General features: G+C 47.8%; 3 protein-coding genes and 1 pseudogene across 3 annotated transcripts; all 4 read right to left on the reverse strand.

The window, feature by feature from the left end:
• Nucleotides 1-10,846: 10,846 nt before the first annotated feature.
• On the reverse strand, nucleotides 10,847-16,312 carry LOC141936524 (keratin, type II cytoskeletal 4-like). The gene is made up of 9 exons (XM_074853560.1): nucleotides 15,854-16,312; nucleotides 14,811-15,025; nucleotides 14,424-14,484; nucleotides 13,663-13,758; nucleotides 12,895-13,059; nucleotides 12,683-12,808; nucleotides 12,184-12,404; nucleotides 11,849-11,877; nucleotides 10,847-11,325 (listed from the first exon to the last, which is right to left on the reverse strand). The coding sequence occupies exons 1-9, from the start codon at nucleotides 16,310-16,312 to the stop codon at nucleotides 10,847-10,849; spliced, it is 1,851 nt and encodes a 616-aa protein (XP_074709661.1).
• A 5,741-nt stretch (nucleotides 16,313-22,053) lies between these two features.
• LOC141936547 (keratin, type II cytoskeletal cochleal-like) lies at nucleotides 22,054-28,975 on the reverse strand. The gene is given in 12 exon segments (XM_074853595.1): nucleotides 22,054-22,373; nucleotides 22,554-22,582; nucleotides 22,713-22,933; nucleotides 23,633-23,758; nucleotides 24,159-24,323; nucleotides 24,628-24,723; nucleotides 25,159-25,219; nucleotides 25,422-25,633; nucleotides 26,295-26,804; nucleotides 26,807-26,850; nucleotides 28,721-28,805; nucleotides 28,889-28,975. Coding segments are annotated over 12 exon segments (1,956 nt in total).
• An 11,995-nt stretch (nucleotides 28,976-40,970) lies between these two features.
• LOC141936527 (keratin, type II cytoskeletal 8-like) lies at nucleotides 40,971-46,392 on the reverse strand (annotated as a pseudogene).
• A 15,679-nt stretch (nucleotides 46,393-62,071) lies between these two features.
• LOC141936526 (keratin, type II cytoskeletal 6A-like) lies at nucleotides 62,072-65,826 on the reverse strand. Its single transcript, XM_074853561.1, has 9 exons — nucleotides 65,317-65,826; nucleotides 64,233-64,447; nucleotides 63,973-64,033; nucleotides 63,708-63,803; nucleotides 63,409-63,573; nucleotides 63,188-63,313; nucleotides 62,765-62,985; nucleotides 62,452-62,486; nucleotides 62,072-62,343 (listed from the first exon to the last, which is right to left on the reverse strand). The coding sequence occupies exons 1-9, from the start codon at nucleotides 65,824-65,826 to the stop codon at nucleotides 62,072-62,074; spliced, it is 1,701 nt and encodes a 566-aa protein (XP_074709662.1).
• Between the last annotated feature and the right edge of the window lie 4,761 nt (nucleotides 65,827-70,587).

The following is a 70,587-nucleotide window of genomic DNA, read 5'->3' on the forward strand; positions in this document are numbered from 1 at the left end:
TCGCCACTGGGCACCTTGCTTTCCTCCCAGTAACCTTGTTCCACAGTAACTGTTCACCCTTAGCCTGGCCTGTCCCTGGCCATTTGTGCTGCTTTGGGACAAAAAGATGGACAAGGTAATTCCTGAGGTTCCTTCCAGGCTGTTCCTGGAGCATTGGTGGTCACTGCCCATATGCACCATCTGCATCTGCACTGCTGCCAGATAAGACCTTGCCAAAACCTTTACCCTCCTTCTGCAGTCTTTCTGCTGGACAGCAATAAACTGTGGGTGACCAGTGTCAGTCTTGTCACCAGTATCGATGAGAAGGTGTTGGGGTATCATGGCAGTAAGCTAAGCAGAAGGGAGTATCGCTCCCCAAGGCGATGTCTCATACAAGGAACATGGAGAGCTACCTACTAGCCAGGGCTGGATGTCTGCCCTGCTTGTGTCCACTGTGACGCACTGGCCACACCTGGTGCCCAGCCAACAAATCCAGGTGCTTCATTCAGGGCAACTTTGTCATATTCTAGGCAGTTCTTTATTTGTGTGATGAAAAACCTAGGTGTCAGATGCGGAGCTGCATGCGCCTTTCGGACAGAGCTTCTGTGACTGCAGTCAGCAGGGTCCCAGCAGCAACACGAGGCAACCTGTTTGGATTTTTTTTTTTACCTCTCCATTTCCACGGTGTTACCAGGTGACCTAAGCCAAGAAACTCTCCTTCATAGTTCTTATTTACCATCTTATTTTGCAAGAGACAAATAGGTTTCGTACCAAACACCACGGGTGTCCACCCCCTTCCTTTGTAACGTTCCTCTTTTGCATAGGAATTTGTAAGGCCCTTTTGCATCATCTGACCAACTTGTGCTAACACTCGGGGCCTGATGGACTATTAGAGGGCTCTGAGTAATGGGGTGGAATTGGTATGGCAGTGTCATGATGAAAGCACAACAGCCAGGACTAAGCATTGGGAATTGCAGTTGCAGAGGGAGAGCAACCGCTTGCCAAGGGCACGAGGTTCACACTGAACGTGTTTTTCTGGGGAAAGGTGAGTGATCCTTGTAAAACGCAGCCATGAGAACCACATCAGATTTTGAGGCTGGAAATCCTGCTGTGCTGTTTCACGGGACAGTTGTCTCTTCTCTTCTATGATACAGACTTTTTTAAAGCAGAAAGCGTGTTCCTTCATGCACTAAGGCAACCAGGGACTCCAGAGATGCCCTCCAGCAGCTGAGTGAAAGGGGAGAGTGTGGGAGGAGGGAAATTCAGCCACTGAATTTCAACTAGTTCCCATCGATAGGTCTGTAAATCTGTGTGTGTGCACATGAGTACATATAATAACGACCACAGAAAGCAGCTGTTCAGTGTGTGTGGTTAATGTAATAGAGTTAATTTTGCAAACTTATAAACAGGTTTCTTAAAAAGAAAAAGTGAAGTAGAGACAATGCACAAACATTGCGTGCAGTTTATTGGCAGCAGAGCAGAGAACACAGAGCTTTTATCAGCAATGCAATCTCTGTGTGCCATGCTGAATTAAAAAGCATCACTCTGCAGAGAGGGACAAAGAGAGATGTTCAGTAGAGAGCAAACCCTATTACTGGCCTTGTAAAAACGACTTGGCAAGTGGAATAACATAAAAGAATAAAACCACTTCTAGCGTGGGAGTCCTCTTACCTGAATTCAGCTACCTAAAACTAGTCACCAAGTTGAAGCTAGAGGTCCATGAATAGTCAATGAGAGAGCTTGGTATCATCAAGCAAAAGATTGATTTCTAAAGTCTCCAGCACAGGAGAACCTGGAGACAAGCAGTTACACTTTGCAGGGCCATGGGGGCATGTTCCAAGAGCAGGGGTGGTATCTGTACGTGGCTACCAGCTTCAGCAGCATAAAAGGGCAAATACAAACCAGGAGAAATAACAATGCTGCGTTTATGAGCACCTATTCATTAAGCTTCCCAGGTGGACACCAGATTAAGGAGATTACAGAAGTTATAGTTTCTAGAGGACGTACCTATTATCTTAATTAATAGTTGGAGTCACTTTTGTGATTCATCTTGCCACCAACATGCAAAAAACTCGCCATGTGTCACTCCAGAGGTGGCAGCTTGGTGCATAAGCTCTGTATTATGGTTGTCTCCACTGGGTTAACTACAGATAAAGAGCAGTATTTGTCCTCGAGGTATTTGTAACAAACTTCTATTCATCACAGCCCTAATCCTCAGAAACACCTGCTCCAAAGTTACTTAAAGCCCCAGTGCAATCTGCCCTGGAGAGCTGCCAGCTGAAATATTGGGCACCACAGTCTTTATTTCCCCAGCTCAGTGAGCCTACAGGGTTGGAACCTCCATTTCCAGAGATTAACTCTCTGAATTGCTAGAAAACCACACATTCAGGGAGATAAACACAAGCAACGGTAATGATTACACCTCTGGACTGGTGATCCCTCCTCCCAAAGCTAAACGCTTCTCTGCCGCAGCTACGTCCTCCAGCGTGCACGATCACTATGCCTACAGAGATACAAAGTCCTACTTTGATTTCACTGTGTTGCTGAGCTGGATTCCTTCATTTTTTGACCTAAATCTCCTGGTTTAGGAAACTCTTTCTTCCATGGCACAGATGTGCTCATACTGAGTTTCAAATCCAACTGGGCCACTATCACCATCCATAGCACTGGACTTGGGAACCGGCGCTGCAAGAAACCCCAGCACTCAGTAACTGGAAAAGAAATCCAGAAACAGTACAGAGAAATGGAAGAGAGAAAATCTTCCTGTGAATTCTACATTTTTCATAGCTGTGACAACAGGACTCCCTGGCCATGCTCTGTTGGAGGATAAAAGGAAATATGTTATGAGGCAAATCTGCAACTTTCAGGAGAAGCTGCACTGAGTGGGATCATAGAAATTTATTATTTCGTTTAATAACTGCTCTTAACTCTGCACCCAGGTGATCCCAAGTGAATCAGGCACCCATCTTCCCCCTCTGTTCAGTGGGGATGCACACGCTGAGGAGATTCCTTTGGGGAACTCCGGTGTAATTTCTTGAAGCAACATCCACACATCGGTGTTTTGCCTTGTTATTCTCTTTGTTCTTGTTATTATGTGGTTGCTTTTTCTCCTTGAATATCCTATGGAGTAATCCACCTGCTGGGCGCTGCGTGTGATACCAGGGAGTGTTATGCACCTGCTGCTCTTGTTCTCCATCCAGAAGTGGCTTGCATGTGGAAATCTCCATGACCAAAAGCGAGCTTGGTGTTCAAGACATCCAATAATTGCACACCCGGCCTTCCAGCTCCTCCTTGGCTTAACGTAGAGAGCATTTCATGTTTTTTCTCCCAGGCATTTTTGTAAACGCCGTCACCATGCTGCTCAGCATCACAAATGTCTGTCTGCAGACAGGCTACCTGTCAAAGGGCAGACAGGTGGCTTTACTTTCCCTTTAATTACTGAGCATGACAACTGTGGCTTCATTGTCCTCATTTCAATTAAGGACTGACAAACGCCCAAGGCACACTGTCCCCAAAACGTCATACCCCCTTTGAGTGACTTCTTTCAAGTTACTCCAAGGGTATATGATAAAGAGAACCAGTTGTTTATGAGATTGCTACTGGGTTTGGTATAATTGCCTGTTGCTCTGATGAGGTTTAGCACCTCCTTCCCACCCAAACCCTTCATCACTGTCACAAGCAGAGCGCTGTGGACAAGCTCATGGTCTCATCTCCAAAGCCAGAGATCTCAGGTGCTGAGTGTTCAGACCCTGTTTCTCAGTTATACTGAATCGTCTTTCCTTGACCCCAGAACTGAAAGAGCACTTTAAAATGTAAAATATTTTTGTGCTTTTAAAAGATTCTACCTGCCCGCTTGCTTCACATCATAATATCGTTAATTTAATTTGTACAAAGTAGCCCATTTAAGAAAGCTGGCAGAGGTCCTGTTTAATACACTATCCTAGGTCAACATCTGGGCTCCTCCAGAGCTGCCAGTTGCTCTTGTGCAATGGTGTTCAGCAGCTGATGGGTCCTTCATTTGTGGTGCAAAGCCTTGATGTCTGCTCTGCTCTGAGCTCTGGTCAGTGCTGGGGTTTCTGATGGTGCCTATGTCCCATTGGTTGTCCATTTTTGCAGTGACAGAGGCGTTGCAAAGCTTGTGCCTGAAGGTTGCAAAAAGCTGCAGTCCAGAGTGATTCCCCCTCATTTGCATCACTTTTGGGGAAATGCAGAACTAATTGTATAATGTGAGTCTTCATCCTGCAGCTACAATCTGACCTGGAGTGATTCATCACTGAGGAATATACCAAGTCTCCTTTAATCCTGAAACGGATAAATCCACCTACTGAACTGGACCATGGCCAACGAGCATTGGGTATAGACAGAGGATTCCCCATGTAGGTAGCACCTGAACCCTGAAGAATATCAGTGGGATTTTTATTCCCATATGTAACTACCACATAAGCCTTATTAGTAAATACGTTGGATAAGTAGACGGTCCAGCTCCGAAACCCAACTCTGTCTACGCTAAACTGGGCTCCTGCTAAAGATGAGGGTGTTTCCAGGAAAAAAAACATAACCTGCATTTCCCTGCGGACAGAAAGGGAGGGATTGCTACCTCTTCAAACACACATCTCAGCAATTCCAGCTCCCGCCTCAACAAATCTGCCCTGCCCCGTGGCTCTGTCATGGCATGGCGTGCACCGTCCAGCTCCGCGGGAGCCAACGCAGGGCCAGCGCACGCAGACACCGAGCAGTTCACACTCAACTAGCCAGTTGGTTTGCATGGCTGGTTTGGGTTTGGGTTCCCTTCACTTCTTCTAAGCAGACTTGCGATCGTGTTGTCTGCGGTTAGAAGTTTCCTCAGGCAACCTCAATGACACAAGCCTAGAAAAAGTGGAGAAGGAAAGTTAAATCTGCTGGCCTGCGTTTTGAGAAGAGCAGACGTCCTGGAAAGGTTTCATTGCTGTAGAAGAGAAACCTTGAGCTCCCGAAAATGCTTAGGGACAGTCAGGTCAGAATTTATCCAGCTGTTTGGTTTGTCCACCAAACAGAGAGGTCCAACATTCACTTTGTTCTAGTGCAGCTGAATTGAAGCATCCAAAGAAAACTGGGGTTTCTATTAAAATCACCTTAAAAAGGAAAGAAGTTGTATTACGCAGAGGCGAGAAAGATCCAGCATAATCCTACACTGCTTGTACCCATGAGGTGGAGAATCCTCCACTCACATGCTGAGCCTGGACCACAAGCCCAGAATATCTTGCTCCTACCCTGATCCACCCCTTTTCAAGTGAGATCTCTGACTAAAACCTTCCCCCTCCCTCCCGTTAGTAATATTGACCACATCACAAGAAACTTGCTTTTGAATATATGATGTGGATTGTGGAGCCGTCTGGCTGCAAGGAATGAGTGTTCACAGGAGGAACTAATTACTGGCTAATTTCTTACCTGTATTTATCCACAACCTGCTTTGTGGCAGGCTCTTTGGGTATCGTTTGTTCCCACCTGCCATGCAAAGTGTCTATCCGCTTCCTCGGGCCGCAGATGCAGGGCTGAAAATACAGCCTCAGCTTTCCCGTCCGTGCAGCCACGAGAGACCCCACTTGGCTGCCTCCTCTGTGTGCTAGGAGTAATAATAATATAGAATTGTAGTGAATGGTGTGTTCATTAAAGAACAGAAAAAAACATATCAGGAGGAGAGCTGGAACATCTCATTTGGTCCAGGGGTCAGAATGGGGAGATAAAACTACTGTGCTTTCTGAGAGCTGGATACATAGCTTGAAAATTGGATGGCTGGATTAAAAAAAAAAAAAAAGCAAACGATCCCTAATAATGATTCCCTGAGTAATGGTAAAAAATACAATAAATCTACATCTGCTTCATCAGGCCACAGAAATGCAACTTCTGTCCTCCAGGAAATATTGAGCTATTTAAATGTTGGGGTTTTTTTTAACACCTAGAATAAAAAGCTGGAAGTATACAAGTTGATTTATTTTTTTTTTTTTACGTGGGATATTCCAAACCATATCTTTCTGATGTGGCTGGGGACTTCCCAGTTTGTCTCCGCAAGGAATTCACCGCAGAATAAAGTAAAATTCCTGCTCCTACCTTATCAGCAAAGCAGGCAGATTTGCTCCTGAGATTTCTTTATCTACGTATTTCATAGTCCCAGACGATTCAGCCCCAGAGCTGTACAATTGCTGGGAGCTTTCACCTCTCCTGATGCTTTGGCTGTTTTCACTGCTTGCAGAATGAGTGGGACCAGGATCACCTTCACCATGATTCATCCTGCAAGCTCCTGGGCTGCGATAAATTCCAAACCTTCTGCACTCACTGGGGTGTCTGTAATCTGAGATCCGTAAAGCCAAAACTATGGTACATACTTCCACGTCTTGTGCCACCCTTACTGCATCCTGCGTGTGGTCCACCACCGAGGTCTCCATAGACTTGCACAGGGACCAAAGAGGGTTCTTGTTCCAGCAAAACTCTTCAAATTTCGTGCTGTTGCTACTGATTCAAAGACTGGATGAGTTTGCTTTTGCCTTTTCTGCTGCTTCTAAGCTAAAAAGTCTTCAAAGACCCATCCTCCAATGCTAGACCACAGAGGTCTGGCATCCTTAGCTCATTCCAGGTAGGGGGAGAAGAAAGGGGCTGAGCAGGAAGGGAAAGAGCCCGTCTAGTGGAAGACTTTGAAAATATCCCTCCTGTCAGGTATGGCTGGATGAGATGAATGTCTTTTGAGGCTGTGTCATTTTGTTTGGCTAGTGGTAACTGGTATCTGCTTTTGGCATGAAAAAACGTTATTGTAACTATCGCACACACAATAATGAACAAGCGAAAAAGCTTAAATTACAATCTTGGCTCGGAGAACATTTCCTTGTTTAATTTATTCCACTCGGGTTAATTACCAGTTCAAATATTTACTGTGAAGTGTGTTCTTTCAGTTGATTGCCACCATTCTGCTGTCTCTTCTGCCCTGTACTGCAGGGAAAGGCTGCAGAAATTACTTTCTTGGAGATGACTTTCTCTCTGTTCCTGTAAGAGCCCCACCTCTTCCTCCTCTTCCCGCGTTCTTGTCTTGGTGTATTTAGTGCAGAGAGATGCTTTAGGAGAAGGTGAGTCAGCCTTTCTGGTCTATAAATTAAGTTCAGGGTGAGTGGGTCAGTGTGACGAGGCTGTCATTTTTGAAGACGAATTTACGGCAGAAACATTCCACCCTGGACAGGTGGTTGAAATGGCAAATGCTGGTTATAAAAGGTGGTGACGTATTTGCAGGAGGTTGCCCAATGCAGGAGTAGAGTCACCCCTGTCTTCATACTCCTCTTTTTGCACACACCCAAGACATGCTTGGTTTTTGGAGGGGGCACCCTCCAAGTTGCCCATCTGTTCCCATGACTGATGGAGAAGACCTGGACCATGTACTTAGTCTAGATGGCTTTGCTTCTTCCCGCATTTTTCTTCATCTCCTTGACCGTGGTAGGCTTTGTCTTGGAGGGCTTGTATTGTTCAGCCAAAACATCAAAACCAAAACATTTCATAGAATAAAATTACAGGAATGGTATTTTTAAATTATTAATGTTTTTTACTAAAAGAACTGAATGGAAACATTTCTGTTATCAAAAGGGTTTCTCTGGTTATTTTTAACTAACAGAAAATCCAGTTCCCCAACTTAAAACAACTGTTTGTTTAAGATAATTGCTCTTAGAAAGAAGAGCAAACAAATAGTCAAAACAATCCTCGAGATTTTTTAAAAAAATGCGGGAAGGAAAAATAGCAATCGCTTACCAGGAAATGTTCCTGAGCTTGTAATACAAGCTTTAATGAATAGTTCAAAAACCATTTGAGATGCACCTTTTCCTTTTGCTACTGTGACATAATCTTAAGAGCTAGTCCACTGAGCTGTAACCATAGAGAAAAAATACACGCAGCCTTCATTTTCCTCTTTGGTTTGCTAAAATTATAGCTAAGAATATTTGGGTGTTGGCTCAAACATGAGGAGGAAAGGAGCTGTCCTTGTTTTGGAAGAGGTAGTATCATCTTCCTTTCTTCTCTCTATTATTTAGTCCACTAAAAGATAATTAGTCTCCCACTGAAATTAGGCGGTCGCCTACTGCTTCCTCGGTCAGGATAGGAGAAGTCACCCTTGGTAATGTTAAGAAGCTGTTTTAGACTCCTGTCTGCAGTTCACCCCTAAAGCAAGAGAATGAGGCACTGCGACCGACAGCCCAGGCTTGCGTCTTCTCTTATCTGGGGACACCTTGGTGTCCCGATTTTACTGGTCAGGAGTGGAAAGCTCTGGAAAACCTGGGGCTTGCTGGGCTTCCACCCCTTCGAGGCTGGGAATGTCATGCAAAGCCAGTTCCTGTTTCACCGGGCCATGGAGGGAGAGCAAGCAAGGGCAAGACCAACTGGTTGAGTCAACCAGCAGCAGCCTGTGAGGACTAACCCCAGGTCCCAAAGCTGTGGCTTTCTCCACCTCCTCTTTCTCAAGCAACCATCTTTTTCAGCAAGAGCAAAACCCAACAAAAAGTGGCCTCTGACACAAAGCCAAGCCGAGTCGTTCTGGCTGTGGATTACGAAGGGACTGCTGTACCTTCTCATAGCCACAAGGCAGACCCAGACTTGGAGCCACAGTGGTTCCTGGGAAGCCACCCCACGCATGCCGCTTGGCCGTGGCCCAGAGTGACAGCTTGAAACCGCACAGGGACTCGGTGACGTTCAGGCAATTAACCGGGGCTGCCCAGTGTCTCAGCAGGGACTCTAAGCATTCTTTCCAAATTACATCTGCAAGTGGTGAATGCAGTAAGCTCAGATGTAAAATTACCCACCTAGGTAGGCACCATCTCATCTAATTGTAGCCACATAGAAGTTATATAAACTGTTGAACGGGGTTTCCTCGTTTGAGAGAAGGGCTCAGGTGGAGGACTGTCCCCCTCACCTAACCAGAGTCTGACACACAGATGGTCAGAGTTAGATGAAACAGTTTCTACTCTTAGCATAGAAATAACATCTCATGCCCTTCCCCAAAGGTGCTTATCTTCTTCCTTGCATCAGTCTTTAATATTCACTTTTTTTAGGTTGCAATTAGAATTTTGCCCTGTGAGAGCGGGGAGATTAGTGGTGTCGTGTGACCTGTAATTCTTCATGTGCTGGAGACAGGAAGAAATTCACTGTGATAATAGCGTCTGCGAAGCCAGCGGATGACAGGCAGGGTGTATTCGTCTGAGTACATGCAGACGTCTTGCATGGTGATGTCTCCATTTGCACTAATACCCCTGCCCCGGGCTGCCTGCAGAGCCAGGAGAGGTCTAATTGGTGCAGTCGGTAGAGTCAAGAGCTTGATGCATTTCATGCTAAATTAGGCGCCTGTGTTTGGTCAGATGAATCACCTCATGGAAACGTGGGTTTCTTCCATGAAATGAGCCCCCAGCAACCAACTCACGCGTTGAGCTCTACGTGGGAGACTTCCAATCTGAGTCAAAGTCAATCCCACCCCGTTATGGCCCTCATAGCTTATCCCTTTTGCCTTTTAAGTCATATGGGGTAGATGTCACACTTTGTCAGCCCTAATGTCACTGAAGCAAAGGGGTTTATGTCTGGAATACGCGTGCACAGCCCTGCTCACAAACCCTGTGAGCCCAGAAGGTCGGTGTTGGCATCTACCTTCATTCAACTGCTGTGACATGGAAGGATCAAACAAAGATGTTGTTCTGAGGTTGCAGCAGTGAATGAAGCTACAGGCTAGCAAAGTTGTCACAGAGGACATCTGACAGTGCTCAGAATTATTTTGGAGGTTTCTGGCAATCTTTGACATCAGTTGTTACTTGGGCTATAAAATATCTTACAGGTGATGGATATAAGGAGGTAAATAAAACAGAATGAACACCATTGGACTCTCGTGGCATCTGAGTCCTACCATGCGCCAAACTGCCTAAAGAGAATCAGAAGATCTGTTTGGTCCTTTCTTCCCACCATAAACCGCTAAAGAGCACTTCTTCCCCCAATCTGTAATTTCTTTAAATTGAAAAATTCAGAGACCAACCGTGTACTTTCAATGCAGTTTATTGAAGGCACAGTGAAAAGCTGGGAAGTTTGAGCAGTCATTGAAAGAAGCTCTGTTCGTGTGAGTACAGATGTCAACTCGGAAGATTTACGCACCGATAACTTCCCTTGGCATTTCGGGGGTGGGGATGGCGGGGGGTGGGGGTGAGCTCTTCTAAAAATCAGCACGCTTTGAACTAGCCACCCCTAACATGCAGAAGCAAATGAAAGTACTACGTATTCATCTGTAAGCAAATTCCACAAAAGCCTATGGCTGCAGCGTAACTAGCAGGTGCTTTGAAAGTTGAAATTGCCTTGTTTAAAATTTAAGCTCAAATTGGCAGCTCAGGGTTTCTTCTTTGACCAAGGGAAAAAAGAAAAAAAGAAAAAAAAAAGGAGCGTGCTCTTTGCAGTGCCTCCTGGGAAAGTTAAATCATCACTCTCTTTTCTGAAATGCTTTGGGAGGAGCTGGAAGAAAAAGAGGTGTCTTGTAAGGAAGAAGATTGTTAATGAATTTGCTCATTATGGGAAAAGCCAGAGACAGAAGGCAGCGCAACAGGCGAACCCTTAAAGCTGTGATAATCTAGACAGTATAAACTCGGAGAAATAATACTGTGTTGAGCACCTGCTGGAGAAGCTTGCTAGATGTGTCTTTAGGCTGGGGACTCTGAAAACACAACCTGGTGGGGTATATATCTGATGCTAATAAATGTGGGAATGGGCTTGGTGACGAATGTTGCTACTAGTGGGCAGAGAAACTATCCTGCATCATCTCAGTGGTAGGAACCGCGCGTCTACGCGTTGCTCTCCGACGTTGCTGGCTGTGCCACCTCCCCACCTGAAGGCCCTACGGAACCACGCACGGGTCTCTGACAACCCCGAAGTTCCCCACCACGCCGTTGTTGCACCCCACAACTTCGGGGCTGTTTGCAACGACGACGGGAGAGCCCCCCAGCTGCCTGATGACGCAGCCTTGGTTTCCAAAGCTGACCACCCCACCAGCTTGGCAAGCCCCCATTCTAGCATTCAAGCCCCCATTTCCCGTGCTGATGACGGTGCGAGCTGGGTACCCCCCGCTCCGGGAGCTGAATCCTCCATTTTTGCAGTTGACCACTCCGGCTTGGCAATACACCTCTGGGACACACTGCTTGGCCACCGAGCTAATGACTCTCTTGGGGTGGATCCCAGCGCTTCGGGAGCTGAATCCTCCATTCTGGGAGCTCTGTCTTCCGGACCGTCTCCCCAGGGAGCCGTAGGCACACGCAGCCCCGTTTGCAGCCAGCATCCCGCACTCGTCAGGGATATTGTAGCCACTGCTGACCACAGCTGCAAGACAGCCCACGGGATTAATTATTTAGAGAGGAAAACTGGAAGACTCTCACAAGGCAAGTTGTCTCATGAGTGACAGAACCGACCAAACCTGATTTCATCTAGATTTGTCCAACGTATCTTAGCCCCTGCTCCTTCCAACTCCTCCCCCATGTCCCAACACATCCCCTCGCAGATCCTCCCAGTTCCCACGTTGCTCATCTGGCTGGTGCCATACTCTTTCCCAGGTTCAGTGTGCCTTGGTGCATTGCCTGGCAGGTTTGCCAGGACTGCTCGCTGCTGCTTTCAAGAGTAAAAAAGGGTCATGAATTTTATCTTCCCCCCTCTATCCGAAAGCTGATTATTTTGAAATTCAGAGGTATTTGAGATTTCTGGGCCTGAACCTTCAACAGCGGCCTGGGCTGAAATGGAAAAGGGACACGAAGGTAGAGGGAGCTGGGGCAGACAGATAACGCTACTCCATAAACTTCCTTTCCAAAAATGAAAAACCCTCATGGCTGAAAATCTTCAGGTTACTTACACACGCTCACCGGGTTCCCCACACATATCCTGTTAGGGGAGAGAAGAGAAATGCACGTTATCCTATTAACCAGTTGCATGCACATTTAGAAACCCGGCGTTACTCATAACTTCCAGCCATACATCCAGCCCACTTAATCCCTTGTTGTAACATGTCTGACTATCCCTAGGACAGGAACTGTTTGTGCTGGCACAAGGGTGGCCTGTATGGCCTCCAGCCATCTCTCCAGCCCCAGTTTCTGTGAGCCTGGGAGGATCCTAGAGCTGCAGATTTCACTGGGGAACTGGAATCGTTCTGGCCTCTGATACACAGGAGAAAAGGGCTCAGTCACCCACCTGCTCTCTTCACCCTCCAGTAGAGTCTTATATGTTGCAATCTCAATATCCAGGGCCAGTTTGACATTCAGCAGCTCCTGGTAATCCCGCAGCATGCAAGCCAGCTCATCCTTGGCCTTCTGGAGGGCATTCTGCAGCTCAATGTGCTTCTCCCGGGCATCTTTGAGGGCACAATCCCCACGCTGCTCAACATCACAAATGGAGGTTTGCAGGCAGGACACCTGTCAGAGGGGAGGACAACAGCACAGGTGTCTTCAAGGTTTCGTTTCATAATTCCTGGACATTCTGGGTTTGGATTAATCCACTCCTCCAATTGCAAACAGAGAAAAAAACCACCAGCATCCCTTCTCTCTATGCACTTTTTAACTATACATTTTCCAACAACAGCCCAGAGCAGGTCTTAATTCTACTAAAGGCCGATGCGTCATCTTTCCCCATATCTGAGCTGTCCTGTAAGACATTGCCCTTTCTGGAAACATCACCTGTGGGCCTCTCCTACCTGCTTCTTCACGTTCTCCAGTTCACACTGCAGCTTCTGTATCATCCGGGTTAGCTCTGAAATCTCACACTTGTTGCTTTGCAGATCATCACAATACTTGCCTCTCTTATCCTGAAGCTCCTGAAACTGGAACCAAGAAACAAGACAATCATCGGGTTTGACCCACAGCCTGTTAAGTAGCCAGGCAGACACCCAGGTGGCTTCTTACTCACCCTGGTTTGGTAGAAAGCATCAACTTCTTCTTTGCTCTTCTGAGCTATTTCTTGGTACCAGCACTCAACGTTCTTGATGATGCTTTCCATGTCCAGGTCTCGGTTGTTGTCCATTTTCACGATGACCGAAGTGTCACATAGCTGGCGATCCACCTGAGCTCGTTCCTGCAGGTTGGGGAATGGCTTAGTCAGCTGTTAGCAATTCTCAGACTTTGTAGTGAAGGAAGGGCTGGGACAAAGAGCCACACTGCTCAGCTGATGGATATAACAAGTCAAGAAATGTCCCTCAAGTTGGCTCAGCAGAAAATCCTCCCTGCTGGATGAGTTGCCACATGCCAGCTGCTGACCTACATGCTGACCTGCAGCAATTCTGTCCACATCAAGGGCAAGGAATTTGAGTGACTTAACCCTTGGTATCCTGTCATCTTCAGCTGCTTTACTGATGTTAATGACAGGATTAAGCTGGGAGTTTCTTTAGCTCTAATCAGACAACTGCAATCCGGAGTAACTAGACAGACGCATCTCTTTTCTCAGGGGTAGAGTTAGGACACAGCCAATTCATACCTGGAGCTGCATTAAGAAACGGGGAAACACCCTATTTCCAGCACAATCATGTTAATATTATATCAACCTTGTACTTCTATGCTTTCAAGTATTCAGGGCTTGGGATGAGACATGTTCAAGAGGGGTTTTAAACTGTAGAAATCTGGAGCACCTGAAGGATGAGACAGCACCACCAAACTCCTGGGACAGACCAGAGAAACTCACCTCCTCAAACACACATTTCAACAATTCCAACTGCCTTCTTAACAGATCCACCTTCACCTCCAGCTCTTCCTTGTTCAAAAAGATACAGTCTGCATCCTGCAAGAGAGGAGACACGTTCCAGCCCAATCTCACTGAAAACATTGGAGAAACACACAGAAGACAGAGGCAGCGCCAATAAAACAGCAACATGTTTCAACAAGATTTCAAGAGTAAAAAGGTGTGAGAGAGAGTGAGTCAAGATGCCCTGGTGTCTCCTAAAGGAAAACAAAACCATTCCAACGTGACTTACAGGGGTTAGTTTATTTATTACTTAGGACCTAGCTACAAACTCAGAATTGACTAATGAGTATTTAAACATAATTTTTTAATATTGTTCAAATGATTTCTGCTTTTCTGATGTCCAAGTATAAAGGATGTGAAGAGACGGTCAGAAAATAACCAGTGTCTTAGACACCGGGTATTCCAGTGTGACCTCTCCCACTCTGTCCCCCTTCCACCCTCCCATTACGCTTCAAGAATGTGCTTAGGGTAACAAAACCATTGCTGTAGTGCTGATGACGTAAGCTTTGAGGATACATTATTTTTGCTTTCTACTTGCATTTGCCTCATTTTCTGACCCAGTGCCTCTTTACAGGCCTCCCTCCTTCTGCTCATTCTAACAGTTTTGTTGGGCATTTGCTAATAATGCACTATTTCAGCCAAGCTTTACACCAAATAAACCTATTAGAGGTATAATGACTCATGTCGTTCGAGCTTCTCACCTTTTTGAGTGCCACAAACTCATTCTCCACGGTTGTACGCCTGTTGATTTCCTCTTCGTATCTGTTGGAAAAGAAGAAGAGGGCTGAGGCAAGCAATACTATCAGACACACAGACGTTAACCACCAGGTATAAATAACAACCTTCGCTTGCTCAGAGACCGCCATCAGGCACTGTAAGATCAGTGTCTGGAGACCAAACATTAGACCATCCCAAGATCAGAAGCTTCTTCATGAACAACAACATTAACAATGCAAAGAGTTTGCAAGTGAGACAGAAGAATGTGACATCCCCAAAGGGGATGTGCCACATGTCTGGGAGATGTTTCCTGAAATGAACCAGAGGAGAAGTGAGATGCCAACAGTTGGAGGAGACCTGAAGGCCCTTACTTGCACTTGAACTCCTCCACCAGCTGGCTCGTGGCACATTCTTCGCTGCCCAGTTTTTGCTTTTCACATAGCAAGCAGTCCAGGCGCTTCCGCAGGTCGCAGATGTAATTCTCAAAGTACAGTTCAAGGTTTTTCCCTTTCTTTGGTAGGACGTATTGCTGCAGGAGGCCCCACTTGGTCTCCAGCACTTTGTTCTGCTGCTCCAGGAATCGAACCTGCAGGCCAAAAAGTAGCAATTCTTCAAATAAAGAGATGAATGCGGTAACTTGACACCTGGTTTAACTGTCTCCTCTCACTGTGGAATTGCAGGTGTAAGAATAGGATTTTGGGGAAGTGAGAGGTGATATGCCATGATTATCATACAACTATCTGCCCTTATTTAGAAATGTAAAATTCACATGTCTAAATTATTTACAAATCTAAAAGTCACACGTCTAAAACTGCCTTTCTCGCCAATGAATAGAAATAAAGCTCCTCTGCACGGTATCTCTGATGTATTTCAGGATGAGACTGAGTCCCCAGAGGGTGGAACCTGCTTGTCTCTGTTTTTTCTACAAAGTTGACAGCTCAGACTTAGATATCTCACGTTTAGGTGCCTGAACGAAGATTAATCTCCTTTGCCTCAGAAATGGTTCTGGAACAGTCACTATATTTAAAGACAAAGGGGGGAAGAGGGTCTAGTACAGGACAGACAGATGAGCCCATCGGGGCTGTAACTTCTAGCTGAGGTAGAAGAAGGCTGCAGTGAGAAATCCAGCCTTGAACTGAGGCCGTCCAGAGAGGAGACACCTGCAAGAAAGTCCAGTGCCACCATGGCCACGATACAAACACCAGCAAATACTAGAACCGGTATGTGGCTGAAATGAGCCCTTCCCCAATACTGAAGATCTCACTCTGAACCACCCTGGCTCTGTGGGAATCTGGACCCTTGCATGGACCCAGCTCAGTGACTCATGGCACGAGCTGGACTGGAGTTTTGGATAAGGTTGGTCGTGTTTTATTTTTCTCAAAGAAGTGCAAGCATGAAGCAGGTTTACACTCACCTTGTCGATGAAGCAGGCGAACTGGGTGTTGAGAGTCTTGATCTGTTCCTTCTCCTGGCAGCGTATTTCATGTTCCAGTGGGTCGACCCCAACACAGAGGGGCTTCAGAAGCCGTTCATCAATGCAGATACCTTGGATGCCATCAGCCTTGCGATCAGGGTAACCTCTCACAATACTATATCCCCTGGGGCCGCAAAGGCCAACCCTTCCTCCAACACTACCGTAGCCTACACCTCCAAAGCCGAACTCTCCAAAACATCCAGTACCACAGCCCCCGTTCACGTAGGAAATTCTCCTGTTTCCACCCAGGTTGCAGACACTCCTGCTGCTATAGGCAGCAGCTCCGCATCGGACAGGTTGGCAGGCGGAGGCGGCGTAGCTTCGACCACAAATCTCTGAAGCTGAACTGAAGCCTCTTCGTCCCAGGACAGATCTCACTGTAGGCGCCTGTCTGCTCATCGTGGCTTATTTGAAGGTGGAATATGAAAGTTTAGGGGAAGCTCTTCTGCAGGAGAGGAACAGAGGTCCCACTGAAGTGACACAGTGATGCTACCCCTTATATATATTTGGGAAGCCGGCCTTGATAGGATCAGGACGTTAATTTAAAGCGCTTAAGGGTTTGGTTTGCCTGGCAGCAATAAATGCTCCTCAAAATGCAAAACAGCCCAGCAAATACTAACTACTGAGGAAATAAAAAGGAATCTAAAAGTGCTCTGTTTGCAACTTGGCTTAGAATATATTACGGTTTGAAGTGTTCCCCTAACTTACGCTAATTATAGTTTAGCAAACATTTTTGAAGAAACTCTTTGTGATTTGTTTGCAGTGTGTCGTTTGGGGTTTTGTGTCTCATGGGGTTTTGTGTATGATGGCATGTTTTGCAGACTTGCACTTTGCGGGGGTAATTTCACAATCTTTGGGTGCGGAAAAGTAACCAAAAAAAAAAAAAAAGTCAACCATGGAAAAACACCGCGGAAGTTGTGTTGTGATGGATGGATCATTTCTGTACCCGAAACAACAGCAAATTCACTGAGTTATGGGTCTGGATTCATATGTAAGGACTCAAAATGCCCCCCAAAAACATTCCCATGCAGCATTTCACACTAACCACCTCTCACCATCATGAAACACCTCCAAAACAGAGCAGATTGCATCCAGAAACTGCAGTCTATTTCGATTTGCTTACCAGATTTATGTTCTGTGCAGTCAGTGACATTTTCGCTTGAGTAATGCTGCAGATTCTTAACCTGAAGTCGACTTGACACAGTTAAATCTTTGGCCCTTGTTATATTGGAGCTTCTACCAAGCTGGATGTCAGAGACCTTTTGATTCATCTTCTGGTAGTCTCTACAGGGAACAAGAAAGGAACAGTAGCACATTTCAACCTGGCGAGATCCACCTCATTCAAGAAGCGACAGCTAGAAGTTGGGTGACTTTGCCAGACATGTCCTTGACACTCAGTGGAGATACATCTCCAAGAGAAATAGCCCCTGGGTCCGTGCTTAGGGGAATTGGGGTGATTCACTCTCCACAGGCGCTGGTCTTTCTCCATCAACAGAGGAAGTCTTAATGAGTGGATTAGAATGGACACCAGAGATGGCTTTGACTCACATTGGCAAGGTGAATCTCTCTCTCCTAATCACCAGCCCAAGGAACTGAGACAGTGAACCAATCTGTCAACCATCTGAGGGCCTTCTCCTAACTGACATTTGGAAAGTCAAAACAATAGGGCTCTTTCAGCTCTTTGAAAGTGTTTGGGAGAAAAAGAGACATTATAGTGCAAACAGCTAAATGCCCTCAGCCCTTCCAGACCGAAAGGGAGCAACACTCGGATTATACATGCGACACGATGATATCTAGAGACACCTGGTAGCTGTGTTCCCTCATTCCCATTAACTCTCCCCAAGAACATTTTCCAAGAGTTAGGATCAGGTGGTGCAAATCATAAAAACAGTGCTAAACCTCTGTAAAACTTTAAACCTTCTAATATCAAGCTCTTAAAAAGAATGCATGCACACCGAAACCAGAGGACGTGACTGCAGCACCAAGATTCACAAGACTATTAATTGGACGTGTAATTGCCACTTACGTGAGTTTGAGGGGCTGGTGGTATAAATTAGTTGCATAAACTGATACTTTTGCCCTATACAAATGGGATAATTCAACATATTTACAGCATGACTTTCAGATTACACCTTTGTTTATAGTATTTTAGGCTCACGGTTCATACTGGGTTGCCAGCACAATTGGCAGCATCAGAACAAATATTAGAGACTTCAAGCTAAAGCTGGTAACATCCCAGATCCTTTAAGTTCTAGACAAAGATTTATCAGAAGCAAAATGCATATTTGAATCCAAAGAAGAGTACAAAAGGGAGTTGTAACAAGCTCTATATAGGAAAACTGCGTCCTGGACCAGAAGTCAGACTGAAGACTGGTGCGCCGCTGCTCCCTTTCTGCACCCCATTATACACGTCGGCTGTGTGGGAGACACCTGGAACGTACCATAGACTGCAATTAAACGTCTGTGAACCAACTGTGCTGCAGCAGCCCCAGTTCCAAAATGCCTCACCAGAGCCACTGCCTTCCTGATAGGTAAGAGATTTGGGACATAAGTTGCCCAGCACTGGGTAAAATTTCTGTGTTAGCCAAATCCCTGTTGTTGCTCCTGAATCCCAGGGACAAGGCAGCTGTGCAGAAAGTTCACTTGTGTCTCTTACGTCTTGCCAAGGAGCAATAAGTGTTTTGCCTCTTGGTACATAAGACCTCAAGAATTGACAATTTGTTGTTGTGAGCAAGGACATGGGAAATGGGAGAGTACTCTGAAGTGAAAATTACATCTTTTTGACTAAAAAAAAAAGGGGGGGGGGTGGAGGGGAAGGACTGAGGAAGCAAAAGAGGAAAATATTTTGATGAGGGATTGGATGAGTCATTTTGACAACTTGCAATCTCTCCCTTTGTCAGCATTCTTCTCCCTGAATGTGCTGCTGAAAATGGAATTCATTATAAGAACATGTGAAGTTCACTAATTTGTTTGTTGCCTCTGGAGATGAATCCCAACTAGCTCTTAAAATATGTTTTATGCGATAGTCTCAAAGAGCCGTGCTCCATCTCTGTAATTATCCTCAGCCATAGAAAACTCAATTGCATTCAGACAGGACAATGGCAATAACCTACCTGTGCTATCACCCTTTGATAGATGTAAGATTGGGTCGTAACATGTATTTTTATACACACGGCTTCTTGGACTGTATAGTCTCTTGTCCCTGTCATTCATGAGATGTTAAAGAATTGATCTGATTAGTGCAGTCTCGTTCCCTTGTATCCTAAAGCCAAAGTTGTCCAAGGGAATTCAGTCTGGTAATGTATTTTTTCCTCTCATTAACCTACATCTGCTCTATGTTAGAAGTCAAGGCTGGGATTTTTCAAAGGATGTTCCTCATAAAATTCATCAAACACTGGGCCTGGGTGCACCTTCCTCCCTGCTTCAGCCATCAAACTGGCCATGTATTCTAATTTCATCTTTGAGACTCCCTCTATGGCTAATGGAAGGAGATAGGCATCTCTAGACGGTGATTCATCGCATCCTAAAATAGGCAGCTAAGACAGGTGGGAGGAATCCACCTCTGGAGGTACTCACCTCTATTCTTACTGACTACCAGAGACAGTCTAGACAACCAGACAACTAGACCAGGCGCCCCACTTCTGGATGGTTGAAGCTAGCTGAATTAGTCCCACCCTTTGGGCGCCAAATTTCTTTAGCACCTTTGAAGTCTTAATGAGAGTACACAACATCACACGCTCTAGATTTGCTCAGTTCCTGATGTACGCATATATCCTATCTCCGTGCGGTGATTACCTCCTGTAAAGCTGAGGCTTGCAACGAAGTGAAGGTTTGTTTTGATCTTTTTCATGTTGATGTCTCCCTCCCACAGAATTGCACGGCGGAAATGAATGTGGCATGTGTGGGAATCCAGGTCCCTGGATGGGGCGGCATCACTGCCTGTTTAAGGCAAAAAAGATTAGAAAAGGAAAAAAAATACTGCAGCCGTTATTAGGTTACAGCAGCTTCCCTACAAATCCACAGGAGCTCTTATCCCTTCCACTTGTAGCTGTTTTCTTGGGCAGAAGAGTTTCTCTGAGCCACACAGAAGGAAGGAATTGCCCATGGAAGGTGGGTTGGGTCATCCTGGGAAGCATATTCAGCCAGCAGGAGATAAGCTCTGCCTTTTGTTATGCTCACGCCCTAGTGCCCAAGCCCATGTTTGATTTGGTTTGTGCAGCTTTGTGATGTACTGCTGAATTTCTGATGAAAGGCCTGGCTGATTCATGAAGTGCTGAGGTACCGAGAGGCTGATCACAGGTTTAAAGTAAAACACTTGCTAAATTAATTTATCACATCTTGAAATGGTGACAAGGGGCGGGGGGGGTGGAGGTGAGAAAACGACCCTAATTCTGTGTCATTTCCCCAACTTATTCTTCTCCTGCATAAAAAGTGGCAGGATCGTCTATTTTCAATGGAACACCATAACCTTTATGAGACACTCAAACCCCTCTTAATGAATATTTATGGATGCTCGATTGTTTTTTTCTTGTCAAATCTTTCTTGTGGTTTTCTTCATTAACGATTGTGCCTGTTTTCTCTTGTGCTCCCCATATCTGATTGGGAGATAATGTCCTATTACATGAGAATTATGGGGGGAGAGAAAGCTCTTCCAGTTCTGAATCACGATAATTGCTTTGGATAGGAAGGACCTTCCCCTCTGGATTCTCCCTTTTGTAAAACACATAGCTGTCCAACTTGCCTCTGTATGGTTCATTTCTTTGTTCTGCTTGTTGACTTTCATCAGTTTAAACACAAAACACCTTAGTACTTTGTGGTTGATTTATGTTACTAATTTGTTGGCTTCTTTTTTTAATCTGCTCAAATGTACAATAAAATATCTCCCTTTGATCTGATTTGAAATCCTAAACTGGTAGTCACAGGATTTCTAAAACGATGCTGAAAAAAAAGCAACCATTCCTGAGCTTTTCCCTATAATGACCCTATTGCAGCAGATTTTGAAGAGGTATAAAATGTGTTTTGTCATCACACCTCTGTGGTAGACACGCTATAAAAATGCAAAGAGACTGAGATGACTTCCCTATGAATCTTAAAACACCCATTGAATAGCATTGGGTAGGAGCCAAATTTGGTGCAAATCAGCCTAAATAAGCTGACTTTAAAAGGCTTCCATAATTTACACCAACCAAAGACTGGATCTACATGACACTCTCTGGGCAGCCCTGCCACCTCTGCTTCCACTTCTAAGTGGATACGTCTTGCCCAGGAATAGGGCATTTCTGTATTCTTGGCAAACACTAAAAACCAAGTGGCAACATGTTTGTTCTCTGTGCAGTTTATTGGAAAAACAGCAAAATGTTTAAAGCTCTTGAGTCATCAAGATAGAAGTGAGGGTGCTGTGATTTATGCGTATGTCAGGACACTAAACAAGGAAGCTAACAGGAGTACAAGCGACGTAATTACTCTTTGCTGACTACAGAAGGTGAAATGTGTTTTTCTGAATTTAGATTTCCTTTATGACTTGCCTGCCTGCATACGGATGACCAAACTGCTCCAAGACACTGAACAAAGAACATCACTGGAGTCCTGCCCTCCTCTCCGTGACCCCATGTGTCTCACCACTACAGCTCCACTGGCTTGTCTAAAATTGTGTCAGATAGACTTTGATGAAATGGTGAGTCCTAGAGAGCTCAATTCCAGAAACACTTCCCAGACCACTGCAGGGAAAGGATTCTGAATTAATACCACGGCTTGTTTCATAGATAGCACAGGCTTAATCAGGAAAAAAAAAAAAGAAAAAGAAGGCTGGTGGGAAGCAGGAATTGAGTGATAGTGACTTAAGTGTCCCAACACAACCATCAGCCCTTTAAAGAAACAGCAGAAATCAAAAGGAATATGTTTTAAGTGTCTCTTTTTTGATGTGATGCTGGTGGAGTTTCTCTGATGTGGTTTCATGATGCTACAATGGTCTTGTACCCAGTACGCCTCTTCCTTGTGTGTAAGGTGGAGCTGAGGACATTTTTACCGCTGAAAGTGGAGCAGGGCTTTCATTTTTCTACTTTAGGTCTTATGTCCTGGTTGTCTCACAGCTGAAGTTTAGATCCGGGTGTTCCTGGAGCATGGAGGTCCAGCTGAAACCCTCACCCCTGGCCAACGCATCGCTTGCGGGTGAGCTGAGTTTCCCATGCTCTTTGCAGCTCTGCAGCTCTCTCCACAGCTCCCTGCAGTCCTACTGCAGAGTCCACCGCTGCCCGGAGGGGCTGAGCTCTGGCATGAATGGCCCCCACCTCTGGCCCTAAATTCTTCACTCCTAGGGATGCAGCTGGGAGCACCAGGGATATACTGCCTGCCTGTGCAGCTGGCAACGCTTCTGGATGTAAATCCTCTGAGGCAGGCACCAGCATCTTCAGGTAGGGACGCTCCACCAGCGCTACAGGAGGACTTGCATCTTCTGGACTGTCTACCAGTCCCACAGCCCAGGTCGGCTTTACAGACAGTGATGGTGTTGCAAGGGGGGGCGATCACTGTCATGGGAAAACAGAAGCTGAATCACTCATGGGGAGGACGTAACCTTCCTCCTCCCCCTGCCAACAAGAACTAGATTGTTGTAAGGAAAATAGAAAACCTTGAGCTTACTTACACTCTCTCACGGGGCTCCCAAGGTGTATCCTGAAGGAGAAGAAGGTCACAAGGTTATCCATCACGTCACTAGCATTGCTAGAGTTTTCCAGCCTCCTTGTCTCTGCTGAAGAGTCCCAAGGACTGAACACAGCCCACACATGGTTGTAGTGGTACCCACCTGCTCTCTTCACCCTCCAGTAGAGTCTTATACGTCGCAATCTCAATATTCAAGGCCAGTTTGACATTCAGCAGCTCCTGGTAATCCCGCAGCATGCAAGCCAGCTCATCCTTGGCCTTCTGGAGGGCATTCTGCAGCTCAGCGTGCTTCTCCCGGGCATCTTTGAGGGCACAGTCTCCGCACTGCTCAGTACCCCAGACTGATGTCTGCAGAGACGACACCTGTCAGGGCAGACACAACAAGTCCTTACTTTCCCTGCCCTTTTTCTTGCCATGCGCACCTTGGAAAGAGAAATTCTCATTTCTTTTGAGAGTCCCAAATTGGCAAGTACTGAAGTTGTTTTTAGGAAAGCCAAATGTTTCCAAAATCAAATAATTTTTGAAATGCTACAGAAAGGCTGGACATGTCCCTGTACTGCCAGACTGTGGTTAAGTCTTGTTTTGAGGATACCAATACTTTGTTCTAACTGGAACCAATAATTAAGGTTTTCCATTACTTCCCGTTATAAACTATATAATGAATTAGATGGTCTGAAAATTATACCAGTTTCTATGGATGCTGAATTACTGGTGAGTCATAATTCTACTCTACTTATTGGATGCTTTGAACCTGTGTCAGAAGCATTGCCTCCTGCCAGAATTCTTGCTGGAGCAATTTTAGCAATTCTCCAAGTGGCTGTAGCTAATCCAACAATCTAATTTGATGCAATTAGTTCTTTGCAATAATCCAAATGATCCAACAGAAAATACACCAGCAGGTAATATTTCTTCCCTGCTCAGCACTTGTAAGATCTTTGGACCAATGGAACCAGCGTGAGGCAATGCTCTCTGATAAAGGTGAAAGAAACGTCACAGAGATGTTGAAAACATGACTTGGGATCTCACATCTAGGATCCAGAGAGTAAATATGATCCATCATACCTGCTTCTTCACATTTTCAAGGTCACACTGCCTTCTCTGGATCACAAAACTCAGCTCTTCAATCTCTTGCTGGTGGGACTTCAGTTCATCGCTGTCTCTCCCCTTTGCCTTCTCAGGCTCTTGGGGCTGATAGTAAGAAAAGAGAGAGCTGGCAATTAATGCTGGTAGTGTAGGTAATATAGGAGCCTTGCTTCTGTTTCCAGGGTGAATTAAACCAGGTTTAGAAAAGCCCTCACAACTTTGCAGCTCCTGAGACTTTCAGCAGCAAATGGAGCTTTCCTCCTGTAGCTTTCACCGTTCAACTCACCTAAAACCTCCCCATTCCCAGCACGACTGAGTCCTGTCCCATTGCGCTGTATCTGTTCTGGGGATGTTCTCCTGACTTTGAGACTCACAGAGTTTAGCAGAATGGAAAATTAGTTCCAGAAATTACATAGTGAAGACGGAAAGGAAAAATCACCACCTTTGCACTGCTATTTTTGACAGTGAGAGAATTAAGGATATGTCACTGGATGATACAACTTACCCTAGTTCTGTACAACGCATCCAACTCTGCTTTGCTTTTCTGAGCTATGTCCTCATACCAGCACTCAGCTCTCCTGAGGATGCCCTCCATGTCCAGGCCTCGGCTGTTGTCTATTTTCACAATGACAGAGGTGTCACAGGGACTTCTCTCCAGCTCAGAGATTTCCTAGAAGCCATGTGAAGTGGCAGTAAGCTGCCAGTATGTCTCTGTCCCTGGATTTCTTATCTCACACTCCAGTGGAAGTAGCACCCCCACTGAGAGTTTGACCTGAGCCACAAACCAGGAGTTGATACTAGAGCTGGTCACACATGCAGCTTCATGGTTTGGGTTTTTTTGAGATCTCAAAGTATTCCTTATTTGGGATTCCCATTGCCTCCCAAAGAGAGCCTGGTGCCTAAATCAATGTGGACAAGGAGCAGCTGGTAGGAATAGCTGCCATCAGGCAACATTGGGACAGAAGCATCCATACCTGAGCAGAAACACATTTCAGGAACTCTAGCTCCCGCTTTAGGGTTTCCACCTTTGCTTCCAGCTCTGTCTTGACCAGGTAGACACAGTCCACATCCTAAAAGAGTTTCCAGACATTCAGAAGTCAAAATGGTGCCTACACAGAGACCTAAGGCAACTTCATTATAATTCTAGAGTAAGAAATTTTGTTTAGAGTAGGAAATTTTGTTTAATTGGGAAGCTCAGATATCCCCTGAACAGCAACAGCTGAGGGGTCCCAAAAGCATATACAATATTGCTGAGTTCTTGCTTGAAAAACATCATGATTTGGGCATTAGGACTAGCAAGCTGTCAGTTTGGAGTGAAACATACTTTCTGTGCTAAAGGGCAGAGGTTTAATGCTCTCTGGCAATACTCTGTGACGTGTTTTTCTGCATCTTTATTTGTCCAACGTCTAACATTCTCAAGACCTGATCCTTGCCTTGGAAGGAGCAGATCAGAGGAAAGCCCTTGGATGTGTGCATCAACCCTTCCACTCATACAAATGCCTTACCCTCTTCAGTAACACAAACCCGTTCTCGGCAGCTGTGCGTCTGCTCACTGCCTGATTGTATCTGCTGGGCAAGAGAAGAGACTCGTTACTGGGTCGCTCTGACACTGGAGATCTTGTTTGTCTGGGTATTTAGGGGTCAGGGTGCTTTTGGATCTCAGCTTTTCGGACCTCAGAGAGAAGTCTATGGATACGGACAAAAATTAAAGTCCCGTTAGACAAGCTATTTGAGCTCACTGCCCTGTGAATGGTTTCTACCCACTCACCTGCATCTGAACTCCTCAGCGAGTTCCCCCATGTCGTTCAGCTCAGGTTCCATCTGCCCCCTCTCACGCAGCAGTGAGTCCAGCCGCCTCTGCAGGCTGCAAATGAAGTTGTTGAAGACATGCTTGATGTTCTTCTGGGACGGCAGGACCTGCTTTTGGAGTAGGCCCCATTTGGTGGCCAACACCCTGTTCTGCTGCTCCAGATGTTGCACCTGCATTCAGAAAGCAAAGCCACCTTTTCCAGGCACATTCTTAGATGCATTGTATGGGGACCAAATGAATGTGGGGGGAACAAGGCATTTTCTCTTCTGAGTCAATATTCCAGGGGCTCATTGTGGTTGAAAGGGGATGAGAAGACAAAAGGGGGGCATTGCAATATTCATAATCCTATAACCCTAGAGCAAACTGGGCATGCTGCTCTCCCATTCTCCAGGAAAGCCCTAGACAACACAGCCTTTGTGGCAGCTACAGAAACCATGGAATATTTAAATAGATCTGCATATCAGTTGGCTGACAGTGGAAACCATCATTTATCAATAGGAGCCAATGCAACTTTACAAGGTCTAGCTGTGCAGAGAGAAGTCAACAGTGGAGAAGCTCAGTAAGATGCCTTGGAGGAACAGCTCCCTTCCGCTATTAATAATAAAACCAGATGCATTTTATCAAAGCACATAAGCACATAAGCCGGATTAAAATAAGAGTATCGGCTAGATCTGCACTTGTAGCTCATCGTACTGGAGTCACACATGCTAAAACCAGCACAGGGCTCATGTAATAGGATGAGAGAAGGAGGGGAATCTAAGACCTGAGCACAAAAATGTTTCCTTCACACTTAAACCTCATCATTCCCTTAAGTTTTGTCTCAGCTCTCACCTTGTTAATCAAAGAGGCAAACTGGTTATTGAGGCTCTTCAAATGCTCTCTCTCCTGCTTTCGGATGCGCTGGATTTCGGCGTCAATCTTCACATCACAAGGCTGCAGCAGCCTCTTGTTGACATGCGCCGCACAAAAACCTTCACTTCTGTAGCTCACACCATGGAAACCTAACCCATGACTCCTACCTTCACTATTGGCGTGGATGCCCCTGCACCCCCAGCCTGCACAGACCCCCTGCGCGAGGCTTTGGCCAGAAGAAATCCATTTACACCCATCTGTGTTTTGGAGGCTCTGACCGCTGTGGCTCCAGGCTCCATAACTTCTTCCGAATAGCGCAGCAGGGGGGAAAGTGCTGCTTCGGCAGCAGCTCAGGCCACTCGCAGCAGAAGATGATGAGAAGAACTTTCTTCCATGAAAAGACCTTCCAGCTGACAGCTGCTGGCTCATGCTGGTGGTCGTGAGGGAGGAGAGGATGCTGGAGGACAACAGAGCGTGCAACTCAGAAAAGGGGCCCCTCTGCTCCGAGAGCCCTGAGCGCCTCCTTTATACACATCTCAGAAGTGGGGCTTGGTTGATGGAGATGAATAATTTGGGGTTTCCTTGGGGTTTGTCTTGCCTGGCGGCGATTTGTAGGTTTAAATATGCAAAACAATGCATAACACTGAACGTTTGTGAAATCCTACGGAATTTTACTGGTTTTAAATCGCTTTGTTTGCATACTCAGCTTGGAGGATACCATGGGCTGGGTTTTGTGAGAATTCTTTTGTTTTAGTTCGTCCTCCTTCCTTACATTAATTACACTTTAGCAAAGACCTTATGAGTATCTCCCTCTCTCAAGGACAATCTGTAAAGGAATGCTCTGTTGAACAGCAAATTATCAGGGATTTTTGCAGTATCTGTTCGTTTCATAGTCCCTCCCTTCACAAAGGATAGTAGGAGTTCATGAGGCACAGCCAAAGGCAGCCCAGCGCTTGGGAACCGGGAACCATAGCGTCGACTGGACACGCGAATTTCCTTGCTATGATACAGAGTCCAAAATACTTCTTTTTTATAAATAGCCCTCCATCCACCATCTCCAGTTAAAGGCCATAACTGACTGGGGAGACAGAAGCGCCTTTTCTTTGCTGAGTCCAAGTCCGAAATGACCAGCTCAGACTTAGATGCACAACTTTTAGGGGAATAAATTAGCGTAGCTGTAGCTTCTCATTAAGTTTTTGGCTTTGATTGTGTAGAACACATAGAAAAATGAGACTCACATGGAGAAGACAATAAATACCTTCGAAAATAGGAAGCTCAGCCACAAGGCTGTTAGCTGGATACTTGTTAATCGTTTAATTGGAAACAGCGGTAGGCTTGGCCTTGGTGGGCAGGCTATGAATGCACCAGTGACCAGTATCCTGCAAAAATACCTTATTAATACAGCTGCTGTATGGCTACTCTCTGTCACTATCCTTTATTTGAGCTTGTAATTAAAACCCTTGGGATACCTCAAGGCAAATAAAAAAGATTTATTAGAGTTGCTTGACAGACAGGGAAGAAAAGGCTGATAAGTTTAATATATTTGCCGAGAGCCTCACAATACCTCAGAGGTGGAGCCAAGATTACATCTCTGTCCTTGTGGCTTCTTGCCAAAGCCTCTTTCAAAACAGAAAGGCAAAGGGTTTCATTTCAGATGATTTGAAATAAATGGTTTTCCCCTGCTATTGTGCTGTACTTACCCTCAACTTTTTCAATAGGGTCAAACCTTGGTCAGTGTTTTTTTGACAATTAAACATTTAAGCGTTTCAAATTCCCAAGAAATGGCATCGTATTTCATGTGCTCATTTCTTTCCTTGGTTTTGCAGTGATTTTTTTAATCTTTTTTTTTTTTTTTTCCCCACTCCCTGGGCTCATTAGAGGGCTTTTTTCACCACCTTTCGCAAGAAGACTGATGAAAAACAAAACTGGTTACCAGCAACCATGCTGGTATTCTGTCTCCAAGAGCGGCTGATGCCAAAGGTTTTCTTGTACCTCATTATTTGCAAATGTTCTGCACTGGAACAGCTTGCCCTTAGACCAGCAAGAGAGATAATTGATGGTATGAAGTAGCTGGAAAGACAACTAGCTTAATTGCAGGTTCTTGACAGCACTATCAATTACACCTACACACAGAAGAGCAGGAATGATTGAAGTCCTGGGTGTCTCACTTGGCTGCTTAAATACAAGCAGAATCCGTGGCAATCCCAGCTGGAAGAGCAGGATTGGAGCCCAGGAGGAGGGCGCTTGGCCTGGAGCTGCTCTGCCTCGGTCTTCATTCTGTGCTTCCAGTTTGTCTCTCCATCTCCCACCCAATCCCCCCGCTGAATCCGCATGGCCCCAGCGATGAGGTGCCACGATGCGTGATGGTCCTCCTGCACCTTCTGAGCAGGGGTGGGTGATCTCACAGCGCTCTGCCTGGCCCTGCTGAAGCACGGAGCGTTTGGCTCCTTTCAAGCAAGAAGGAGTTAGCTCAGAGTTTTTGTTTCCTTGCTGTGGTTAGAGCCTACAGGGTCAGGGATGGTTTCAAAAGTTTTCCTCCCATAGAGAAACTTTGTTAAGCAAAACTTCCGCACTTGGGTTTTCACATCCACAGACATAGCAAAAGGTTCATCCAGCCAGATCAGCCTCCCCTCTGACTCTGAGTCTAGATGTCCCCTCATGACCCTGAGTCCCCAAAAGGGAGGTGATGGCACCTGAGGAGACCCTTGGGCTGTCCTGAACTGCCCAGCTCAGGCTGTAGTTTAGAGGGCGACATGGTCAGCTCTGCCTTCCTCTCCCAACTTCATCTCATCCCACCCAACTTGCTGCAGGAGACAAAGTTTGTGGGTGTCATTCGACATCAGAGAGTCTCCAGGTTTAAAATACACCAGATCTGCTCCACTTGCTTCCATCCAGTTGATGGAACTCAGTGTATTCACGTCAGAGCAATTGTGTTTGCTGCAGCTCCCTTTCAGGACAGGGAGGGTTGTATGTGTATGTGGGCACCAGGGGAGTAGCTCCCAGTGTAATCACAGCTCATTAATTTACTTCTAATCACCAGGAATTTGGGAAAAAGGCCAAGCAATGAAGATAGGAAGCCCACAGTTTTCATGGTGCTGCAATGTAGCCCTGAGTAATTTTGCAGCTTTTTGCCAAAGTAAATCAGAAGGGAAGTTGTTGTTCTGGCCACATCTGTACAGCAAAGAGGGCTCAAGCCCAAAACTCCATCACTCAGAGAGACTGGCAGAGCTGGTGCAAAGACCAGCTCTACACCACTATGGTACAACATTTTTCTCCCACTAGGTGGTGGTATCTAATGCATCTTGATCATCCCTGTCCACATGGGTTCTTGGTTGGGTTCTTGGTGGTGACATGAGCCTGTTCACACCTGGTTCAACACTCAGAAACCTCCAAGGATACCACTAGCAAGAGCCAGCTCACAGCTGTAGAGGGCAATATTTAGAAGCCAGGACAGCATGGGAACGACAAGGTCCTCAGTCCTTGCAAGAAGGTGAGATTCATATGGATTTTTACTCTGAGGTTGACTATGAGCCCAGGATGTTGTGTAAAATATGTGTGCATCCAGTAATGCAGCTCTGGCAGGAGAACAACCCTGAGGTAGAGTTACCATCAGCTTTAAGAACAGCTGACCTACTGTCATCTTATTCACCACCTTAGTGTCCTCCCCTCATACCTGAATTCTTGCTCATCACGTCAATACTCTCGGAGGCTCAAGCTGTGCCTTTCGGTGTTACATCCTGAGCATGTTCACAGTGTTCTGATGACTGATAACACACGCCCCAAGACATTAATCTGAAGGCCCCATTTTATGATCTTTTCATTCCTTCAGCTCAGCCCCTGAGTCTCAGAAATAAAATTGTCTCTGGGCACAGCCTTGGGCAGTCTATCTTGTGGCATTTTCCACCAAAAATGCATGAGCAATATCTAATTGACACATACAACTCAGCGTTGAGTCAGTGAGAAATGAGCAGCGGATATATCCTCATACACATTGACATCGCACCTCTTTTAGCCACTTTCCACACTTTGCATGTGCTGTGGAGGTGGAAAGAAAACCATCTGCTTGATCATTCCAGCTCAGATCTGTATGGTCCAAAGACCTGAAACCTGGCCTCGGTCTTAACAGAGCCAAACACGCAGGCTCCTTACAGATACTATCAGGAGCTGGACCACATAACTGCTGAAGGAAAGGAACAGCAATAATTAAGCGTTTTTAAAATATTATAATTTTAGGCAATTGAAATCCTGGGCCAGATTTTTCACTCCTACTTAAAAAGGGATGGCTTTACATGAAAGGAGGTGCCAGAACACTCAGCTCCAGAAACTGGAGATATGATTATAGCTTAGCTGACAAGCAGAACAGGTTTTGATATACCCTTCCAAACCATCCCTTCACTAAATTAGCCTGGCACTTAAGGCTATGTACTACCAGTGTGTAAACAGTACTTAAAACAACTTAGTGGAAACGCTGATCAAGCCCCTCATACAAGTTGGGGGTCAGCAATCTCTTTTCTAAGCTGGTCTCCCAGGCTCCTGTTAGAGCCAACCGAAACAGATGGTTTGTCTGATCTCCGGCGGGTGATTCATCCTCTACTAAGGTAGATGCACAAATCAGGTCTTTTGACTTGCCTCCAGAAGTGCCTGTTTCTCCCCATTGACTCTCCCTTCTTCCTTTTCGACCTTTAACTCTAGAAAACCGATCAGTAAAACCCGCAGACCTGACCACAGTGTTCATATTAATTCTTTATTTCTTCTGATTAGAGATAAGTTCTAGGCACCCTGTCTACATAATTAACAGTAAAACTAAAGGCCAGCAGTGCTCGGTAGTGTGCAGAATTACCTTCCACAGCTTCCGCTTTTTATTGTAAGGGGAGAGGCTTTGTCTTGATTGAAAAGCCTTACCTAATCTCTTAGATAAAAAACGGGGTTGTGATGATGCAGCTTATTTATCTCTTTGATCCTGAAGAACCGAATTGTTTCCGCGAGTGGTGTCGCAGTCGCCATGAACAGGGCGAAGGAACTGTCTCAGCTGTTGAAGGGCAGCTCTGCCCGGCACTTTGCAAGCTGAACCCGTGGGACGTGAGCCAGCGCAGATGACAACACAAGCTTATCTCAGCAGGGTTTGCTAACAGCATCTCCAGATTTAGCTACCACGGCTGGCGGCTTCACAGCTCGCGTAGGGCTTTCTGCATTTGATGAGGGCAGTGACAACCTAGTTTTGTCTTAAATAGTGTCTAGACCTCCCCACATGCAAGGTATTCATAACTGCTTCCAGACTATGCTATAAAGGGTTGATTTAGTCCTTTGTGGCTCCCTGTCAACCTTCTCTAGTTGTCTCCACATCTCTACAGCCATTTGCAAAGGGGGCTCTGCAGTGGATTTCCCACCAAGCTGAGTAGCTCGGTCCCACCGGCTGCCACCCCCAGGACTCCTCACAGTTGTATTTCTTTGAAAACCAGTTAAGAGGATCCTACCTTCCTTCTGACTGGGGAAAAGACATGAAATATTCCTGATGGGATTGTGGCACTCATCTAAGTGGACTGTTACTAAATTAAGGTGACAAGGTTGCATTGAGCTTCTTGGACAAACTTTCCCAGTAATCTCAGCTGCTCTGCTCATCATCAGAACTTTTGATTGGACTTCAGGGAGGTTCTGTGAGAAATTTAGAAAATATCTTGCTTCCTCTACATAGAATAGACCATTAATTAATATGTTGGACAAAAAAAGGCTTACTCAGATACATGCGGTCCAATGTAGATTTGGGACCTGGCAGGAGAAATGGGACTAGAAGCAAGATAAGGAGACATTGTTTGTCGTAGTTTTTTCACTCCTTTCTTTATCTGCAACCACAATGCTAACAAAATCCATATGGAATAGAATCATAGAATCATTCAGGTTGGGAAAACCCCTCGGGATCATCGAGTCCAACCCTCAGCCCGACTGTACAAAGTTCTCCCCTACCCCACATCCCCCCACAGCTCATCCAAACGGCCCTTAAACACCCCCAGGGGTGGGGACTCCACCCCCTCCCTGGGCAGCCTGTTCCACTCTCTGACCACTCTGCCGGGGAAACATTTTTTCCTAATGTCCCATCTAAACCTCCCCTGTTGGAGTTATAGAATGGAAGTTGCGATCTGTCCCATGATTATTTAATGAGCGACTCCTGGAGGGAATGATGGAACTGAGATGTAGCCATGTGTCCTGGCTGACTGGCTAGATCAGACCAATAGGACTTGTACCCTGAAACCCATTTTCAAAGCAGATGTGCAGTGTGTGGCCGCCCCACACCAGTCTTTTGTAAACACCTTCCATTTCTTCACTGATTTTTTTTCTTGAGGTTGGATCAGATCTCCATAAACTGGTTTATATATTTAAAGAGTTCTTTCAAAAATCTCATCATGCACGTCAGAGTCGTGCCCTCCCATAGACCAATACACACACAACAGACAGGGTTTCAAGCTTTTAGTTGCCAAAGACAAAGGTTCCAAACAGCCTGAGCTGAAGTGCTCAGAGAAAGCCTGAGGAAACAACAGCAACTATAACAATATTGTCATAAAATGGAGGCGTGTTGTTGGAGAATTCAGGAGATGGCTGTGCAGGGAGAAGAGAGCTCGGGATTCTGTCAGACTAGTGATTACTCGTTGGTGGGCATGAAAGCCACCGTTTCTTCCAGTAGGGAGGGGAATGCATCCATCCTATTCCACTGGCAGATTTTTTTGAATGCAAATATTACTTGTGGGAAGCATCTCGAGGAGAACCCGTCAACTCCACAGACAGGCCTGTAAATGCCCGCTTGAGAACACCTCCCTCATTCAGAGCTGCACCCTCCAGTCCCATCTCCAGGGCTGCAGGTCCCAGCTCCACATCTCCCCACTCCATAACCACCTTCCCCTTCAGGGAGAGACCCACCTCCAGAGCCATACCCCCCACTGCTAGACCTGGATCCCCCACCAGTAGACCCATACTCTCCACTGACAGAACTAGAGATAACACCACAGCTCGAAGCACCACCTACACAGATGGAGCTTCCGTCACCATCAGAGATGGAACTGCTGCGGCCAGAGCTCCTCACCCCTCCACTGTGGGGACTGCATCTGCCAGAGCTGGATCCCCAACCTCCTGAGCCGTGGCCACCTCCAGACATGGAGCCTCCACTGCCTGAGCTGCCCCAACCTCCAGACCCTGAGCCTCCTCCTCCTCCTCCTCCTCCTCCAGACATGGATCCACCACTACCAGAGCAGGATCCCCAGTGACCTGAACTTCCTCCTCCTCCTCCTCCAGACATGGAGCCACCACCACTACCAGAGCAGGATCCCCAGTGACCTGAACTTCCTCCTCCTCCTCCTCCAGACATGGAGCCACCACCACTGCCAGAGCTCGATCCCCAATGACCCGAGCTTCCTCCACCTCCTCTGGACATGGACCCTCTCCGACCAGAGCTGCTGCCACCACCAGAGCTCATCCCTCCACTGTGGGGACTGCATCTGCCAGAGCTGGATCCCCATCCTCCTGAGCTGTGGCCACCTCCAGACATGGAGCCTCCACTACCTGAGCTGCCCCAACCTCCAGAACCTGAGCTTCCTCCTCCACCTCCAGACATGGACCCTCTCCTGCCAGAGCTCTGGCCACCACCAGAGCTCATCCCTCCAGACATGGAGCCTCCAGTGCCTGAGCTTGATTCCCAATGACCTGAGCTTCCTCCTCCTCCACTTCCAGACATGGACCCTCTCCAGCCAGAGCTGCTGCCACCACCAGAACTCATCCCTCCACTGTGGGGACTGCATCTGCCAGAGCTGGATCCCCATCCTCCTGAGCTGCTGCCACTTCCAGACATGGAGCCTCCACTGCCTGAGCTGCCCCCACCTCCAGACCTTGAACCTCTTCCTCCTCCTCCTCCTCCTCCAGACATGGATCCACCACTACCAGAGCAGGATCCCCAGTGACCTGAACTTCCTCCTCCTCCTCCTCCAGACATGGATCCACCACTACCAGAGCAGGATCCCCAGTGACCTGAACTTCCTCCTCCTCCTCCTCCAGACATGGAGCCACCACCACTGCCAGAGCTCGATCCCCAATGACCCGAGCTTCCTCCACCTCCTCCGGACATGGACCCTCTCCGACCAGAGCTGCTGCCACCACCAGAGCTCATCCCTCCAGACATGGAGCCTCCAGTGCCTGAGCTCGATTCCCAATGACCTGAGCTTCCTCCTCCTCCACTTCCAGACATGGACCCTCTCCTGCCAGAGCTGCTGCCACCACCAGAACTCATCCCTCCACTGTGGGGACTGCATCTGCCAGAGCTGGATCCCCATCCTCCTGAGCTGTGGCCACCTCCAGACATGGAGCCTCCACTGCCTGAGCTGCCCCCACCTCCAGAACCTGAGCCTCCTCCTCCTCCTCCTCCTCCTCCAGACATGGATCCACCATTACCAGAGCAGGATCCCCAGTGACCTGAACTTCCTCCTCCTCCTCCTCCAGACATGGAGCCACCACTACCAGAGCAGGATCCCCAGTGACCTGAACTTCCTCCTCCTCCTCCTCCAGACATGGAGCCACCACCACTGCCAGAGCTCGATCCCCAATGACCCGAGCTTCCTCCACCTCCTCCGGACATGGACCCTCTCCGACCAGAGCTGCTGCCACCACCAGAGCTCATCCCTCCAGACATGGAGCCTCCAGTGCCTGAGCTCGATTCCCAATGACCTGAGCTTCCTCCTCCTCCACTTCCAGACATGGACCCTCTCCTGCCAGAGCTGCTGCCACCACCAGAACTCATCCCTCCACTGTGGGGACTGCATCTGCCAGAGCTGGATCCCCATCCTCCTGAGCTGTGGCCACCTCCAGACATGGAGCCTCCACTGCCTGAGCTGCCCCCACCTCCAGAACCTGAGCTTCCTCCTCCACCTCCAGAAATGGACCCTCTCCTGCCAGAGCTGCTGCCACCACCAGAGCTCATCCCTCCAGACATGGAGCCTCCAGTGCCTGAGCTTGATTCCCAATGACCTGAGCTTCCTCCTCCTCCACTTCCAGACATGGACCCTCTCCGACCAGAGCTGCTGCCACCACCAGAACTCATCCCTCCACTGTGGGGACTGCATCTGCCAGAGCTGGATCCCCAACCTCCTGAGCTGTGGCCACCTCCAGACATGGAGCCTCCACTGCCTGAGCTGCCCCCACCACCAGACCCTGAGCCTCCTCCTCCTCCTCCTCCTCCTCCAGACATGGATCCACCACTACCAGAGCAGGATCCCCAGTGACCTGAACTTCCTCTTCCTCCTCCTCCAGACATGGAGCCACCACCACTGCCAGAGCTCGATCCCCAATGACCCGAGCTTCCTCCACCTCCTCCGGACATGGACCCTCTCCTGCCAGAGCTGCTGCCACCACCAGAGCTCATCCCTCCAGACATGGAGCCTCCAGTGCCTGAGCTCGATTCCCAATGACCTGAGCTTCCTCCTCCTCCACTTCCAGACATGGACCCTCTCCTGCCAGAGCTGCTGCCACCACCAGAACTCATCCCTCCACTGTGGGGACTGCATCTGCCAGAGCTGGATCCCCATCCTCCTGAGCTGTGGCCACCTCCAGACATGGAGCCTCCACTGCCTGAGCTGCCCCCACCTCCAGAACCTGAGCTTCCTCCTCCACCTCCAGAAATGGACCCTCTCCTGCCAGAGCTGCTGCCACCACCAGAGCTCATCCCTCCAGACATGGAGCCTCCAGTGCCTGAGCTTGATTCCCAATGACCTGAGCTTCCTCCACTTCCAGACATGGACCCTCTCCGACCAGAGCTGCTGCCACCACCAGAGCTCATCCCTCCAGACATGGAGCCTCCAGTGCCTGAGCTCGATTCCCAATGACCTGAGCTTCCTCCTCCTCCACTTCCAGACATGGACCCTCTCCGACCAGAGCTGCTGCCACCACCAGAACTCATCCCTCCACTGTGGGGACTGCATCTGCCAGAGCTGGATCCCCAACCACCTGAGCTGTGGCCACCTCCAGACATGGAGCCTCCACTGCCTGAGCTGCCCCCACCTCCAGACCCTGAGCCTCCTCCTCCTCCTCCTCCTCCTCCAGACATGGATCCACCACTACCAGAGCAGGATCCCCAGTGACCTGAACTTCCTCCTCCTCCTCCTCCAGACATGGAGCCACCACCACTGCCAGAGCTCGATCCCCCATGACCCGAGCTTCCTCCACCTCCTCCGGACATGGACCCTCTCCTGCCAGAGCTGCTGCCACCACCAGAGCTCATCCCTCCAGACATGGAGCCTCCAGTGCCTGAGCTCGATTCCCAATGACCTGAGCTTCCTCCTCCTCCACTTCCAGACATGGACCCTCTCCTGCCAGAGCTGCTGCCACCACCAGAACTCATCCCTCCACTGTGGGGACTGCATCTGCCAGAGCTGGATCCCCATCCTCCTGAGCTGTGGCCACCTCCAGACATGGAGCCTCCACTGCCTGAGCTGCCCCCACCTCCAGAACCTGAGCTTCCTCCTCCACCTCCAGAAATGGACCCTCTCCTGCCAGAGCTGCTGCCACCACCAGAGCTCATCCCTCCAGACATGGAGCCTCCAGTGCCTGAGCTTGATTCCCAATGACCTGAGCTTCCTCCTCCTCCACTTCCAGACATGGACCCTCTCCGACCAGAGCTGCTGCCACCACCAGAACTCATCCCTCCACTGTGGGGACTGCATCTGCCAGAGCTGGATCCCCAACCTCCTGAGCTGTGGCCACCTCCAGACATGGAGCCTCCACTGCCTGAGCTGCCCCCACCACCAGACCCTGAGCCTCCTCCTCCTCCTCCTCCTCCTCCAGACATGGATCCACCACTACCAGAGCAGGATCCCCAGTGACCTGAACTTCCTCCTCCTCCTCCTCCAGACATGGAGCCACCACCACTGCCAGAGCTCGATCCCCAATGACCCGAGCTTCCTCCACCTCCTCCGGACATGGACCCTCTCCTGCCAGAGCTGCTGCCACCACCAGAGCTCATCCCTCCAGACATGGAGCCTCCAGTGCCTGAGCTTGATTCCCAATGACCTGAGCTTCCTCCTCCTCCACTTCCAGACATGGACCCTCTCCTGCCAGAGCTGCTGCCACCACCAGAACTCATCCCTCCACTGTGGGGACTGCATCTGCCAGAGCTGGATCCCCAACCTCCTGAGCTGTGGCCACCTCCAGACATGGAGCCTCCACTGCCTGAGCTGCCCCCACCACCAGACCCTGAGCCTCCTCCTCCTCCTCCTCCTCCTCCAGACATGGATCCACCACTACCAGAGCAGGATCCCCAGTGACCTGAACTTCCTCCTCCTCCTCCTCCAGACATGGAGCCACCACCACTGCCAGAGCTCGATCCCCAATGACCCGAGCTTCCTCCACCTTCCCCGGACATGGACCCTCTCCGACCAGAGCTGCTGCCACCACCAGAGCTCATCCCTCCACTGTGGGGACTGCATCTGCCAGAGCTGGATCCCCATCCTCCTGAGCTGTGGCCACCTCCAGACATGGAGCCTCCACTGCCTGAGCTGCCCCCACCTCCAGAACCTGAGCTTCCTCCTCCACCTCCAGACATGGACCCTCTCCTGCCAGAGCTGCTGCCACCACCAGAACTCATCCCTCCACTGTGGGGACTGCATCTGCCAGAGCTGGATCCCCATCCTCCTGAGCTGTGGCCACCTCCAGACATGGAGCCTCCACTACCTGAGCTGCCCCCACCTCCAGAACCTGAGCTTCCTCCTCCACCTCCAGACATGGAACCTCTCCGACCAGAGCTGCTGCCACCGCCAGAGCTCATCCCTCCAGACATGGAGCCTCCAGTGCCTGAGCTCGATTCCCAATGACCTGAGCTTCCACCTCCTCCACTTCCAGACATGGACCCTCTCCGGCCAGAGCTGCTGCCACCACCAGAACTCATCCCTCCACTGTGGGGACTGCATCTGCCAGAGCTGGATCCCCAACCTCCTGAGCTGTGGCCACCTCCAGACATGGAGCCTCCACTACCTGAGCTGCCCCCACCTCCAGACCCTGAGCCTCCTCCTCCTCCTCCTCCAGACATGGATCCACCACTACCAGAGCAGGATCCCCAGTGACCTGAACATCCTCCTCCTCCTCCTCCAGACATGGAGCCACCACCACTGCCAGAGCTCGATCCCCAATGACCCGAGCTTCCTCCACCTCCTCCGGACATGGACCCTCTCCGACCAGAGCTGCTGCCACCACCAGAGCTCATCCCTCCACTGTGGGGACTGCATCTGCCAGAGCTGGATCCCCATCCTCCTGAGCTGTGGCCACCTCCAGAGACAGACCCAGCACTGCCCGAGCTGCCCCCATCTCCAGACCCTGAGCCTCCTCCTCCTCCTCCAGACATGGATCCACCACCACTACCAGAGCTCGATTCCCAATGACCTGAGCTTCCTCCTCCTCCACTTCCAGACATGGACCCTCTCCGGCCAGAGCTGCTGCCACCACCAGAACTCATCCCTCCACTGTGGGGACTGCATCTGCCAGAGCTGGATCCCCATCCTCCTGAGCTTTGGCCACCTCCAGACATGGAGCCTCCACTGCCTGAGCTTCCCCCACATCCAGACCCTGAGCCGCCTCCTCCTCCTCCTCCTCCTCCTCCACAAATGGACCCACCACTGCCAGAGCTGGATCCCCAACCTCCTGAGCTTTGGCCACCTCCAGACATGGAGCCTCCACTGCCTGAGCTTCCCCCACATCCAGACCCTGAGCCGCCTCCTCCTCCTCCTCCTCCTCCTCCACAAATGGACCCACCACTGCCAGAGCTGGATCCCCAACCTCCTGAGCTTTGGCCACCTCCAGACATGGAGCCTCCACTGCCTGAGCTGCCCCCACCTCCAGAACCTGAGCTTCCTCCTCCTCCTCCAGACTTGGACCCACCACTGCCAGAGCTTGATCCCCAATGACCTGAACCTCCTCCTCCAGACTTGGACCCTCTCCGGCCAGAGCTGCTGCCACCACCAGAGCTCATCCCTCCACTGTGGGGACTGCATCTGCCAGAGCTGGATCCCCAACCTCCTGAGCTGTGGCCACCTCCAGACATGGAGCCTCCACTGCCTGAGCTTCCCCCACCTCTAGACCCTGAGCTTCCTCCTCCTCCAGACTTGGACCCACCACTGCCAGTGCTTGATCCCCAATGACCTGAGCTTCCACCTCCTCCACTTCCAGACTTGGACCCTCTCCGACCAGAGCTGCTGCCACCACCAGAGCTCATCCCTTCACTGTGGGGACTGCATCTGCCAGAGCTGGATCCCCAACCTCCTGAGCTGTGGCCACCTCCAGACATGGAGCCTCCACTGCCTGAGCTGCCCCCACCTCCAGAACCTGAGCTTCCTCCTCCTCCAGACTTGGATCCACCACTGCCTGAGCTCGATCCCCAATGACCTGAGCTTCCACCTCCTGCACTTCCAGACTTGGACCCTCTCCGGCCAGAGCTGCTGTCAGCACCAGAGCTCATCCCTCCACTGTGGGGACTGCATCTGCCAGAGCTGGATCCCCAACCTCCTGAGCTGTGGCCACCTCCAGACATGGAGCCTCCACTGCCTGAGCTTCCCCCACCTCCAGAACCTGAGCCACCTCCTCCTCCACAAATGGACCCACCACTGCCTGAGCTGGTTCCCCATCTACCAGAGCTTCCACCTTTTACTCCTCCAGATATTGTCCCTTTCCCTGTGTTCTTGCTGGCACCAGCAGAGCTCATCCCCCCCTTCCCAATTTTTATGCATCCGGTTTTTACTCCAAAGACTCCAGTAGCACTCACATTGTGGTCAATGACACCTGCAAGAAATGGAAATTATATCCACCTTATTCTTTTTACCCAAAATTTATAAACACATTTGATGTAAGTACTTATGTACTTACACCATCTTTGTCCCTACTCTAGTGCTCATAGTCATCTTTGAAAAGGGGCAACATGGATCTTCATTTATACGTGTACCTATGAAATGTTTTCTCATGTTTTTCTGACTTTATTTCCTATCATTAACATGACTAATATCTTACTCTACACATGAACACTCAGTGCAGCCCTTCCTTTAAGAAAGCAAATAACATGCATTTCTCTCTCCTTTAGCTGGCTTCCTCTTTCCAGAAATTTTGGGACTAGATTTTTTTTTGCCCTCAGTTCTGACATGCACTGCACAGACCTATAGAATAAGTGAGGTGTTTCCCACTTCCTACAAATTTGTTTGAAATTAACGAATAAGTTGCAAAGTCAGTAGCTCAATGTTGACATATTAATGCATATATACATGTATTCACACACACACTCACAAGCATCTACCATTTGCTTCATTTCCCTAGGAAACTGAGATAGGGACAGAGATAGGTTGTTCTGCTGGTAGGGGTTAAGTACCACAGACAACAAAATAGTAACAGTGCTCTTAAAAAAGCAAAGCAAACCTTGAGATACTTACAGATTGTGGCTGGTGAGCCTTCCTGGATCCTGTGAAGGAAAAATGACATTGAGATAACGCACCCCATAGAAGCTAAAGTCAGGCTAGGCTCTATCATTAAGCCAGTGAAAGAGTTCGCTCCTTCCAGGCAGCAGTTCATCCTGGAGATCTGAGTGATAGGTGGAAGAATGGGACACACCGCTTTGTCCAAGTGCTTCTATCCAGGATGGATAGTTTGTACCTACCTGGTCTCCTCCTCCTCAAGGAGTGATCTATACATGGCAATTTCAATATCCAGGGCCAATTTCACGTTCAGAAGCTCCTGATAATCGTGAAGAAGGCGAGTGAGATCATCTTTGGCCTGCTGCAGGGCATTTTCCAACTCCTGAAGCTTTTGCTGGCCATCTTTGATGGCAGAGCTCCCACACTGCTCAGCATCTTTAACGGTTTCTTGGAGGCTGGTGTTCTGCAGGGGACACGAACAGAATGTTTCCATTTCCCTTCTATAGGACTGGGATTTTCAAACCCTTCTGGCAGTCCTTGGAAATTAAAAGACCTGCCTCAATGACAGAATTCAGAAGATACATTAGACTGGGTAAATTATACATTAGACTGGGTAAATTAACCCAAATTAAATCCCAGTGTAGACAGCCAAAATCTAAATCTGCTTCATTTTGAAGAGGGAACATCATCTCTCTGTTTGCCTTCAAAGGACAGGCCACGTTATACTGCACTGTGTCCCCATGTAACAGTGACTTAAATAGTTTAGTCATGGTGGAAAGCATCAGCTTTACCCGTTTCCTTGCAATTTCAATTTCTGATTGCAGTCTTTGGATCTGCCTGGTGAGTTCCTGGACTTCCTGATAACTGTTTCTCAGTTGCTCACGTTGATTTATCCACAGGTTCTGAAGGTCCTGGTACTGATGTACAGAGAAGAGAAAGACATTTTTGGTTTCTTCACCATTGAGGAGACAGATTTGCCTCCCTATCTTGTTGATGTCTACTCACCCTGCCCTGATACATGGCATCTACTTCAGCTTTGCTACTCTGAGCAATTGTCTCATACTCCTGCCTGACTTCTTCAATGATGCCATCCATGTTCAGTTCTCTATGGTTGTCCATGGACAGAATGACGTTGGTGTTGCCAGCTACTGTTTGCAGCTGGGACAGCTCCTGCAAGGAAAACAAGATTTTGGATTTTAACAGTCCATGTAAACAGTCCAGGTTGTGTTACAAGGAAAGAAATGGCGCCATCTGGCCAGTTACCCCCTGGAACTTCCCTTCCTGCACCCCTCAGGTCCTATTGTTCCACCACCAGTTTTAATCTTCAAGTGTCTCTTCCAGCCTTTATGACACACCAGACCCCATTTACACTCACAGGTTAAAAAGGACTTTATCATTTCAAAGGTCAAAGATAGTCCACTCTCCACACCACTCTACAAGGTCCTGTCCAAGTGAAATTTCTGAGAACCTCCAAAAGATACACGCCCTTCAAGACCTGAGCGTAAGCTTTTAACCTGAGAAGTATACTCACAGCTTCATGTAAACACCTGAGGAACTCAAGCTCCTGCTTCAGTATTTCCACCCGAACATCAAACTCCATTTTCCCCATGTAGGCACTGTCCAGTTCCTGTAAAAAAAAGCCATAGGCATATTTATAGTTCCTTGATGGCAACCTCTCCACTGAAGTGCAATTCTTGCAAGACTTGGTACATTTCTTTAAAGCGTTCATTTCTGGAGTCAAATAATGGCCCACAAATCTCAGGTTTCATTTGAAAAGTGATTGGAACAAAGGGAAGGTTTTTAACTCTAAGAAGAAAAGAATGGCTTGGAGATAAGCAAAATAGCTGTGGCAATAAATGTGTTCCTGGGAAAAATGCAAAACCAGAAATTTCATTAATTCTTCTAATAAAAAGTTGTCTACATTTTCTATTCTCTTATCTAAGCCATCTATAGACACTATTTAACCCCTAATAACGTTTCCCCTAGGTTGTGACTGAGTGAACAGAGAAAGACCAGCACTTTTTAGATATTCATCTTACAAAGGACTGATTCAGTCTCTAGAAAAAATGATTTCTTGCTAGCCTTGCAGTAAAAAGCTCAGGTTTTCCATTGCTTCATTTAGAGGAGAGTTAGATGAAACTAAGCAAAGACCCTTCTTTTGAAAACCTCAGCAACCATCCAGTTATTGCTTTATTTCTGAGCCTTTGATTTAGCTCAGTGTCTTGGATTACTTCACCTTTTTAAGCTCCACAAACTCCTCTTCTTTAGATGCGCGCTTGTTGATCTCGTCCTCAAATCTGTTGCAGCAGAGAAAAGAAACAGGTGGATCATGGCCTATCTTACTTTTCCAGTCAAGTGAATCAGAAACCAAAGGGTTTCTGAAATCCAAAAAGGGAATGTGTCAAGTTTTCATTTAACCGCAATTTCTGACAGCTGCAAGGGCAATTGCATCCCCCCCACTGCAAAAGCGTGTGCTAAATTAGCCAACAAAATGCAGTAGATACACACCAGTTCTAACATCCTTGTAATTCTGAACTAAGATTCCCATATTTCACGCCTGTGCGCATATGTTATATTTTGGGTGTAGACAAGATAGAAGACGTGACTCTTCTCAGCTTGAGGCTGATAGCTGGGGGTGTTCAGCCAGAGAAGAGAAGGCTCCAGGTAGACTTTATAGTGGCCTTCCAGTACTTAAAGGGGGCTACAGAAAAGATGGGGAGGGGCTCTTTATCAGGGAGTGTAGGAATAGGATGAGGGGTAATGGTTTTAAACTGACAGAGGGGATATTTAGGTCAGATCTAAGGCAGAAATTCTTCCCTGTGAGGGGGGTGAGGCCCTGGCACAGGTTGCCCAGAGAAGCTGTGGCTGCCCCCTCCCTGGAAGGGTTCAAGGCCTGGTTGGATGGGGCTTTGGGCAACCTGGGCTAGTGGTGGGTGTCCCTGGCTGCAGCGGGGTTCAAACTAGATGGTCTTTAAGGTCCCTTCCAACCCAAACCATTCTGTGATTCTCCACAACTACCAGCAGGAGTAGGGAGTCCTGGGTTACTCATTGCTTGGGGGAGGAAGGGCATGAAGGACAGGAGGAGAGAAGAGTGGGATTAGATCTACAGGGCCTTTGATTTTCCTCTTACTGTTCTTGGTTCTACCAAATCTGCTTTGGTCTTCCAGCATCAGAGTGAAATCCCATAATGAACCTACTGCAGAGTAGTGCTATAATGGCTACAAAACTCTCGAAGGCGTGAAGCTAAGCTCTGCCATCCCAGGGCATGATTAACATTGCCTTGGAAAATTCCAGTATGCTTTCTCCCAGACTTGTGGTTATTCACCTATTTTTATAATCTTCAACAAGCTGAAGCATATTATATGCTTCTGGATCCAGCTGCTCCTTCTGGTTTTGGAGCGTTTCTAGCTGCCTCTGCAGGTTGCTGATGTAAGATTGGAAGAAAGAGGTGATATTTCTGCTCTCCTCCGGTCGGGCACTTTGCTGCTGCAGAAGTTCCCATTTGGCCATCAGAGCCTGGTTCTGCCGCTCCAGACATTGAACCTGAAAGGCAAAGCAGAAGCGTGTCAGTCACTGAAAGCACTGGGGAAACACCGACACCAGCACGGGCCCCTATAGCAAAATAAATCCTAACTGATGTTTCTAAAGCAGTAACATCTAGAGGATTTGTCAGGTGGGACCAGCTGCAGTAGCACTGGTACCAACACATGAGCTTAGACTAACGGGGACACACCTTTTTTCCCAATCTGCTGCATAAGAAGGGTGTGGATTTACTGCTGCTTCTCAAACTGATATTGAAACCTTTGCTGGCTTTCATCTCTTAAATGCACAATATTTAGAGGGATGATTGGGGTGGAGGGACACTTCAGCTGTTTCTGAAGTACCTGAGACACCCAAATACATGAGAAGATTTCGCCCCCTCTCAGAAGACCACACGGTACCTCTCTCTTCCTAGATATACCTTGCCTTAGAGAAGAGGTCAGAAAGACCTATGACATGCAGAGCTGGTATTTTTGGAAACCAGAGGGATAACATCTCTTCAGCTGGGACACTGAAGAGGTTATAACCTGGAAGCTGACATCCAGAAGGTTTCAAAAGTTTTTTTAAAAAAAAAGTCAAAGGCACTACTATTTTTCAGGACTAAACATGCTTAAAACGTCTGCGTGTAACCAACACCTTTTCTGTAGGGTAATACAAGAAGCCCTGAGGTTTTCACGTGTAACAAATAATACAAGCTTCCACCCTGCGCAGAGACACATGTCACCACCCAAACAAAGGCACATGTCAGGTCTGCGTGGGTGGAAGTGTTTTTGTGGCTTGTTTTGTTCCTGTGTCTGTGAGTAGAAACGAAAGAGAAGACAAGACTGCAGAGAGAGGTGAAAGTATCGTGGTGTAAACCAAGAAAGAGGTAAAGAAAGATGTGGGGGCCATTGGCCACCTGAAAGAGGCTAGGACCTCCGAGCAAAGAAGTCATTTGGTTTGGAATTTGGAGAAATACAACAATTTGCTTTGCTTGAGAAAAAAAAAAAAAAAACACATGAAGGATGTCCAAGTCCATCACCTGTTTGTCCTGCTGGCATCAACAACTCCCAGGCACCAGACTAACACCAGCCATACAGGAACCCTTTTCCTCAAAAGAGGAGTTAATGTGTCGGTGACATCCCAGTGGTTTGTTACTGTCCTGCCACAAAAGATTACTCAGAGATACTTATCCCAGGGCTAAATATAAGTGATTCATGCAGCAGCATTTATAGCGAGCTATTAAAAACTTCACACCAGCACAAGGGAATCTAGACAATGCTGTGATTTTGGGGGGAGAAGGTGCAACGTAAAGGTGTCCCCATGACTCAGACGGGCAGAGCAGCACCCCCTTATATTTCCTCCTTCCCAGATAACAAGTAAAAGATAGAATAGGGACTCACCTTATCGATGAATGATGCAAATTTGTTGTTGAGAGCCTTAATCTGCTCTTTCTCATCTGACCGCACTCTCTGGAACTCGGGGTCAACTTGTACTTGTATTGGCCTCAGCAGGTTGGTATTGACACGGACCTCCTCGATGCCCCTGATAACACCAGCCTGCCCAAAACCCTGTCTAGGCCCTTGTTCACCAAAGGCACTTCTACCAAGGCCTCCTCCAAGTACTTCCCTGCCTGAACTTCTTCCGCACATTCTACCAAACCCTGCTTCACCACCTTGAAAAGCTCCCACAACATATCCTCTTCTACCAAAGCCACTATCAAGATGTTGCCTACCGCCAAATCCCAGGTACCTCCCGTATCCTCTTCCTTCTCCTCCATAGCCTCCACCAATAGAAACATTCCTAAATTCACCAAGGTTGTGGAGACTCCTGCTGCCATATCCATACCAATGACCACTGTATCGTTCTTCTCCTCTATTGTCTTCACAATGCCTTATGGTAGATGAACTTCTCCCACCACCCAGTGTGCCACAGTGAGCGGAAGAAGAACTGAAATTCCCATCCCCAAATCTGGAGAAATGTTGGCTCATAGTGTCACTTTCAGAGCGTTAAGAGAAGGCAAGAGAGCAGATGGGAAAGGTTGTAAAACAGGAGGAGAAATGAGAGTGAAGGATCCTCACCTCCTCTGGTGGGGGTGATGGAAGTTCTCCTTTATACGTTCTGGAGGAGTTGGTCTCCATTCCGTGGTAATTAGCAGGTCTGTTAATATTGTTATTGGGTTTGGTTCATCAAGCAGCAATTAATGGCTGGCTGCCTGAAGAGAGGTCAGAGTAAACACCACACACCAACGGAGGAATTGTGAAATTCCCCAAATCCCGCTTGACTCATGAGTTTTTCTCAGATAAGATTTCCTTATCTTATTAGCCTGCCCTCCATCATTAATTACAGCTTGCACAGTTATCCGTGCACATTACCACGGTTTGTTCTCTCTCAAATTTACCCACCTCTTTTGGCATTTCATTTCATGAGACAGAAGGCCTTGATATCGTCCTCATATTGACTTCATGGTGGCTCACGTTGCTTCGCCACCACACCAGGAGTAGCTACTACAGAAAGCAAGGACTACTGCTCCCTTAGCTTCTTATTCTCTCCTTTCTCTCATTCCCAGTATATCCACCCATGAGTAAGTCTTGCTGCTGCAGGGCTGCAGGGAGAGGGAAGGTGTTGAGATCTGGTCTCCTCGCTAATGGCATTAAAAAAAAAAAATCTGCAATTGCCTCATAAAGCTGAAATAGCATCTAGAAAACAGAAAAAGATGGAATGTCTCTGTATCGATTTTAGCTTTAAATAAATGGATACATTTTAAATAGAAAAGAGAAAGCTCTGACATAAACTTTAATCAATTAAACCAAACATTTAACTATTTAAGACTAAGATGAGGTCACGTTAGGGAGCAGATGACCCATCACTTCCATACACTCTTAGACCTTCTGCTCCTGGTCCTTTATGTGGAAGTAGTTAGACCATGAACTAAAACTACCTGTTTATGGGTTGTTGGTTTCTAAAGGTCATGCCACTGGACAGCTGCGATATCAAACACAGAGCTGGACTCCAAGCTTTTCTACACAGATTCTCCCACTGACCATCTGCCTGATCCATCCTTCTTTCCTCTCCTCAACTCAGTGCAAGTGTCCACTTTTCCAGTCTGAGCACACTCTGGTGCAAGACTCAATGGCCATGGACTCATGAAAAAGCATTTGAAAGCCAAGTCCTGCTGCTGACAATGCCACTGAGAGTCTTCAGCCTTGCCTGATATCTCTAGAAGACAGCTCAGATCTGATGCACTGTCCCCAAAAGCACTGGTGGAACAATTTTCACACAACAACCACCTCCCCTTTGTCCCCTACACAACATTCAGAGGATCTGGGCTTCACCCGAAGGGCATGTTCTTCCTTCCAAAGGTGCTGGATAAAGCCACACTGTGAACCCTTCAGTTATATAGAGGTTAAGTGGTCAGGGCTTGGTAATCCTTGCTCTGGCTCCATTTGGAAAGTGCCTCATAAATCCCCTAAATGAAAGGTTTGTAGGGAGAAGTTACTAAACCAGCTGTTAGACCAACTGAAATATCTTGAGGGGGACAAGATTTTGGATGCTCAGCGACCAGATGAAGGGCTTTTCCTAGAAGCAGACACAGTGTTTTCCAGACAACCAGATAACAAGTACTTTCCCCTACCAAACTTGGTCTCTTCCAGCCTTACACCAGGAATGGCCAACTGGTAGCCCAGACCTTCCATTCATGTTACTCCTTCGTAATTAAACTTTACTAGTTACCCACATTTTACTGAGAATTTTGACCACATTTCTCACTGAATTCCTGCTTTTTACGTACCTATTTGGAATGAGAATTCTGTGTCCTGCTGGAAAGAATAATTATGGTGAACAAAAAAAGTGTGTAACGACCATGATTTTAAAAGGGGGTGGGGGGTGTGGGCCGGAATCTGGAAACAGAACCATTTCAATACATCTGGGTAAGGTTTGCCAAAGCATTAGGATATTAGACAAAAATCTTTCCTATTCTGTTTTAGTTGGGCTCAGTAGTTTGTAGATGCTGATGCATTTCAAGAGAAACCAATGTAAATTGGTTTTTACTCCCATATTTCAGTCAAGCTGAAAGATGCTTTCAGAACTGTATCTGCTCCCTGTAAAATTCTTCATAGGACAAATTGTGTCTGAACACTGCTGAGGATGAAACTCCTTTGTGACCTCGGAGCCATTACTAGGCTCAGGTAAAGATTAGGAAGACAATGACTTCATGTCAGGAGGACGTGAGACTCAGTGACCCATGATCTCCTCTGTGAGGTCGGAGCTAATACATCCCTTTTGCTTGCCCTAACTAGCAATTCCTCAGCGACATGCACAAGAGTTTCTAAAGAGTTGTTGTTCACCTGTCTACTGAGTTTGCGAATGGTTGCTCTGGGTGCAATTCATCTCCATCCCTTCTCTTTCCATTTTGAGAGTGGCTCGTTCCAATGAATGCTGCATCAGTCAATACTTTAGATCATCCACATGGATCTTGGAAGGAAGTGTGATGACCTAGGGAAGGGAACACCCACAGACCAAACAAGCCAGCTCCGTGTGGAGCAATGGTTAGAGTGATATGTATCCAAAACCATCGCCCTAAATACATACATCAACTCGTTGCGCGAAGCAAACCAGATGGCGACTCATACAAGACCACTGCATTGATCTCTGAGGCAGCCGTGTCCTGCTTGAGAAGGCCTCCTGCAAACGCTGCATGAGGAGAGCAGCCATCCTGCTCCACGTGCCACATAATCCAGAGCACAGCGTGTAGGTTGCTGTTGTGATCGCCGCTGGCACCAGCTCAGCCTTGGCACAACAGACCAAGCCACACCTGAACCTGTTGAGCTGGTTCCAGAAACAGCGATGCCTCCTGCAGATGAAGGGGGAGCTTCCTGTGATACCTTCCTCTTCCCTGCAATGACTTGGCATTGCTTTTGGCTGTGCCTGGCTAGTTTCTGCTCTGATCCTTTAAAAGAAACAGCAAATCAGTTCCCAACACGCATGGACCAAAAGGACCACAAGCTCAACCAACGTCCTTACCACAGAGACGGGTTATCACAGAATCTACCAGGAGTGGAAGCCTTCAGGGACTATTCAAATAGGCACATGGTCAACCTGGCTTTTTGCTGTTGGGGGTTTTTAAGATAAATTTAAGTTGCATCCCAAAAGTTATTCATGTAAAATTGACTACCTGGGCTTCTTGTATAGCTGTTGGAGCAAGCACAGAATGTCCATGTGTTATCCCTCCCATCCAGAACAGTCCATGAAGCAGGTAATGATGTTCCTCCCACCTGGAGAAGCACATCTGAGACAGGTGACATGAGCATGCCTTTCTGTCTCCTTTCCCTCTATGGATCGTAAGGGAACCTGGAGAGCTCGCTCAACTCCTGACTTACAGGGGGTGAAAGTAGTGCAAGTTGAGCTGTCCTCCACCAGAGCCATGTCACAGAGACTGCACCAAGGATTAACGTTTTCAAACTATAAAGACAATTCCCAAACAGACCCAAACTTTAGCTCCTTGAGCAGAACTGAGGCAGGAACACGCCAGCCTCCATGATCCCCATCCGTCTCTGTCCACCTCCGGTCAACCCAAATAATAAATGGGAATAATAAATTCTAGTACTTTGGCTGATGCTCAAGGAAATGCCTCCACATCCTTGCAGGACCATTTTAATCAGCTCAAAACAGAAAGCCTGGATAACCAAAATCCTGCAGATGTCTCAGAAGAAGGATCTAGCTACTTTTCATCACCGCTGAACATAAACTAGTGCTCTTTACAAGCCACATTGGCAGAGCAGAGGGTAGATAAGTACAGTGGTGTACTTATTATTTAATAACTACTGCACACCAGTGCAGTGGACACACAGCAGTGTAGTACAGTAGTGCATTAATAAATACAGTACTTAACTTCAATAGCTGTCCAGATAAAGTAGACAGACATGCACACATAGGATTGATCACTAGTCGCCTAAATACCTGCGTAAGTAGGGCCCTAAGTCGCTTAGAAAAATGGGGCTGAGATCGCATAGACACACTAATAAAAATGCCTGTCATCCCACAGACTTTCATTTTCTCCCACGATAACCGTTTTCTGTGGCCAGTGAAGGCAGTAAGAGATTTCAAGGCGAGAACAAAAGGAAGACAAGTGTCAAAAAACTTGTAATGGCAGAAAAAAAGTGAAATGCTGGTATTCTATCAAATGTTTTTGCTATTTTAATTCTGAGGTTCCCCAGCCTGGAAAGCACTTTGCCTGCCAGTAGATATTGTACTAATTATCCAGACAGAAATATGATCCCACGTACATGATCTATAGTACATAGAGATCTGACAGAGCTTCCCCCACCCAGACCTACACCTGGGGTGACTGAAAGTTGCTGTTAGACCACAGAAAGAAAGCCCCATATCAGGGCATGGTCAGAATTACATGAGTGGTCAACCCTTCATAGTAAAGCTGTGAAGCTTCTGGACGAGGAAACTATAATTAGAGGGGGTCTGGGAAGCCCCTAAGATGGGAGGGCTTTGTTCGGCATAGGCTGATGTAAGTGGGTACTGAGTTCAGCTGTTTGGGGATGTTTTTGGGGAGAAAATGTTCTTCTGTCTTTGGTAAACAGAAACATTTTGTGGAAATACTGTGGCTGCTCTGCACACAACCAGGGTGGAGGCTGGGATCGGAGGTGAGGGGGCAGAGCTGGCCACTCCAGACAACGGGCGCTTAATGAGTAGATAAGGAGGAACCTGGCACAGCACCTGTCATTGGCTTCTCCATCAGGAGCTGCTCCATTATATGGATGTAAGGAAGCAACTGGTGGGCCACAGCATTTCAGATGGTGAGAAGCAACAGTGCATCTCTGCTTGCATGGGAGTGGTTGCTTTTTGAGTGGAGGGAGGACAAGTAGAATAAGGTGGAGACCGAGAGGTCAGGGACAGCACAGACCAACCTGTAAGAGGTTAGAACCAAGTGCTGAGCTCATAAGTACAATGACAGCAAGGCAAGCTAAGGAGACACGGCGTGGGAAGCGGTGGAAAGCCCATGAGGAGTGAAGAGAGCTGCCCCTGGAGCTCCAAACCTCTCCTTGACTGTGCAGGGAGCTGTGTGATGGCTTTAGATTAGACCTTTGACTTTGAGAAAGCCAGAGTTAGGCAGGATGGATTCGACCTGGTGTGGGGTAGGTCCCCTTCTTCTCAGGGTACGTTACTTCCCATCTTGGTCTTGCCTGCTTCAGACACTTTGAATGGGGAGAGGCGTGGGCTGTGTTAAGGCTTGACTTTAGTTTCAGGTCTGGACCAGCAAGTATTCTTTTAATACAAAACAAAGTATTACTTTACCTTGCAATCCCGTTAACATATGACTAAAGGCTACTTTATTAAATGGTTAATTATTCTGGGTTAACAGGAAGGTAAACAAGTCAATAAATGACTCGTAACCACCTATAATATTAAATTATCTATTCAGAAAATACTAATCACAATTATGATATCTGTTAATCTCTTTCTTCCCCTACAAGAATGTGAAAGTAACTGTTTAATAAAATGTGTGAAAACAGTGAAGTAATTTTTCTATTGCTGTTATGATTAACAACTGCAGTGAGTGGATGAAGTAGAAGCTTATTACTTTTTTTTTTTTACTTTATTGGCTAACCTAATGCAAAATATCATGTTCTGTGACCCCTGAGATCTCTTAAAGGCTGAGCAAGTCCTGGTTCCTCCGCATACAGCAAACCTGCAGCTGATGCGCTCGAGCTGGGGCACGTGGTGCTGGAGCAAGGCAGGGATGAAATCTCCAAAGGTTTCAGGAGGAGGAGAGATACAGCCTACAGAGGGGGGGAAAAAAAAAAAAAAAGGAAAAATTAGAATGAAGAGGAAACTGGGTTGCACGCTAGGTTAAATGTGAATTCTCATGTCATGAGAAAATGACTTTTTTTCTGTGTGTGTTTGCTTCCCAGCAGAAAAATAGTCAACGTACATGGTATCCATGATATAAATAGAGGAAAAATATTAGGGCAGCTTCTTGAGCAAGATCTACAGAGGGAATAAGTAAAGGGAGTTGCTGGAACTTCCGTAAGTGACACCAGCGATCAGTGCTCACAGGAATGGCCTCTCGAAGGGTTTGGGACCTTGGGGACCACTTCACTTGGTCAGAGAGTAAAGGTAGAGAACATGCTAAGAGGGGTGCGGCAAACATCCAAAGACACTGTTTATGATTGGGAAGAATTTTAATAACATCCCTTCCCACAGGAAGTTGAAACAGCTGGAAATAATTCTGGCAGATGTTCAGAATCCAATAAACAATGTGATTAGCAGCCGACAAAAGAAGTGGGTCCCAGTGCTGCCTTCTCTGGGCAGAGTGTCATTCCATCTGGGAGGTTCACCACACCCAATCACACTTACGTATCACCTGGGCTGGCCTCTCAGTTGACTTAGAGCTGATAATTAGTCCAATCAAGGTCAGACTTTGTGATCAATTGAGTAAATCACTCTTTTAAGTTATTGGAACCTCAATTGCTATAATTAGCTCTGTGGCAGCAATAACAGCATCCACAGGACAACAAAACAGGTGGAGAAAAGGTAAAGCACAACAAAATGTATCAGAACTTTGATTATTCTCAGACTAGACCTCCTGCCCAGCAAGGGAAAGATCTGAAGAAGTCACCTAGTGTGGGCATCATGTGACGTCCAGCTCTGAAGTTAAGCATTTTGGCTAATCTAGTCATTTAGGTTCTTTGCAGAGCTGGTCAAGAGAGATCACCGCCTGCAGAAAGAGATTCCCTCTCTGGAGAATCCATCGTTGAAGGTACCTTTCTTTCCCCGCAGAACAGCAAAGTTAGTCAAAGTCTCTTTTAACACAACCTTAGAGATGATGTGTTTTAAAGGATGATGTTTCTTAGCCAAGAGGACTCTTCCATGAGCGGGTTCTGCCAGGTATATTGTGCACGTCCACAGTTTCAAACAAGCCAGGTTCCACCAGTCTCTCCTGGGTTTTCAGTGGTCTCGCTGGTGGCGGATGTGAGGACCAGCAACTGAGTTTGACACAAAGGTACAAGATTCCCCAGAATTCATCCTCTCAAGAGACCTTATGTGGCATCATAAGATACCTTACTTTCAGGAGCGCTTTAGACCATGATAAATGATGCTATCCCTGGAAGATCCATCCCATCATGCTAACTTTGTCCCAGTCCCATGCCCATACGTCCTTCATCACACGCCAAGGCCATACGGTGTCCAAAACTCAGGACCCAGCACTCCCCCAGCAAATCAACGAGTTCCTATCCCACGGCACCTCCCAGTTAAAAGCTCCAGTTCACGGCAGCAACTGCACAACGTAATTTGCTGGCCAAGCCCTGAATTCAGCTTTTTCCAAAGAAGTTGAGATTGGCAGCCACCTCGCTCTTGCTGCACGCAAGAGCGTCTAATCACTTTTGGAGCACAGCCACTGCCACGGAGCAGTTTGGGTCTGGGCCAGCAGGTCCATGGTGGGTTGGGCATGACTTGCCGACGTGCACCTTCGAGCTGGTGGTGCAATGGGCCCAGGAGGGCAACATGCAGTCGCCTCCCACCAGCACTCCTCAGGACCACGCACGTTTGGTACCTGCTTGTGCACAGCACGAGCCAGGGGCTGGTGGTTCAGGCTACCACGTCCCTCTGCTCTGGGAAAGCTCTCTGGGTAGGACATGGTGTTTGGCTGCCTGTCTCCATGGCCCTGGGGATCTGATAACATGCTGGGTATAAATCTCAGGGAAGAGCTGGGATGGAAATAGTTTGCTTGGCGGAGGCCCAGGCTGCGCTGTGGCAGTATTCATCATGCGAGTGCACGGCATGGGGGTTGCTATTAGTGCACACAAGTCTGTAGGATTTAGGGCAAGCTTCGTTTAGTATGGTTTGTCTTAGGTGGGAGAGTATCATAAAGTCCATGAAGGCTGGTTTGATCCCTCAAAACCTCCACATACTGCAGCTCAGATTGTGGTACAAGGACAGGGCATTTCAAATGACGACCACGGGCAGTCCTGGCACCTCAACCCGTAATGAGCTGCCCCTCAAAGCTGTCCTTTAGCAAAGGAAACTCTCCCAAGCACACATTCAACCTCTGGTTTGGGGAAGAAGAATAAAAATCTGCTGAGCACTCCGCTCTGTTTAGGGGACATGCTGCAACTCTTGTCCACGTTAGCAGGAAATGATCAGTGTTGCTACATGGCCCAAGAGGGCTGGAACTGAAGTATTAACATCCCGGGAATTATCTCATCCATCAGCCATTTCCACCCTGGCCTGCAGCTGCACTTTGCTCACCAAGACAGAAGAATGCCAGTCCGCAGGAACGGAGGCAGGTTTGCACACTGGAAGGACTGGCAAAGGCATGCCACCGCTGGGAAGAGCCAAGCGAGTTGCAGACTGCTAGAAGTAACCTTATGGCTCAAAAGGTCACAGTCTTCCCCAAATCATGCTGCTTTCAATACTTCCCATGCCAGAAGCAGTCAACAATACACAAAAGTTTTAAATACGGTTATTTATTGTCACTGGGAACCTCAGTCAGGGCCATCAATCATCTGTGCTAGGACGAACAAAACCATTCACACGTTGTCACCAGAACCCCTTTGGAGCCATGGGCATGCTGGCTGTTCCTCGAAGGGAGATAGGCTGCTAACACTTCGCAGTAAAGAGTAATTTAGATTTATTTTTTATGCATTTAAAACCTTTTCTGAGCCCTCTAGTGGTGCTTGGCGCAGTCTGTGCTTTAAAAACCACCCAGAGCGGCAGTTTGCTGCGCAACTTGGTGTAATAACCACTGAGCCAAAGGATGCCCAGAGCCTGAAGCATCTCATTGCGTTTACCAAGACTTTGGTAGCCCGGTGTGAGTGACCTCACCCATCCCAGCCTGTCAGATCCAGGCACAAGACAATCTCCCCTTTCCAAGGCCCAATTTGCCTACCTAACACGCCAGAAAAGGGACCTGTCTACCTACCCTTGAATGCCATATCCCACCAGAAGTCTTTACAAGCGTAACAGTGAAAAATTACAACTCCTACCTCATCAACAAATGAGGCATTTGTTCACTGAGGATCTTGATTTGCTCCTTCTCCAGCATTTGCACACTCTGGACCTCATGATCAACATCTGTACTGAGAGGTGCCAGGAAGTCTTGGTTCAGGGTGATTTCTTGGATGCCAGCAGATGTGATGGAGGGGAACTAACATATCTTTTTCCAGCAAACAATCTGTTTTCGCCATAGAGATTTGCCACACGACCTTAGGAGCACCCAGCACCAAAGCGCCCTCCCAGCTGAGAACTTCCAACCTGTAGGAAACACTATCCCCACCATTTCTGGAGAGACTTCTACTGCAAAGCCACAGAAGCCATTTCTCAGCCCAAAAGGTTTCAAGCAGGCTGTGCTGTTGACAGGCACGACAATACCAGAGCTACCCTTGCTCTTGTTCAGCTGCTTTACTTCAAATGGACAAGGCTGTGGCGCAAAACCAGACCTAACAGAGGATCAGCTGATTTTGTCTTTACGTGTCTGCAAGGAGCTGGGCCTGGTCAGAGAGGTGAAAACAAAATAATGCAAAGCAGCTGAAGGGCTTGGTTCCTTGGCTGTCAGCCCCGCCTTTACTCCAGCAAATTTCAAATATCTGTGTTAGAGAACTTATTCTAGGGACTTCAGAGAGTGGTTCTGTGGGGATGGAGGCAGAGAAGCTGCTCTGAGGACCTCCAGAACCAGCATGAAGTTGCTGTTCAAGTCTGAGACAAGGACCAGTTCCTGTTTACAGTTGATTCTGGCCCCATATCAAACCCTGTAAAAATCAGGCAAGGCAGAGGACCTGCAGCTCAGACAGATCTGCCACACAGTTATTAGCAAACGCAACACACGACTTGTCCTTTCATCAGGCTGTCACTTGTGAGCGATGACTGCACTAAGAATGGAGCCGGTCCTTCCTTTAGGTAGTGGTTTTCTGCACAACCTGAAATTCCCATCTCAGCCTGACCAGTAATTTATGGGAAAGTCAATTTGTCATCAGCCTGGAGGACAACAGCAGGTTCGGGGGTGTGTGAGAATGGGACAGTGTCCCTTGCACAGGCTGCAAGCCTTCTGGTGACATTCTGTGGCTGTGTCTACCCTATCTTCATCGGGTCTGCCCAGCAAGCCCTGGTCTGCGGCTATGGGAGATGTAGACTTGCTTCAAATCATACTTCTAGTTAAAGAGTGGATGTTGCCGTGCCATGCTATGCCATGCCACATTGTAATGTCATGTCATGTCATGTCATGCCATGTCATGCTTTCAGCTAGGCCTGATAGGCACCATCAATAGAACTGGTCAGAAATGTGGATTGTGGGGTCAGAAGTGTAAACCTAAAGGGATATCAGCCCACTCTTGGGGCAGAACTAGTGAGGGTGGAAGCAAGATGAAGAGCAGAAAGCCCCAGCTTCCAAGCCAAGAGTGGGTGGGAGGGAGAAGAGGAGGAAGGTTTGTTGTCAGGACCAGACACAGACAATGTGGTTGCCACAAGTTCTGCAAATCCTGCTCTACCCGCCCCAGCTTTAGCTGAGAGAGCCCTGGATAAAACGAGGCCAGGAGGGAGCTGGAGATACACCACATGCCCTGGCAGCACTCAGCCGGGTCACCTGGCTATGTGGGAGCAGATATTTTGTTCAGAGACACGTAACACAGGAGCAGCATGTGATTTGTTTGCAGTTCATTGAGCACTCTCACAGAGGAACGGAGCTGACATCAAACAGGAAGGAAAGGCTGGGATCAAAGGCGCTTCACTGTTGGTGCAATCTCCACAATCAAAGTTGAGGTGAATATTAACTCAGATGAAGGGCCCAAATTCTCCTGTAAAGCCTTAGATGATGCTCTAGGACATGGACTTCTTTGGGTCCCAGTAAGCCAGTCAGCGAGATTCACCCTGCCAGCACAAGACATCTGCGGAGACTGGCAACAGAACCAGTTTCACTCGTGATGAATCCAAGGCAAGAGCAGCCAGGACCCAAAGAGGCGAGGAAGGAGATGGTTTTGCATCAAGAATAAAAGAACAGGAGCTTGCAAAAGCAAACGGAAGAGCTCCACTTTGCTCCTTAACTAAACTTCTTTGGTAGCTACGTAGATTTAGGTACATTTGTCAATGTGTTTGCTTGCCGAAGGTTTTAGGTCTTTGACTGTTGGGTTTTAAAACTCCTTCCAAGCCTGGACACTTGGTGGTTGTCCCTGTTTTCATGACATGCTGATTTCAGTCCCTCTTGAGAAGGTCGGCAGTTTTCTAGTGAGTATTTGAGCTAGTTTTGAATTTAGACGAGTTGAGTTGGAGGTGACTGAGCTGGGGGTGTTGCTGTTGCTGTTTGAAGTGTAGATAAGGGACCAATGGATGCTGATTTCCACATTTAACCTCCTGTAACCTCCCTCACCTCAATTCCATCTCATCCTTCAGGATCATGAAGGACTCCGGCTGCTCAGGAGATATGTGCCATGTAAATAACAGTGAAGGTTGCAGAGGCAGATTACCTCTCAGGAGACTCTGTTCCCATCCTTTCAACAAAGCAGCGCCACTTATAAAACCAAATGTTTCCTGCTTACCAGCTGTTCGCTGTCATATCCAATACGACTACAAAGTGGGTGGGTCTCCTCCATATTTGCACAGTAACCAACCCAGGGGAACCAATCTTGGTAGCTTCTGAGGCCCTCCCATAATAAACATGATTAGTATCAATTAAAAACTCATTACAGCTCTAATTACAGCTAATATAATGCCACCTGGATTCATTCCCCAATAAGCTCGTAAAATACTGCACCTATTATATTTCTTCCCATGTTCTAATGCAAAGAACCGCTCACGCCCTGAACCAGGTTTTATAGAGACATCTACGTGCTGTCCTCTCCTTCCAGCAGCTTCCTGCACATGACATCTCAATGTCCAGCGTTACCTTCACACTCAACAAGTCCTGATGTTCCTTCAGCGCACGGCCAAGCTTTCCCTCAGCTCCACCAAGGGCTCGGCAAAGTTCATCCAGTTTGCTTTTGGCTTTGCTGAGGGTGAGATCTCCTTTCTGTTTCACCTCAACAATGCTTGGTGGAAGGAAGAGTGCTCTGAGTCCCACCAGCTGGGACATCACTGTCCTCTGAGCCGTAGGGCATCTAGCTGTCGGGGTCACCATTAGCCGGGGTCCTTATTTCTCCGTGCGGGAACAGAAACGACGCAACACCAATGTGATGATCAGGTCGTCCATCTTTATTATATTTTTTTTTATTCCTTTTCTGGTTACATTTATATTCTACTAAGTTCCGTACACGCACTCATCTATCTTCTAATAGGCTACAGGTCATCTACACGCGCTGTTCACGCGCCTCTACAAGCATTTGCATTGGTTAATTGCAATTAGCACATAAAGCCCAAAACTTGCCAAAACTCCCTTATCTCATACCCTGTTTTGCTCAGACTTGTGTGCTTTTGCTGACCACAGATGTTTCTCACTTATCTGCTATCTTGTGTGTTTTTGCCAGCCTTATTTTGCTGGCCTTGTCTTCGTCCTTGCATTCTTCTGTCTGCACTAACTTTCTCCCAGCGCAGCCCAGACTCCTACATCTAGCCACCGGTGGTCTTGCACTAAACCAGGTGGTGACTGGACAGGTCAGCAATCCCAGGAGGTATCTCACAACCCCACGTTACTTGGACTAAGTGGTGGAGACCCAGTGGTAAATAGTAGGAGTGAGACATTTGCCATCTCACTTTGAACCCCAACCTCCGCAAGCCAAAAATGATCTGAAAATGCAGGCAGGTTACCTACGCAGAGTGCGCAGAAGACTCCTGAGGGCAGGTTTTGTATTCGCACAGAAGGCACATGCCCTTTATTGTAGAAAACAAGAACTTACAAACCAACAAAAAATATATTTATCCTGTATTTTTTATCCTCTATGTTCAAAATGGCAACAGCGCTACCAAAAAATATTGAAGACATATCATTGCTTGATTGCACCGAGGCTGTTTGACAAGTAAATTCACTCATTTTCAGCAAAACAGCCCCTTTTGCCGCAGATACGGATCTACATTTACACTAGAGCTAGCAGCTCCCACAGAGCCCCACGGAGCAGGTGAAGGGGAGCCCAGCCACTGGGCTGTTACGATCTTTCATTCAAGCATGATGCACTTGAGCAATTAGCATTTCTCCCTTTTTCATGAGCACAGCAGATGGGAAAGATAAACTCCAGCACCTCTGGGTTACAGCTTGGCCCCTCTCCAGGAAAAACTCAGGAAACTTATAAAAAGCCTGTGGTTTTCTGCAGGATGAAGCTTGCAGCTTTGGCTTCCTGGGTTTCAACACACTGAAGATCTTCACCTTCTCTGCCATCCTCCCAAGGAGTCCCCAGGAACGCTCTGGGGCTTTGCACCATCTTGGTCTGTACCTGTCCTTGGGCTCTTCACTGTGATGAGGAAGTAGGAGATGACTTCTTGGTCTTTCCCACCCCAACCTATAATTTTTAGAATCAGAAATGTCATTGTTTATTCAAACAAGAGAATAAGGCATATTATAACCCGGTATAAACATCAGATTAAGAAGTCAGTGAGTCAACTGAAAGAATATTTGGGGGAAAATAAGAAAAGCGGCATGAAAGTAACACTAGTTCAAATAAGAATTGTCATTTCCTCCTCATTTGTTTTGTTCGTTTGGATGGCGAGGACTCTGCAGTACAGATCTTCCCCATTTCTGTACTTTTAGCCGGCAAACACCAAGACTGCACCAGGACAACGCGCACGCTACAGCACAGTCAGGGTTGATTCACCTACCGGTCCGGCTCTCACTCCGCCCAGTGCTGGAGAAGAATCCAGCCAAGCATTAATCAAATTAATTTGGTTGCAATGGGATGTTATTTAGGGAGGACTAATGACTAACCTGGCTGGGCAATCTGGAGTTATAATAACAGGTTGGAGGCTGTGTCTCATACTCTCACACTGCTTTTTTTTATGAGTAATTTGTGTCCGTGTAGCGTCTTCAGGCCTTCCCACCACTCACGAATGAGGTGCCAGTGCCCATGTAAGAGCCCTGCTCGTCAGATAGATGGTGCTGCTCGCCCTTGAGCCAGCCAAGGGTGGAGGACAACTGCTCTTCATCGTGCATGAACCGCCCACTGCAGACCTGTCGCTGGTGTCCTCCCCCACCGAGGCCTCCAGGGCACCTGGGTGAGAACTCCAGGCACCATCAGGACTGAGCCACTGCGTGGTGGTGATGGCTTGGCTGCGTGTCCTCTTGGGATGGCAACTGTGCCGAGGAGTGGCACTAACTGCCACATCCCAGTGGCCACGTTCAAACCAATCCCAGTCCAACTGCCATATCCCAATGGCCGCATTCAAACTAATCCCAGTCCAACTGCCACATCCCAATGGCTGCGTTCAAACCGCCCCCAGTCCAACTGCCACATCCAAATGGCCGCGTTCAAACCAATCCCAGTCCAACTGCCACATCCCAATGGCTGTGTTCAGATTGTCACCATCCAACTACCACATCCCAACAGTCACGTTCAAACCAATCCTAGTCCAGCTGTCACATCCCAACAGCCCTGTTCAAACCACCACATCCCAATGGCCATGTTCAAACCACCCCAGTCCAACTGCCACATCCCAACTGCCATGTTCAAACTGCCCCAGACCAACTGCCACAACCGCCCTGTTCAGACCACCATGTTCAAACCGTTACAGCCAGACCACCATGTACTGACTGCTGCCATTCATTGCCCCGTCCCAGACACAATGTCCCCACTGGTGGCCCTGCCTGCCTTGCTCCTGAGGTGTCTATCAACTGAGGGCTGGATACTTCATCCTGCTACTCTTGGGACAAGCACAATCCCCCCACCTCATGGGCACCAGGTTGGCTTCGCATGTTGCCTTCCTGTGCCACACTCCTCACAGCCATGGCTCTCCCACCCCACAGAGAGATGGGGATTCTACTGTAGAGGAGCAAAATGGCACCTCCTAAGAGGAGAGAGAAAGGACACCTTCTTCCTCCTCACCTCAGCTGGGCAGTTCATGGCGCTCAGTGATTTGCACCACAGGACAGAACACCGCAGGCATTGCCATTCCTTTCGGCGAAGACAAAGGGTGTTTTCCCTTCCCTGGGGACCGTTAAGTGATAAGACAACACAAAGATGTCTTTTCATCTGACTGCAGTTTATTGGTAATGAAAGAACTTGGAGGAAGGGGGTGCTGGTAGAAAGCAACCATGCAGTAGGGTTCACGCAGCAGAAGGTTTGCAATAAGGCCATACATATGTCAGGTGTGAAGGAGAAGAGGGAAAGGGATCTGTAAAATATTAAAGCTGCCAGATTACTCCACCAAGGGAAGGTGGACATCATCAGAGACCTGTCTCTCACTCCTAAATCTGACTATGAGACATTGTCACGTTTCTTCTGCTTACATGAATTCCCGATATAGCTGAAACAAGCATGTGGGTACCATGCAGGACACGCGGAAGTCGCAAGGGAAACACTACCATTGAAAAAGAGACCTTAAAAAGTGAAAGGAAAGAGCAGTTTTATACACGCTCCTTCTCAGCCAGTGCAGCAGCTGGGGCCAGCAACAAGAAGCACAACGGAAGATGCTCAGATGAGCTCTGCAGTCCCTGGTACCCACAAGGGAGATCGTTCATCCCTGGAGACTGGTGGAGCTCAGAGAAGAGCCAGGCTCTGCCCACAGGATGGTGTTTCGCTGCAACTCTCCCTTGGGCAGGATGTTTTAAGGAGGTTCTGAGCTATAAGGGAAACAGTTCATTTCTTTGCTGGATGGGGGTTCAGGATGGAAGGGGGTGTGCTGTTGGCTGGAGGAAGGAAAAGGTGCTTCTTTCCTTTGAGGGACTGAGGTCAGGGCTCAGTATTTTACACCTGAAGATTTGACCGTTGTGGTTGTGACACATCTCCGCACAGAGGAGGATCCACCCCCTGAGATGAAGTTGCCACCTCCAGAGCTGCACATTCTTCCACTTCCAGAGGAGAAGCCACCACTGAGTATTCCTCCGCCCATGCCACAACTGCCTCCAATGATGCTTCCTCCTCCAACCGTACACACTCCTCCTCCCATGCCACTGCTGGCTCCAAAGCCACCAGCTCTGCCTCCAGCAATGGTGGTTCTGCCTACCACAGCTGCAAGAGAAGGAAAGGCTCAGTGTGACATCAAGTGACAGCCTGGGAACCCTCACAAAACCCAGGCTAAAAGCCATTCTGCAGAGAAGACAGTGTACAGATACTCACAGACATTTACGTTGGACGGGTTATCTACACAGAGCCTGTGTGAGGAAAGGAACACAAGTTGTAAATCTAACATAATAGCAATTAAGCTCCATGCAATTTCACAAACACTCCTTGTATTTCCTGTTTCATTTAACATCAATCAAAACCACTGAGAAAACCCTGTGGGGACCTCGTTTCTATTTTGGGCTCAAAAATTTGGGAAAAAAATGAAAGTAAATCAGATTCCAACATTAAATCTGTTGTGAGAGATGATTAAACCTCAGTCTATCCCAAGGAGAGACCTTGGTCACGCCAACCTGACAGCAGATCTTACCTGTTCTCCTCTCCCTCCAGCAGCTTCCTGTACATGGCAATCTCAACATCCAGAGCAATCTTGATGTTCAGCAGCTCCTGGTACTCCTTCAGCAAGCGAGCCAGCTCCTCCTTGTCTTTGCTCAAGGCGCATTCCAGCTCTTCCAGTTTCCTCCTGGCATCCTTGAGGGCCATCTCACCCCGCTCCTCAGCCTCAGCAATAGCTGCCTGAAGCTGATGGTTCTGAGGAAAAAAAGAACAGCAGTTTCAATTCCCCTCTGCACACCCTCCACTGGAGCAGCCCTCAGGGCACAGACTGCATGGAAAATAGACAGGAACCATCAATCCTCTCCAAAAGACCTGAATTTCATTCCCTCACAACCACCCAGCTCACTTGTGATCCAGCCTGATGCCGTTACCCAACAAGATGCTGAGGAACCCCTACCTGCTTCTTCACATTCTCAATCTCAGCCCGCAGCCGCTGGACATTCCTGGTCAACTCCTGGATCTCTATCTTCGTGTGGCGGAGGCTGTCCCCGTGTCTTCCAGCGGTGTTCTGCAGCTCTTCATACTGACAGTACGGAGACAAAGCAACCCATCAGTGACACAACCTACCAAGGACTGTGGCAAGGGAGCAGAGACTGTTGCAGACGCTTCCCAACTCACCCGGCTCTGGTACCAAGCCTCAGCTTCAGCCCGGCTGTTCTGAGCAATCTGCTCGTACTGACGCCTGACCTCCTCGATGATGCTGTCCAGATCCAGGTGCCGGTTGTTGTCCATGGACACCACCACAGACAGGTCCCGGCTGATTGTCTGCATCTGAGCCAGTTCCTGCAAACAAGACAGGCAGCCCAAGTGATTCTCAAGCCTAAATCCACATGGGCAGCCAGTCCAACCCCAGTGTCTTTGGCCACCACACACTCCATTGCAACTCCAGCCAGCCCAGCGGAAGGCAGAGCTCTTACCTCCTCGTAGATGCACCTCAGGAAGTTGATTTCATCGGTCAGAGCTCCCACCTTGGCTTCCAGCTCTACTTTGGTCATGTAGGCACAGTCCACATCCTAGAGGAAAGATCCCACAGAGAGACAACGGCTTCATCCCAACCCAGAAGAGCCGTTGGCAGCCAATGCCTCTCCTGTTGGAAGCTGTCCGTCCTGGTGCTGCCTCCTTCCAACGCCTTTGCAGCCTGTCCCCCCACACCCCCTCCCTCCCGGTGCCTCTCTGACTCACCTTCTTGAGCACCACAAACTCATTCTCAGCAGCGGTGCGCCTGTTGATTTCTTCTTCGTACCTGGTGAAGGGGACAAGACAGGATGAGTCTCCTTGACTGCTCATCCGCCAACCGGTGGAACCCCCCTTCCCTCCATGGCAACCTTGCTCCCATTTCTGCAGAGATCCACAGCAGGCAGAAGACAGTGTGGGAATCTCCCAGCTGCCTTAGCTCTCCTGCCTTGCCGCTCATTTCCTCCTCAGCCTGTCACTGCACTCACTTGGTTTTGTACTCCTCCACGTATTGCCGCATGTTCTGCAGCTCCGACTCCAGCTGTCCCCTCTGTCCCAGCAGAGACTCTAGCCTCCTCCTCAGGTTCTGGATGTAGTTTTCAAAGATGACATCCAGGTTCTTCCTTGGCCCCGAAGGTCCTTGCTGTTGGAGGAGCTCCCACTTGGTGGAGAGGACCTTGTTCTGTTGCTCCAGGAAGCGGACCTGAAAGCCCACAAAGGGGTGTGTGAGGGATTCACCCAGGGAGACATCGCACTGCTCAAACCTCTGCTTATTTGGGAGCCCAAGGGAATCATTTCCCTAATGCCCAACAGGACCATGGCTAAGTGAAAGCCAGTTTTCCAAGAAGATTCTTGCCTTCTGTCTCCACTTTTCTCAAGTATCCTTGAATTTCTCCTCTTTTCTCCTCCTACATTTCTGCTCTCTCTTTATTATCTATCGAAATGGTTACATTCCAGATTTATGGGTTATTGTCATTTCCAGTTGTAAATCTTGACCCACATTAATTTGCAGAAGCATTGGATCATTTTTTTATCTTCCAGTGAACAAAATCCCGTATGTCTCAATTTTAGAGAACATTCCTCTTATCAATCAGGTACAAAAAATATGCAGTATATGTAATAAACTGTAAAGCACATTTATAACCAGTGTTCTCCCAGTGCAGACAGTCTAAAGAATACTCAGCTGTACTTAAACTGAAATAAGAAACTGCCAGGGTTTAATTGAAAGCTCATTCCTACATTTCAAGTTTCTCTAAAAGAAACTATCCTTGAAAAAAACCAGACTCAAAGAACCACTTAGGATAACTGAGTATATCATGATCGCTTTGGGCTGACTGCACAGAGAACACTAGAGAAAAGCTAAGGAAGAGTTTGGATCAACCAAACCTACAGAACGTCCTTTGGTTTCTCTGCAGATGTAAAATTTTTACATTCCTTAGGAGGACTCAGTGAAAACACTACCAGCCTTCCAGATCTGCCAACACCGAGCTGAGAAGGACATTTCCCTCTCCACAGCACAGGAAAGTTTGTCAGAGTCCCCATTCCCAAGCAAATACAGTTCCAGCCTCTCACCTTGTCAATGAAAGAGGCAAACTGATTGTTAAGAGTCTTGATCTGTTCCTTCTCCTGGCACTTCACTTGTTGGATCTGAGGATCAATATCAACATGGACCGGCCGCAGGAGGGTTGGGTCAACCTGCACTGGTTGGATGCCTCCAGGGAACCCAGGACCACCTCTCACAGGACCACCAAAGCTGCCTATTCCTCCACCAATGACACCTCCTCCAATGCTGCCAAATCCTCCTCCATAGCCTCCACCAAAGCCACCAATTCTACATCCGTATCCACCGCCATAAGAGCCACCCATGGAAATCCTTCCGCTGCCACCCATGTTATGGAGGCTCCTGCTGCTAAAACCTCCACAACGTCCGCCGCCTCCAAATCCCCTGGATGTGGAGAACGAGCTATAGCTGATCCTGCTTCTGCCCCCACTTCCTCCAAAGCCACCACCGATGGCAGAACAAGAGCTGTATCCCCTTTTGCTTCCGCCTCCAAAGCTTCTGCAGATTGACTGCCGAGACATGGCTGTTTCTTCCAAGCAGAGTTGAGGAGAGCAGAAAGATGAACGGAGCTGTGCTGCTGAGGGATGAGTGCAGAGAGAAGTGTGCACAGTCTTCTCTGGCTCCACAGCTTCAGGCATTCCCTTTTATCTGTTTCTGGAGGTGGGATGGGTCTACAAGGGCGTGAAGAGGAAACAAATTTACTGTCTTCATCAGCTTGGTGCGGTTAACAGATTTTTGCCAAATTGTTGACTCCACCCAGAAATAAGCTTTGCAATGCAGAAGAGAATAAAGAGCAAGAGCATTGAAAGAGGTCTCAGTGAGTAAGTGGACTCTCATATCTTTATGGCATCTGAAAAAATATGTTTTACAGTGATGTAGTCATGTTCTTCCTTCCTCCCACCTTTCTATCTGTTCTTAATGATTTCACAGTTTGTCTGGATCTGGATCTTTTGCACTGGCACTCAATGTCAGACAAGTATTTTGGAGAAAACCAACTAGAATGAGACTTTCACAATTCCCTCAAGCACACCCCAAATCTCCTTCTTCAAGTGGAAAATTGCTGATGGCTTTCCAAGAGGCAGTTTCCCAGTGTAGAGCGAAAATACCACACATTAACATTTAACAACTGTCAGCATTTCTTTTTTATCCGTAAAGGAGGTGCTTCGTTCATTTCCTAAGAGCATCAGTTGGGATGGGAGTGCCTTCTTCTAGGGCACATTCCTGCAAAATATGTCTCCCAGAGTCTGAAATAGCCAGGTACCGAGACTCTGAGCACCAGAGGGGAATGAGCAAGAGAACAAGGATATCCAAGCTCCTTCCTTGTGCTTTTCAGATGGCCACAGGGGTTGCCGAACCTTCGGAGGACTGAAAGGACGCTCCGGGCACTAGATATGGTAATGATGACTGAAGACAGACAAATAGCAGAGAAAGGCAGGCAGGGATAACAGTGGCTTGTTAAAATATTTTTTTTTAACTTAAGCTGGTAGCCAAATGATCAGGCTGAGTTCATCACACTTGATCATTTTGAAATAAGGGGCAACTAAAAGGTAGAAGAAGCTCTGATGTTTTCTTAAGCAGCAACAGTTACAGTATTGCTGTAGGTGAAGTGTGCTTTCAGAGGTATGACGTTGTTGCCCACATCTCTGACCACAGTAAATTTGGAGTGGGGGAGAGAAGGCGTGCTGACCAAATTCACTTTAGAGAATGTGTTTTTAAGACAACAGCTGCTGCTTCAAACTAGAAAACAATAATGTTTCATTTCATCCACAAGCTATTTGGCTATGAAGTAGGACGTTCACCTCAAAGACATCTTGCAGATATTTCTGTGTCTCATTAATCAAATAGACATTTTAGTTACATTTATGAAATTTAAGAAAAAAAACCAATATATTCCTAGTGCTTACTTCCTGAAAATCATTAATAAATGTCAAGGGAAATATATTTTAAACCCTTCTAAGCATTTCAGCAGTCCAATATTGCACTATACTTAAGCTTCTGAAGCGGAATATCCATGTGTGTTTGAATTTTCACAACCACCCATAAGACTTGTGCAACTAAATGTTGTTTGAAAGTATCACCAGGGATCAGCCTTCAGCCACAGACACTTCAAAGCCTTTGAAAAACCAGCCCAGAGAATCACTTGCAAAAGCCACCAGAGGAAGCAGAAACATAAATGCTGATGCCTGTCGCTGAGCTGGAGGCTGCTGGACACCACAGTCTCTTCACAGAAGAGGGTGTAGGGGAGTGGAGATCGTTACCCTTGAGGGACACAAGTAATGGTTGGCCAAGGGTTATCCCACCCTTGAAGGACACAAGGAATGGTTGGCCAAGGGTTATCCCACCCTTGAAGGACACAAGGAATGGTTGGCCAGGGGTTATCCCACCCTTGAAGGACACAAGGAATGGTTGGCCAGGGGTTATCCCACCCTTGAAGGACACAAGGAATGGTTGGCCAAGGGTTATCCAGATGTGCGTGGCCTGCCGTACGCAGCAGGCTGCAGCTGGAGGATGGGCAGGGAGGGGACATTTTCCCTTTCAAAAGCAGCTTGAATGAAGAGGGTCTTCCTTCTCAGTTGTTATCCCCAAAATGGAGAGTTAAGTTCTCCAGGTCGTTCTGCAGTCCAGTGCACGCCCTCGTGATGAGCAGACCCGGGCAGGTGTGGGGTAGCTCAGCTTTTAGTTAGAAAAAACAGATCATCTCTTCTCATGGCCTCCCTCCAGGTTGCCAAACGCACAGTAGCCACCTCTCTCGATCGGCAGCGTGACTTGGTTGTAACATCCCACATGGCGGCTCCATGACAAGGGCGAAGATCTGTTAAGTCAGCCAAATGCCTGGATGCTGACCACATTCAGCTCTCACAGATAAGACGCCCAGATTGAGTCACTCTGACGTCTTCAGACAAGATGTGCAGATTATACCAAACCTGGAGTCACTTCAGCCTCCTCCAGGTAAAACTCGATAGACAGCCTGGGCTCCAGCCGTTCCTTCAGATCTCTTACGCAAGGAGCTGTGCACAGCAAAATCATCAACACCGGGCAAAGTGTAAACGCTGCAGAAAACATAGATGGCGACCAAGCCAGGCTGCAGCTTCGGATCTCACACAGCAAAGAGAATCTGGCAGCATAGAGGAGGATGTTGCAATGATTCCTCACAACAATGCGTCTACAACGCCGTGTTTCAGATCTTAAAGCTGAGAAGAAACATAGTCTTAAAATTAAAGTGAAAATAGGTGACTCTTTCCACAAGCCAAACCCCAAAGAACTCTTGGCACAGCCCCAGCCTCGCAGAGGCATTGCCTTCTCATCGACTTCTGTTTGGACCAAACCCGGCCACGTTCCCCAGCTCTAGCGCACTTCTGCTGGGCTTCAAAGCAACCAGAAGACCCTCTTCCAAGAGCCCTGCAACCATTCCCCACCACCTTGATGGGCCTCTTCTGAGGTCTGCATCTTCCTGACCTGCTGCGGGGACACTGGCAGCTCACAGCAGGTTGTTGTGGGACTCCTGAACCACTACTGAAAGCGGTTTCTGTCTCTTTGATCTCTTCGTGTGGTGGAGCAACTGGAGCACAGCGCAGATCAAACACACCAGCATTCCTCTGCCAGTGCCCCCTCCTCGAGCTAGACCAAATCTCTCCCTCTTGCTCTCAGTGTACAGGAGACACACTGGGGGAATTAATCGACTTTCCAAGGAGCTGACGGGTACCTGAGCCCAGGGCTTTGGGATGAATCACGCCTTCCCAGCCCTTCGTGTTCCCACTTGTGGTGCATGAAGAGGGGGATGAGTTAGTGGTTCTCAGGCACTCCTGGTGCTCGTAGGGTGCTGAGCTGCGCAGCCTGCCTGGCCACAGCCGACTTGTACTCCAGCGGGTAGGTGCTTGGCCAACGGCCATACCCATGCGTACGGGCAGTTGTAAACCTGCCCTCCCACCGCTGTCCACAAGACTCCTACCATTGCCACCTTCCCTTACCACAAAGCAAAGTCCACTCCAAGGCAGGAAACTCAGATTAACTGACAAGAGCAGAGTGATCTGATGTCTGCTCCCACCCTGCAACTGCCGATTTCCATCATCAATCAACTTGTTTGAGTCTCTACTGGTTTCACCACTACACACTGACAGCATTCCTTCACAAATCCCAGGACTTTCTGTTTGTGATTTCAACATACCCTGTACTCAGCTTCTTCCTGCTCTAAAAATCTGAAATCCAAGAGAGAGATTGATAAAACCCCTTTCCCAGAGCAACAGCAATTTGAATGTTAGCAGATCACTCTGGTATTACGTGACATGGGCGACAGGGCACAGAGTGCCTTAGTCCGCATCAAGGCAGAGACCTAAATATTGGCGCAGGGTGTCCTGGAGCCTCCACATTGATTTGGAAGCTGATGGACTCCTCTGTGCTGGAGGTTTCCAGACACAACAAATGAAGACGTCTGCTGTGGAAATGACTACACATGATTCCAAGGATGGGGTTAGATCAGGACCTGTCCAAACATTTAGCAGCCTGCTGGACTCCTCCAGTTTGGGGTCCCAACGTTCCTCCCTGCTCATATTTACTGCACATTGTTGAGTGGAGCATCCAGAGCCCCACCACTCTAGATATGGGCTTGTGTTTTCAGGCACTACAATGACTCAGAAGAGTCAAGAGGCATCACCCATACTTGGACACTTGTCCAGCTCTCTCTGCACACCCCTCCAGTCCCCTCAAAGCACAGTCACAACACATTCAAAAGAACAACCCACACCATCCCACCAAGCTGCTTCTCCAACAACAAAAAACACCTTGCATAGAAGTGCCCTCCAGAGTAATGACACAAGGACATCATGAATGTTCTCTGCAATTTATTGAGAATGGCAACATCCCGAGGAAGTAGGGCCTACCACAAACAGAAGAGGAAGGGAAGTGGGGACAGTACATCTTGTTCCATGTCACAGGGGGCCTGGCACTGAAGAGCAAGATTTGTTCTCCTTAGAAAAAGTCCACGTGAGTGTAAGGTGTTACCAGGTGTCACAGGGAGCAAGGACAAGTGGAACTGGAAGCCACAACTCCAGAGCGAGCTCCTGCTTACAGCACACCTGGGGCTACCAGGTGAGCAAAGCTGCCCAGGAGCTCCACCCCGGGGCCGTTAATCCCTCTGGCCACCTGCCAAGAAGATGCTCCCTCCCCAGCTCTGCCAAGGGACGAGTTCCACTTGCCCCACATCTGCCCTGGCCCCAAAGGCTAGTGAATGGAAGCAGTGGATATACTGCATGCAGAAGCACCCCAGGGACACGGCCATCGAGGAA

Source organism: Strix uralensis, chromosome 33 (genome assembly GCF_047716275.1).
Source record: "Strix uralensis isolate ZFMK-TIS-50842 chromosome 33, bStrUra1, whole genome shotgun sequence".
NCBI lineage: Eukaryota > Metazoa > Chordata > Aves > Strigiformes > Strigidae > Strix > Strix uralensis.

Coding starts and splice junctions, on each gene's coding strand:
- LOC141936524 (XM_074853560.1), bottom strand. CDS start 16,312: ATGAGCAGACAGGCGCCTACAGTGAGATCTGTCCTGGGACGAAGAGGC. Junction 15,026..15,853: donor TCGCCTGCTTCATCGACAAG/GTGAGTGTAAAC, acceptor TTTGGCCTGCAG/GTTCGATTCCTGGAGCAGCA. Junction 11,326..11,848: donor GGGGAACCCGGTGAGCGTGT/GTAAGTAACCTG, acceptor GCTGTCTTGCAG/CTGTGGTCAGCAGTGGCTAC.
- LOC141936526 (XM_074853561.1), bottom strand. CDS start 65,826: ATGTCTCGGCAGTCAATCTGCAGAAGCTTTGGAGGCGGAAGCAAAAGG. Junction 64,448..65,316: donor TTGCCTCTTTCATTGACAAG/GTGAGAGGCTGG, acceptor GTGGGCTTTCAG/GTCCGCTTCCTGGAGCAACA. Junction 63,804..63,972: donor AGTTTGTGGTGCTCAAGAAG/GTGAGTCAGAGA, acceptor TCTTTCCTCTAG/GATGTGGACTGTGCCTACAT.